This window comes from Sorex fumeus, unplaced genomic scaffold, assembly GCF_029834395.1.
Source record: "Sorex fumeus unplaced genomic scaffold, SorFum_2.1 ptg000006l, whole genome shotgun sequence".
NCBI lineage: Eukaryota > Metazoa > Chordata > Mammalia > Eulipotyphla > Soricidae > Sorex > Sorex fumeus.
In genome coordinates this window covers 700260-771950 of record NW_026606063.1, presented here as the reverse complement: position 1 = coordinate 771950, position 71691 = coordinate 700260, and the positions used below count along the sequence as shown (strand labels likewise).

Here is a 71691-nt window from a genome sequence, read left to right as displayed (position 1 = left end):
GGGATGGGGTGGGGAGTGGGAGGGCTACTGGCATCATTGGTGGTAGAGAATGGGCACTGGTGAAGGGATGGGTACTCAATCATTGTATAACAAACCCAAGCATGAAAGTTTGTAAGTCTACAACGGTACCTCATGGTGTTTCACTAGTGGAAAAAAAGAAAAGAAATACTGCTAGTGGCTGCTCAGAAACACACATTCTAGACCACACATGATGTTCTTCTTTTCTTTTTGGGGGGTGGGGTATAGGTTGGGTTTGGGAGCCACACCCAGTGGTCCTTAGGGTTTATTTTTGACTCTGAACTCAGAGTTCGCTCCTGACAGGCTCAGGGGACAATACGCAGTGTCAGGAATGGAACCAAATCATCTCCATGTAAGACCAGCTCTATGCCCACTGTGCTCTCTGATCCCAGCAATCTTCTAAATGAGATTCCCGATAGCTGGAGGCGGCTGCCTCTGGGTTTCTGTGGGAAGTGTCAGAGAGGGGCCATTAGCATCAAGACCAGGAACTCAGACACCATTAGACAGTGAAACTCACTATGGGAAAGGAGAAAGTCTCATGGAAAGGGGCCCTTAGAGGCGGAGGGACAGGGGTCTCTAGCCCAGTAATAGCGACCACAGCACATCCTGTTTGAAGGGAGACTGGGCATGTTTATGACATTCTTCTTACAGTGTGTGATTCATGGTGAATAATATATAGTAACGGGTGACACTGACCACTGAACAGGACCAGGCCGCATAGCCCAGGCGGGAAGGACTTTCCAGTAGGAGGAAAAAGGAAGCAGGTGCTGATGGAGTGTCCTGGGCACACGGCATGTTCTGGTCACAGGAGACAGCTGCTGTCAGACCCTGCTGCGGGGCCAAGGGCACAGAGGAAGCCGAGAGCAGGAAGCAAGGCTTGCCCCATGCAGAGACCGTCCAGGGAGGACACAGGTCAGGAAGGAGTCGGCGGCCCCAGCAATGTCCCACTCGCCTGGTCAGGACGTGAGCTCAGCCAAGTACAGCCAGAGTGGACACATGAACCAAAACAGAATGTTTCCCTGTTGTGACAATGCAGGGCCTGAGAAAACGGTCCCCCAGCCTGACAGAGCAGGGCCAGAGAACAGCAGAGACTCTCCCGGACCCCAGGTCCCCACTGACCAGAGCCCAGGCCCTGCTCCTCTCAGCACTGCCTATTTAGGAGAGTACCCCAAGACTCAGGACTCTTTCCTGTGCTGCCCCTAAGCTGTCTTCTTTGTAACACATACTGGCCATGGACATGCTGACTTCTGACCACGGCCCCACACTGGCAGTGACCACAGCACCCACTACCCACTGCTTTCCTTGCTCCTGAATCTCTTCTGCTGCGTCCCCCACATGGAACTGGACAAGCTCTTTTGTCCTTCCTGTGACCACTTCTGAGTAGCCCACTGACCTCTGCCTCTGTACCCGGTCAGACAAACCAACCCTGCAAGGAAGCTGTTTGACCCATCATGGACAGCCCGCCTTCAAACGCCATGTCCCTGGGTGTCCTTGTGTTTGGGACCATCCCCGTTTGTTCAGGGAAGTTCTCCCAATGCATGTGTGTGGGGCTTGGGGATTGGGGGATGTTTGCCAGAACTTTCCTCCTCAAGCGAGTGGCTTGGGGCACATTCCTTCTTTAACCCCCATTTCATGCTGTTTCCACTGGGTCCTGCTGGCCTTACCCTGAGGGACCATCGTCAGACTTTGTAGCCCAGAGTTCCCGGCCTGGGATGAGAGGAAGTTGGAGGACAATGGATACAGGACATGAACTCCTGCCACACCCCAAAACACTCGTGCCTGCAGGGACTCTTCCTTCTAAATGTCCATGTGGTCATTGCTCCAGACGGACCTGGCCTCAGACTACTGTACTGTACCTCAGCCTTTCAGAGCCCCGCTCACACCCTCAGAAGGGGACAGGGAACAGGGTCCACAGAGCTCAAGGAGCCCCCAGCAGCCCACCTGTCCACATACCTGACACTCTGGCACACCCCTACACTCAGGACACACCTACAGTTGGGACATACTTACACTCAGGGATATACTCTTACACTCAGGACACACCTGCAGGGGACATATCCCCACACAGGGATACACTCCTAGAATCAGGAATACATCACTACACTCAGACACACTGCTTCACTCAGGGACACCCTTACACTCAGGGACACACCCCTACACTGACGGACACAGCCCTTCACTAGGGACACAACCCTTCACTCAGGGACATACCTCCTACCACCTCTGGTCAGAGAAGAGGCGTGAGTGCAGGCTGAGCAGAACAGCAGGGCTGGAACTGAATCATTTGGAGGGAAAGCGGGTACTTGGTGTGTCTTCACGGGATGAAAAAAGCTGAGGGCTTTCAGTGAGGGGAGGCTCAGCCCACACTAGGGTGCTGGAGCCCGGAGGAGCCACCCAGGCAGGTCCGACTGACTCAGAAGGAAGGGGCATGAAGCAGCAGGACGATCTAGGCTGAGGGGGAAATTCTGTCTCCAAAGCTCACTCCGAACAAGCACTCCCACATTTGGTCAGATCTCTAGGAGCAAGCGGCCCCTGTTCCACCGTGCCCAGGGCCTCTGTGGGCGAGGCTGTGAGCTGGGTGGGGCCACTCAGTCGGAAATCCCCAGTCTGATCTTCCTGGAATCCAGAGGCCAGAAGTGGACAGCAAGCCCCTTTGTGGGGGCTCTGTCCTCTAGTGCCCAAAGATAGTGCTCTCCAGCTCCACAGCTTCCAGAGGCCAGCGCGTGAGAAGGTCGCTGGGCCTCTGCTGGGCTTCCATGTGTCCTGGCCGAGCCTGTGGCCTTGCGTGGATTCCTCCACCTCCTCAGCTGAGTGTAACGGTCTGTACAGGTTTGCAGGTGACCCGCTGTGTTACCTCGGTTACCTCGTACCCCTCCCCTCTACCCCCCACTTCCACCAGGACATTTGGTCCAAGGGAAGCTGAGGCAGACTCTGCAGCCCAGTGCAGGATGTGTCCCCCCACCCCCTCCCCGTGCGGGATGTCCGAGCGGAGGGAGCCTGAGGGGGAGGAGATCACCCTCAGGCCGGCCCTGGGCGCGGAGCCTGTCCACACGGATGGGGGTGTCTCCTGTCCAGGGACCGGGCTAAGGGGACCTGGAATGGTCGCCTCACAACTGCCCCACTGGCCCCTGCCCAGGGCCCCTCACCTAACCCCTCCCCCAAGGTCAGCATTTCTCCTGAAGGGAGCGAAGCTGCCAGCCTTGCCTTGATCCCGGGACACTCCGGACTCATAGTCGGTCAAACGCGGTGACTTTCCTCTGCTTCCTCGTTGCCCGTTTCCTTTGGACCCAGGGGGACCCGAACCTCTCAGGGCAGGCCACTGGCTCACACGGCGCAGGGTGATGGCACACAGAACACCCGGAGAGCTGAGGAGCACAGGCCCCGGCAGGGGTGTGAGGAGAGTGGGCGCCCGGGCGGGAGGGCTGCGGGCAGCAGTGGAGCTGGAAGAGCGAGAGCCGCGGCATCGGGGTCTTGGGGCCCACCCCCCTGTATCTCTCCAGAGCAGAGACCTTTATGAGAAGCCCTAGGCAGGTTTGCGGCCACACTTTTTTTTTTTTATTAGTGAAACACCATGAGGTACAGTTGAAGATTTACAATTTTTTGTGCTTGGGTTTCAATTATACAATGATTAGACACCCATCCCTCCACCAGTGCCCATTTTCCACCACCATGGATAATATCCCCCCCACCCCCATCCCCCCATCCCCCCCTGCCTCTGTGGCAGGGCAATCCCCTGTGTTCTCTCTCTCCGTTTGGGTGTTGTGGTCTGCAAAAGAGGCATTGAGTGGCAAACATGTTCAGTCCATAGTCCACTTTTGACATGCCTCTCCCCTCCTGGGAGGATCCTCCAAACACCCTTTATTTGGTGCTCCCTTCTCTATCTGAACTGCCCTTTCCTCTAGAATGCCCAACTGGCCACTAAGCTATGGAGTAATCCTCCTGGTACTTATCTCAGCTATTCTTGGGTATTAATCTCATATTTTGTTACTTTATATCCCCCAGATGAATGCACTCTTTCTTTGTCTATCCCTCTTTTTCTGACTCATTTCACTTAGCATGATACTTTCCATGTTGTACCACTTGTATGTAAATTTCATGACTTCATCTTTTCTAAGAGCTACATAGTACTCCATTGTGTAGATGTACCAAAGTTTCTTTAACCAGTCATCTGTTCTTGGGCATTCAGGTTTCTTCCAGTTTCTGGCTATTGTAAAGAGTGCTGCAATGAACAAACAAGTGCAGATGTCACTTCGGCTACACATTTTTGCCTCTCTGGGCTATATTCCCAGGAGTGGTATTGCTGGGTCAAATGGGAGCTCAATTTCTAATTTTTTGAGAATCATCCATACTGTTTTCCAGAAGGGCTGAACCAGTCGACATTCCCACCAACAGTGAAGGAGTGTCCCTTTCTCGCCACATCTACGCCAGCATCGGTTGCTTTTGTTCTTTTGAATGTGGTGCAGCCACACTTTGGACCTGAACTCCACCAGGGGCCAAGGGTGGGTGGCGAAGAGAAGCAGGACAGTCCTGCAGGGGAGAGCCTGGGCGGGGAGGGGGGGCTTGGGAAGAGGGAAACTGAGGCTTACGAGTGCCACTGCGCCCACTCTCGAGGGAGCTGTCCCCAGCCAGTGCAAGGCACTGCAGCCTGTTAGCCAGGGGTCTGCAAGGAGACCATCTCCCCAGGACAGGGTCTGCAATGAGACTGTCTCCAGCACGGGGTTGGGGGTGGGACTGTCTCCTGGCACGGGGTCTGGGTCCAGGGTGGGACTGTCTTCCGGCCTGGGGTTGGGGTGGGACTGTCTCCCAACACAGGGTCAGGGGTAGGACTGTCTCCCGGCACGGGATCAAAGGTGGGACTATGTCTAGCAACGGGTCAGTGGTGGGACTGTCTCCCAGCATGGATTCTGGGGTGGGACTGTCTCCCAACATGGCCTCCAGGTACTCTCTGGCCTCCTCTGTGCTGGGGATGCCTCTTCCGCTTGGTGTGCTCTGGCCCCACCCAGGGGAGCAGGCCTTGGAGTGGGGGACCGTCACCTGCTCAGAGACTTCTGCCAGGGACGGTCCCTGGAGGCCTTGCTCGCTCAGCCTGAGCCTGGAGGCCGTGGGCCTAAGGGGCCGGCAGGAACAGGGAGGCTGGGTTGGTGTTCAGGGGCGCTTCCCTGAACCCCATTGACCCTCCGCCTGGAACCAGTCCTGCTGGCTCGGGGTCAGGCTTCGTCTGGTGTGCAGGAGGTCGGAGGAAATGCGGATGCGCCGCTGGAAGCTGGATACGGAGCTCCGGGCTCCCACGGGTCAGGGGTGCTTGAAGGGCGCGGGGCTCTGCTGCCCCAAGGCAAGGACATCTTCCTCCCGGGGCTGAGGGACAAGCCCTGGGCAAACCCCCCCTGGCCAGTCACTGCGGGCAGAGCGGTGCAGACGGCTCACTCACCTGCTCTCCTGAGACTCGGCCTGGTCTGAGAGGACGGGGGAGCAGGCAGCATCACCTACTGATCACGCCCCGTCTCAAGAGCGCTTCCAAGAAGCTTCTAGAAGTTGGGTTCTGGGACAGAAAGGAAAAGCCGCAGCCGCGGCACGCAGGAGGATGCCCCAGCAGGGCCCAGGGGAGGGGGCCTTGCCAGCTGAAGTCAGGAGGGGCTTGGGGCTGTGGAGCGGAGCTGGGGAGCTCCGGGAGGCTGAGCCCTGACTCAGTGTCTCTGCAGGGGACTTGGATCTGGTCCTCCCACGCCCACCAGGGGAGGAGGAGCGACTCAGAGGGCCAGGCAGGAATTGCCTGGGCACGGGGACCGCAGCGCAAGCTCAACCCTGGGAGAAAATCCTTCATCCCTGCCCGCAGGCCCACGACAATGCTGGCCGGTCCTGGTGGTCCTGGGAATGATCTCCTCGCATCTCCCTGACCCAACCCCTGCAGCACTGGGAGTCCCTCTGAGTCAGGACGCGGGCTACTCAGCTGGGCTCCGCCTCCCAGCGCGATGCCCTTCCCAGGGAAGCGCCACCTCCTGCCAGCATTTGGTCCTGCCCGAACTCAGGTGGATGCGGGAATCTCACCTGTCAGGAGCGGCCAGGCCCGATGGACCAGGGCTGCTCAGGGCAGCTGGGGCTCAGTCCTGGCTCTGCAACCTGCCCAGGCCCTGGGCAGAGCCGGTCCCCACAGGGCCCTGGGCAGAGCCCCTCTCCCTCAGCAATCTGCGCGCCCTGGAGGCGGCTCTCTGGACCAGGGAGCTGGGGCAAGGCGGGCAGTGGAGCCCCCCTCAGCTGCAGAGTCCAGGGCTCCGCCACAGCTCTGCCCTCCACTGCCGGGCAGCGGGGGCTCTGCTGGCCCCCAGGTGGGCGCATCTGGGCTGGGCGAGCCTTTCGGCACAGCCCCAGGGAAGCGCTGCAAAGGGACCGGCCCAGAGGGACGGGAATAAATAGATCTCACCCGCAGCACATCCCCCCTAGTCCCCGATCCCTTTGGAAGCAACCGGGAGCCCCTGAAGTCTGCAGAGCCTGAGACCCCACCAGAGCTGGCGTGCGGAGCGGAGGGGGCTGCCCTCCGCAGGGCGGCCCGCCTGTGAGTCTTCCACGTGTGGGGTGCGTGCAGTGGGGGGTCAAGCTTAACCTTGAGCAGCGGCTCCCAGAGGGGACCCTCTCCTGAGCCAGCCGGAGTTGCTGGGCAACGAGAGTAACAAAGGCAAGTTCCAAGAAGTTCATTAAGGCCTCAGCTCTGGGGCTGCGCCAGCTGAGGGTGCCCCGGGGGCCGCCTCCTCCTGCTGGCCTCCCAGCTACCCTCCTGTGAGCCCCAGTGCTCAGCTGCGCCCAACGCCACCATCCATCTCAGCAGCATGTCCAGAGCCCAGTGCTGGGCAGGAGGGCAGGACTCAGCACCTGCCTTGTGTCTGAGCAGTGTCTTACAGGACAGTTTGCAGTGACTGTGACTTCACTGTCTGTCCATGCATTTTCCTGTCCTGGCAGTCTCAGTTCTGCCCCCGGCGGGCCCCAGTGGCCTCTTCTCTGGTCTCAGGTACTGCGTGCAGTCACCTCCCACTGCTGTCTACGAATCTCTAGTCTGACAGAGTTCACTGTGCTCACATCAGTTCTGCTCTGGTCTTCCTGGGCACTCAGTTGATGGGCAGAGATTGGCCACACGTGGGCTTTCTCTTCCCCCCAGCACAGCTGAGCCCTGCACCGCTCTGAGGGATCACAGGAACGAACGCCGAAGCCTGTGTCCCCTCCAGCACACACTCTCTAAGGGAAGCTAGATGGGCAAACAACATACAGCACCTCAGCGCGTGGGAGCCGGGTCTGCCTGGGGGCGGGAGCAGATCCCCATAGAGACTTAATGGGTGGCGACACCAGGAACTGGCCTGAAAGACGGATGCTTGAGGTTTCCATCGTACTTTTCTCTCTAGAAAACTGAGACGTATAAGAAGATGGCAGAAGCTGCAAAGAACTCAGTAGCCAGGCCTCCGGGCTCTTCCCACTAACCATGCCTGCAGTGCCAGGAGTTCTGTTCACACTCAGTGCCTGGTGCAGTGTGTAGGAAGCACTTGGCAGGTCATTCATCCATTTCTACCCAATCCAAGTGGTTGGGAGGCAGAGCTCTGAGCAAGTGCGGGCAGACAGTGGTCAGTCAAAATGGGTGGGACGCCCCGTGCCTTCCAGGTCAGAGGTACAGGGTGCCAGGAACTGTGTTTGGTGGAAGGAAGTTGCTGACCACTTCCCACCTTGTCTGCAGAATACCAGAACCTCATTACAAAATCTAAATGTTGACCAACTACACAGCCCACTCTTGTGATGGTGAAACAGGAAGCATGTTTAGAATATCTGGATCTGCAGACATTCAGCCTTTCACCTCGGTCCTGCCCAGGGCCCTTGTAAGTTCCCCATGACTTGGCTCCTGGGTGGGCTCTGGTCACCAAGGCATTGAGTCTGCCAAGAAACTCGGAACTGCCTGTCCCAGAATGTCAGAGTAGATGCAGCAGGACATGAGCTCACCTCTCACACTTTCATGCTGAAGCAAGCCGCCATCCCCCTAAAAGTGTTGTGTTCAGGGAGATCCCGGTGGTGGTCACTCCAAATCCTGGAGGTGTCCCTCAACAGGACAGGAACAGAGTTGGTCCCCGCTCACACAGCCGCCTGTGAATCTCAACTGCTCCCTTAGTAGGTCAGTAGACTTGGAGCAAAGGGCTTCCTGTGCCTGCGGCTGGGAAGAGACCCTATTGGCAGCTCCCTTAGAAACAGCAGCGCCTGCCTCTAGGTCCCTGTTCCTATGCACAGGACCTGCAGTGTGGAAACAGGCAGCTGAGCCAACCCCAGGTTTGTGTGGACATGGGAAGTGTTAGTTCTAGGTAAGGGAAGCAGAAAACCCCCCAACCGTGAGCCTGTAGAGCCCCAGATGCTCAGTGTGCACAGACCCTGTGGGCAGTGAGGGGGTCAAGCTGTGACTTGTGGCATTGAGAGAGTAAGTCTGCATTTTACTTTTTTTGGTAATGGGTCTATGTACAAACTTAAGCAGCTGTCTGTGGATATGTCTGCAGCATGGCACATAAGTCCTGATGGGCGGGGGGGGGGGGGGAATGGTGTGGCCAGTGGACAGGACTAAAGCCAGCTCAGCATTTCTCATTCTCTAGCTCCTGGGCACAGTGTCTCAGACTCGTCCAGATTATGGAAGAAATGTAAGGAAGCTACCAAGAGGAGGGTTGACCGAACTGTGTCTCACCTGGTACACAGGATGCCGTGGAGAGTCCGTGCTCAGGAATGGGGCACGTGATCCCCGTCAGCACCAGTGCACATAGCTTCGAAGAAACCACTCTTTTCTGGGAGCATCTTTGCCTTGACAGAGCCTTCAGGGAAATTTCTGAAGCCCCAGACTTCTGTCTCTTCTCTGGCACATTTCTCCTCTTCATGCACAAAAGACCAGACTTGAGGCTACTGGGCTAGACCTTCTCATTTCAAGACCATTTCCCACTCTGTGCCCTCACTGGGTTCTGCACCCTTTTCTCCCACTTTCCGGCTGGCCATGGGGGTAGACCAGCCCCCACCTCTGATGCCAAGTGTTGGTCTCTGCAGGCGACCCCTCAGACTGCACGCACCGCAGGGGGCATGCAGGGGTGCAACCCCCTCTGAGTGTGAGTGAGGTTCACTCCTTTGCTGTAGTATCGCTTCTGGAACAGAAATGGGGAGATCCACAGCTGCCAGGGGCCCAGGGCTCGACTCCCAGCTCTGCTAAGTCCCTGGGGACAGAGGATGTGGGAATGAGCAAACCGGCTTTTGCTCCTCTGGGGATTGTGACCTACAATTCTTTGGTAGATGAATATGGACATTTCAGCCAAAGGCTTTGGTGACTGGTTAAAGAAACTCTCCTACGACTACACAATGGAATACTACGCAGCTGTTAGGAAAGATGAACTAATGAAATTTGCATACAAGTGGATGTACGTGGAGAGTATCATGTTAAGTGAAATTAGTCAGAAATAGAGGGACAGACATAGAATGAGTGCCCTCATTTGCGGAATATAAAATAACGTGATATGAGACTAACACCTAAGGACTAACACCTAAGGACAGTAGAGATAAGGGACAGGAGGATCGCTCCAAGGTTTGGAACCCAGCCTCACATGCTGGAGGAGAAGGCAGTTGGGATGGAGAAAGTACCACTAAGTAAATGATGGTTGGAGGGATCGCTTGAGATGGGAGATGCGTTCTGAAAGTAGACCAAAGATCAAACACGGTGGCCTCTCAGTATGAGTATTGCAAATCATAAAGCCCCAAAGTAGAGAGAGAGTAAGGAGGACTGTACCTGCCACCGAGGGTGGCAGGATGGAGTCAGGGTGGCGAAGGGACACTGGGAACACTGGTGGTGGAAAACGTGCACTGGTGGAGGGATGGGTTGCCCAATCATTGTAAGACTGAAAATCATGAAAGTTTGCAACTATCTCGCAGGGATCCAATATCTTTTAAAAAGGCTTTGATGTGATATTTTTTGTTTAAGATGGTCCCAATGGAATAAAGTGTTAGCCACTTTATTGAGGTGTGGCTGACATGCAAATAGCCTCACCTATATAATCTGGGGTAGGGACAAATGCACCCCAGAGGGCTATCATCATGACCCACTCCATAGCGTACCGTGGCCTCTGCAGGCCCTGCTCACCCTTTGGTGGGTCACTTTAGTAAGGCGACTCTGCACCCCCGTAGCCAATCTATGGGTCACCATTGTCCGTGCCATCAGATTCTAACGTGCGTGTGCCTCTTGGTGGTCATGTGAGCACACCGGGCACCGGGCCCCCCACTTAGCCATCCCCTGGATCAGAATCCAGGTCTCCGCAGCCACCCCAGTCTCATTCCTGCACAGGCAGCACCGTGGAGCTGGTGCTCAGCACAGAGCCTCAAGACGTGTCAGAGGGTCAAGCCCCAATCTCTCCCGGATGTGCAGACACACATCTGCCCTCTCCTTTGCTGATGGACACTGGGTTTGCCTCTGTGTCCCCCACTATTGTGAAGCACCTGGGATAAAACAGGAGCGCAGAACCTCTTTAAGAGGTGAAAGGAAGCAGAACCACAGAAATGGTCTACAGAACTGAGCTGTCAGGGACGGCTGGGGGTGAGGGCACACTGGTGGAGAGAGAGGACCTGAACCCACCACCAGGAAGACTATAAATCAGAGTGCGGAGAATTCAAAAAGAATGACAGTTATTTCCCTCCTTTGTATGTACACAGGGCGGGGGGCTTTGGGCCATACGGCAACTTTATTTCACATTTTGTCATTATGCTCACCAACACTTTCTTTGATTTTATTGCCAACAATCGCCAAAAACACTGAAGGGGTGGTAGCTCAGTGTGGGTTCAGTTTGAAGCTCCCTGATTCCGTGATATCGAGCACTTTCTCAGATATTTGTTGGCTGTGCATGTGTCTTCTCAGAGAAATTTTTATTCAGCCTATTTGCCTCCTTCAAGTACATATTTTGCTATTTCCCTGGGGTTCCTTATATTTTATATAAATCTTGTATCAGTTATATGGTTAGCAACTAGTTTCTTTCACTCCAGGGCCTGAATTTTTCATTGTGTTGGTAGATTTCTTTGTCCCGAAGGAGCTTGTTAGTTTGGCGCAAACCACTTGTTTCATTTTTGCTTTTTGTCTGTGATTTGGATGTCAAACCCCAGAAACCATCACCAATGCCTATTGCCCGTGTTTTCTTGCGGGCGGTATGTAGTTTCGGGTCTGGCGGCGAGGTCTCTGATCTGCTTTGGCTGATTTGTGACAATTGTGTAAAGCACAATTGAAATCATTAAATACTGGTGAACAGTCTGCCTAGATGCTTTTCTCCACCTTCTAATAGTGAAAACCCTAAAGCAACCTAAGCTCCAACAACAGGAAAATGAGAAGCAGATTATCTACCCCCCAGAGAGATCGCTGCCGAACTATCCTGGGAGAGCCTAACTCACGGAGGGAGGTTCACACAATTAGATAAAAAGTGAGTAAGCAGTAGAGAGAGAGAGCGCTGAGCACGATTCAGAGCAGTGGCTGCTGGTGGAATTAGAGGGACTGTCCACCCTCCTAACTGCATGACGTTGCACTCATCCATGGTGTGGAATCTGTGTCATGTGAAACGTGTCCCTGGACCACAACTGTGATCTCCAGGACACTAGTCAGGCTTAGAAAGCAAACACACCTGCATGCTTGCCCATGTGTTGGTCTGTGGGAACTTGGTCAGTCAGTCCAAGGGCCGGAGCACAGGTCCAGGAGTCCTCCGGTCAAGAGGAAGGACTGGGAGATGAGATGCAGATAAGGAGGCCGGAGCAGCGGCACTGATGAGAGTCTCAGTCTTCATATGGTTTTTAATTGAGTCTTCAAAGGAGCAGCTTGCTCAGGAAAAGCAAAGTCAATGCCAGCAAGCGGCTGATGCCTGGGTACCTGCTCTGAGATCTTAGGATGAGCCTGAAAGTTCCAGAGGACGCCTCCTGTCCTCAGGGCCCAGCAGAGCAGAGGAGGCCCCTCCTAGGAGAGGCTGGGGAGGCTGCTGCCATGTAGGTAGGCGATGCGGGGCCAAGTTACTCGGGAACCTGCATCTGGCCAAAGCCAAGCTGGCAGCATCAACCTTTGGCCAAGTAGAAGATCAACACTCCATGGATTAAAATAAGAGTCTGTATTTCACTTACTCAAACTGATGCAGGGGTCTCTTCCCACGAAATCTGCCTTTTTCTAACTAAGCATAATTTAGAGAGTCAACGGAAGAGGGGTCCCTATGGTAGAACAATCTGAGAAGGCATAAAGGCTGGCTTTTCCTGGAGGATTTGTCTTTTAATGTCAGGTATCCTCGGAGGCCGATGGTTATGGAAGCAGAGAGGCTCAGAGAGCAGGGTTCAAGGGATCCCAGGGGGGCAGCTGGTATCTTTCCGTTCATTATGGAACCAGGGCACTGGCAAGCCCAGTCACTTCCCTTGTCTGAGCCCGGGCTCTTCCCGTCTGTGAGGAAGGAGACCGAGACAGATGGGAAGGGACAGAGAGAGAAAGGGGTGAGAAGGGGTGCAGTGAAGGCTGGAGGGCAGTGACTGCATGCGGGGACCCTGGCTCTGTTCCGTTAGAACCGCCCCTGGGCGTGGGAAGGAGCAGGCGTGCTGCATGCCACTCAGTGCCAGGCCGAGTGAAGTGCCGGCCTCGCCCTCGCAGGTCCGGCCCTGCAGCTGCCAGCTCTGCTCATCTTCCTCACAGGCGACTGACTTTCCCTGCACATGTCTCCTTGGTCCTGGAGGAAGTGTGGTGGTTTCATGGAACCTGACTTTTAAAAATCACTTTCCTTTGCGTGAAAACCCATCTGCATTGAACTTCGGATCCAAAGAAATCTGATTCTAGATCCTCCACTTTTTCCTCCCTCTGCTCTTGGGCAGCTGCTTAATCTCTTGGGTTCTCAGGTTCCTTGGAGGGAAAAGAACTAGCGCATGCGCACAGCAGCCCGGCATGGTTGCGCTGAACTCATGGTGGGCCTCCGCTGTCACGTGCTCAGCCAGGACAGGCCCCAGGCCCTTTATCTGCTAGTGGAGAAACAGGATCCTGCCTTTAAACCAAGAAGAGTTGAAGGCGGACAAATACAATGCAAGAAATAGGGCCGGGTAACATTTGAAGTGAGGGAAGGAGGGGAGAAATGAAAGCAAGGGCTGCAGGGCCCGGGAAACAGTGATCTCAAGGACTGGAGGGCAGCTTTGCGTGCCAGAGGCCAGGGTTAGAGCCCGGGGATTGTGTGGCGGTTTCCCAAGCACCACCGGGAGTGACCTCTGGGCAATGAGCAGGAAGCAGATCCTGAGCCCTGCAGGGTATAGCCGCCACCCCCCAAGACCCGCACCCTCACTCCCCCAAAAACGCACAAGGACCCAGAGCATAGACGTAGGCAGGGGCCCCGCTCAGGCCTCCTGCTCCTTCTAGTACTGGCCACTCAAGGGCTGGCGAATGTGTCCAGCAGGAGAACTCAGGCCCCAGATACGCGACTTTGTGAAGGTTCTGAGTCTTGGCCGGGCTGAATCCACACCAGAAGTACTTGGGAAGGCTCGGAAGCTGGCTCGAGAGAAGCTGCCCACGCCTGCAGCTCACCTTCCTCCCCCACCACCTCTGCTCCGGGGTGCCCTGGCTTCACTGCAGAAGTCACTCTCTGGCAGCCTCCCCGCCCTCAGGCTTGCCCAGAGGCCAAGGGAAACAGCACCATGGTCTCTTTCACTCGCTTATTGAAATAAACCCATCTAGTTTTCAGAAATGAAGGGTAAAGTTGTGGTTCTGCTCTTTCTTTATGAGTCGGCGGCGCCCAGAGCGGAGCGAGCACTCCCTCAGACCAGGAGTCTCTGGTTGGGCGTGCCCTGCCCGCCAGAACAGGCTGCGCCTCAGAAGCACCTCGGAAGCACCTCTGGCTGGAGTCTTCACAAGTCCAGAGTGGCCTCAGCTCCCCAAAGACCACGCGGCCTTATTTTGTTCCAGGAGACAGTGCCATAGTGATACCATGTTTGCCTGGTTACAGAGACTTCCACAGAGGCTAACATGTTCCTGGCGAGGGTTCGCTGGCACAGAGCTTGAAAACGCCACGGCAGCTCTCGGCTTTTCTCTGGAGTGAGCCTTTCCCAGGGGCTGAGGAGGACACTTCACTGATGGGATGAAATCTGAACCGTCCTCTGGGTGGTTGTCTTTCCGAAGCCAGTGGCTTTGTTGTGCCTTTCTGTGGGAAACGTGCCCTGGGCGGGCCGGCACTGCAGTGGACTCGGGAGCTGAGGGGGCTCCGTGGAGCTCGGCCCGACAGACCTGTGGGAATCACAGCCCTGAGCAGGGGCTTTCTCTGGAAACGCCACCTCCCAGCCAGTCCTGTTTCTTCATCCTTGTGGAGCTGACCACACCCCAGAGGGTCCTGAGGGCCGGGAGGGGACAGTCCTCACTTCCAGCCTGGAGGGGGCCGAACTCAGCGAGGTAGAAGGAGCATATGGCTTGCATCACGACCTCACCCAGCGAAGTGATGTTAACACGCTGCCTGAGTCCTTCATGAGAACTTTTAACACAGTTTGTTACTGTAACCCAGTTTATGACTGTGTCCAAAAGTAACAAACTCTTCTCTTATTTAAAAGAACCTGTATGGAATCCTCCAGAAACAGTTACGATCGAGTCACTTTTATCTTTCCTACATCACAATGCTTACAATATTAAGGCCTTTGTGCTTCAGTGTTTGAATCTACTCATTTCTAACACAGATAAGACATTTTAATAAATGTTTGAAAATGGCTGGCACTCATGGAAAAGTAAGCAGGAAACACCAATTTATTATTATTGTTTAAATTTTTTAAATTGAATCACCATGAGATAGAGCACTACAAATCTGTTCATGATTGGGTTTCAGTCAAACGATGTTCTAGCCCCTCCCCTCCACCAGCATAATTTCCCAGTTACAGTGTCCCCAGTGTCTCTCCCACCCTTCAAGTCACACCCCACCCCCCAGTCTGCCTCTATGTCAGGCGCCTCTCTTCTCTCTCTTTCTCTTTCTCTTATTTTAGGCATTATGGGGAAACACCAATTTTTTAAGTTTTATGTCACTGTCACTGTCCTGTTGTTCATCGATTTGCTCGAGCGGGCCCAGTAACATTGTGAGACTTGTTACTGTGTTTGGCATATTGAATACGTCACGGGGAGCTTGACAGGCTTTGCTGTGAGGGCAAGATACTCTCGGTAGCTTGCCAGGCTCTACGAGAGGGGTGAAGGAATCAAACTCGGGTCGGCCAGGTCAGCCACATGCAAGGCAAATACCTTACCCGCTGTGCTATCGCTCCAGCCCATCTTCTCTCTATCGTTCCAATTTTAGTATATGTGCTGCGGAAGCGAGTTTTATGTAAAGTTGGCAAAAGTACAGTTAGAAACAATTTAACATAATGTTGCATGAAATAATTGAATTCTATGACTGAATCAAAAAACTTTTGAATGGGGCTGGAGCGATAGCACAGCGGGTAGGGCGTTTGCCTTGCACACAGCCGACCCGGGTTTGATTCCCAGCATCCCATATGGCCCCCTGAGCACTGCCAGGAGTGACTCCTGAGTGCATGAGCCAGGAGGAACCCCTGTGCATCGCCGGGTGTGACCCAAAAAGCAAAAAAAAAAAAAAAAAACCTTTTGAAGAACCAGCCACAGCTTGAGCTGGGGAATTCTGGGCGCAAAAAGAAACTAGGACTTGTCTTGGTGTGGAACCAGAAGCGAGGGGCCGGGGCTGCAGGCTCTGGGGTTGGGGAAACCGTTTCTGTAGAGTAGATGAAGAACGGGTACCAGTGCAGGATGGTCAAATGGGAGTCAGGGAGCACCTTTGCAGAGGTTGGAGGGGAAACGGCCCCTTTCAGGTCACAGCCCCCCAGCCCCCCCCACAAAGCATCTGGACCCAGTGGCTGTACCCACGGCAACCCTGCCACAGCGTGGGGGCCTCAAGTGCCTTTTCTTGTTCGGACAACCCCCAGGACTTTCCTTTCCACTTTAATAATTCCTTGAGTGCCAGCACGTCCTCCTTCGGAAATAGTCAGATGCGCTGGAGTCCAGCCCGGGCAGGCAGCAAACCGAACCTCTTGGGGGGTGTCTTTCTCCAGACAGAGCCCAAATCTCTCTCTCTCTCTCTCTCTCTCTCTCTCTCTCTCACACACACACACACACACGCACGCACGCACGCACGCACGCACGCACGCACAAAACAACATAAAACAAAACAAAACAAAAAATCCAGTCTTTCCTTGCTGCCAAGCACCTGACGCTTCTTTCAGGCACAATGTCAATATGCTGCCAAATGTCTTCATGAGGCAGAGGACTAAGATGCTGTAACCCCCAAATCCCAAACCATGTTTGAGAGTCGAGGACGCCCCCCCGAAGGCACCTCTGGGGGTATTTCTTGGGGTGTCTTTGGGGCCACAGCTCAGCCGTCCTCAGACTCTGGACCCACTTGGAAGGCACGTCTGAGCTCTGGCTCCTGGGACAGCATCACCACTGCCCAAACGCCCTTGGCTCTCCGTCCACAGGCCCTGGAGGACAGGAGGTGCCTGGAGAGAGCATGTCACGGCGGGGACTCCAGGCCGGGACTCAGAAGCTCAGGAAATATCGAGAGACCCTCTGGGGCTGTGGTCTGACATCTCACCAAGAGGCCTGAGACAGGGTCTCTCTGCATCCGGAACAGCACGTTGGGGAAGCCACGTCGGCCTCTGTGTAAATGCCCGAAGCTTCCACTGGTCGGGTGCAACTGGGCAGATGCAGGTTTGGGGGCATGAGGGTTCCCATCCTGCTCCTTGTCTCCACACCAAGCCCCACTCAGCCCGGGTGCAGGCGCGACTGGGCTGGCAGTCAGGCACCCTCGGGCACATAGAGTGGCCGGCTGGTGAGAGTGGCACGTCTAGAGCCAAGGGACCCTGGCTCGGGGACTCAGGGAAAGAATGCCGGGTCTTCTCTGTGGTGCTTGTGCACAAGGGCGTGGGGTCGGGTGCACGGAGAGTCAGCACAGCCACAGGCAGCCTCTGAGACAGGAGTTGCTGGAGACGCTGGTGCCAGAGGCCGGGGGCCGCTGCCTGTCCCAGTGTCCCTTGCCACCCGGCAGAATGAGCCTAGGAATAAGCAGGACTTGGGGGTACCAGGGGGGCCTGGCCTGACTAGAACAGGCTCAGAAGGGAGAAAATTCCACAGCCCAGGCTTCAGAGTCAAATCCTTTGACGAGTTGGAAGGGAAGACGGGACTGGCTCCTGGGAGGTCAGAGAAAGGACTCAGCGTGTCCGTCTGTGGACGTATGTGCCTGTCTCTAGGGCTGTGTGTGTGTGTGTGTGTGTGTGTGTGTGTGTGTGTGTGTGTGTGTGCACATGAGTTTATGTGTGTGCGCAGGAAAAATCCAAGGGAGAAAAATTCTGGCAGCAAAGTGAGCGGAGACATTTGGGGAAGAAGGTACTGGAATGGCGGAGGGGGAGGAGTCAGTCCCCAGGGATCTTTGCGCTTCAGCTCATATAGCCCAGAGAATTTCAAGCCCAGAGACCCTGTCCCAGCCCTGAAGACACGGGCACCGTCTGTCTGCAGGTGGGGGCTGGGCCCCATCGGGGCTCAGGCTTTATCACACAAGCATTCCAGACAGGCATGACCCCGCGCCGGGCCTCAGTTCACCACTTGCTCTGGGAGTGTCTGTCAGAACTTGATTCGGGATGAAGCAAGATAAAGAGTGTAAATTGCTTACGACTGTGTCATCAACAGCAGACTTGCTTCCATTTAAAAAAATAAGTTTTATTTTTCCCTTCTGATGCTGTCCATGTGGATCTGACAGCTCTGTCATTTTAGCTGCTGACCTGGTGGCCTCGCAGGGAACTGACATGTCTGTTTGGTACAGGCTGATGTCGGCAACAGAAAATTCTTTGTTGGAGCCCATTTGGGAACTCAAGCTGTTACAGGGGTGAAGCCTGAGAAGCATCTCTCTCTGGCCATGTCCGCACTGGCAGGCTGAGGCAGAAGTTCCCCTGGCAGGGGACAGGTGACGACCATCCATATCTATCCCCACTGGGGTAACTGGAGCAGGACTGGCCAGAGCTGAGGCAAGCCCTGTACCCGCCAATGGCTGGCTGGGAGCTTGGGGGCTGGGGAGCAGCTGCCCTCCACGCTCGGTCACCCGGCTGCAGGTCCCGGGTGGTCGCTGACCCGTGCAGCTCCCAGGCCTGCTGTCTCCTCACTCGGGGGTTCAAACCCGTGGCGGGTGTGAGGGGAGCCCCGCCCCTGCCCGGAGTGTGAGCTGACCAGTCGCTTGGGGCGCCTTCCTCCCAAGTCTTCACTCAGGTCCTTGTCTGTCGGGGAGGCGACCGTGTGGCTGAGCAGGGGGCGGGAGACAGTGCGGGGCAGGGGCATGACTCCCCCACAGCACCTGCAGGCCGCACACACCCCAGCCCCGCTGCTTGGCCAGGACTCCTGGCAGGGCCCCGGAGCCCGAGCACTGCTTGGGAGCAGTCGCTCATCACAGCAGAAAGGCAGGAGGTGGAGCATGAGGACAGAGCGAGAAACCCTTCAGCCCCCTTTCTGCAGGGTCTGCTGGAGGGAAACTGGACCCTGCCTGTGCCCTGGGGAAGATGCAGGGACAGGAGTCAGGGGGAGCTGTGAGAGACCCCGGGGAGGGTCCGGAGGCCACCTCGAGGCCCCACAGTGGCTCAGCTCCTGCTGGGCAACAGCCCTCTCTCTCTGTCTCTGTGTGTGTCTCTGTCTCTTTGTGTCTCTGTGTGTCTGTCTCTCTGTCTCTCTCCATCTCTCTCCCTGTGTGTGTCTCCCTGTGTCTCTGTGTCTGTCTCTCTGTCTCTCTCCGTCTCTATCTCTGTCTCCCTCTCTGAAGGTTCAGACATGCCCGGATCTTAGTGAAAGCCCTATCTTTGCCAAAGAACACATTAGAGGGTGGGGCCACAACAGAAGAGCTGGTGATCTCAGCTCTGCTTCTCCTCGTCTCTGTAGCACATGTTTCAGAGTTGATTCACAACACACCCTTGTTTATATAGATCCTGGGAAACACGGGCAGGGCCTGGTGCATGTCAGTCACTGCATTAACTGGAATAAATATTTATTGGCGTTTTCTGTGATGAAGCATCCCAGATGCTTCACGTCCGTTCTCTCGTGTGTCCTCAGAGACCCTGTGGCATAGGGACACTCTCACCTCTTTTAGGAGGGAGGTTCAAAGACAGCTCATGCAGCTGACTCCCACGCTCCCCGGAGGAGGAAGGAGTTGGCTCAGGATTTGGCCCCAAAGCAGCTACTCAGGTCCTGTGCTGGCATCTCCTGTTGGCATTAGTGCCAACTCACATACTCTGATACACGTATGTGGTGTGCACAGACACTCAGACACCCCTGTCGCACACTGAGTTCTGTGCTGGTTCCTGTAAGGCACTCACAGGCAATAAGACTAAATACTCAAATGTCCTCCACCACTAAACACACAGATACCAATACTCACAGATGCTCAGGGCTCCACCACTAACACTCTTGCGCTCACACCCATCATATACTGAACACTCACACTCACCAGGCCATACTCACACACACACAACTTAAGCTCACACATGCATATGCTGACACATATCTGAACTCACATTCACTTCCATATTGTACACATGATACACACACCACACATGAACACTGATGCATATGCCCACAAAGCCACACTCATGCCACACACAGATACTCATACAAATATGCACACACACAAGTGTTCTGGCTCCTGCCAGAACTTTCATATTAGGGAAAATTCGTCCCTCTTAGAAAATTTGATTTTGACGAGGAAACATTCTCTCATTGGACCAAGTATTGTGCTTCCTTTGGCCAAGAGCTTTGCTGATATGCCCAGAAAGCTGCAGCCAGGCCAAGGAACCCAGGAAGGTGCCTCAGTGTTTGGTAACTTTGACTTGGTACTTCAAACCAAGCCCTGGGAAAAACAACAATTCACTTGATCACTTGACATCCCGTTACTCATCAATTTACTCGAGCGGGTGCCAGTAACGTCTCCATCCGTCCCTGTCACGTGCTAGTGTAGCCCAATGGCGTCTGCTTGCTCCAGGAACATGAAGAGCCTCAACCCGATTGTTCAGGGTCTTGACAAAGAAGTCTGATCATCTCATAAGTGGGTGGCCATGCGCTCTTTTGATGTCTCATGGAATCCAGTCGATAACAGCTCTAGTCCAGTGGTCATCTCCAAATCTCATTACGTGTCCAGCCCATCTGATTTTCAACACCTTGGCAAACAAGACAGAATTCCTGATTCTTGATCATCGATGGAGGTCAGAACTCAGGATTCCTTCTCACACTTGAGTGAAGCATGAGACTCCAAGCATAGCTCTTTCTATTCCTCTTTGGGAGACACGAATAGCATTCTCACCCTGTTTTCGTAGGGCCCAGGTCTCTGAGGCGTATGTTAATGCAGGAAGAATGGTGGAGTTGAAGAGTGGTGCCCAGAGCCAGAGGCTCTTTGTCCTCTTAGCTATTTCTTCAACACTCTTGAAGCCATTTCAAGTTCTCTTCCTCCTGCGCAACTCAGGTGCCAAGTCATTCGTCATGTTGACTTTTCGACCTAGGTACACATAGCTGCTGCATTTGAATATGTTCATTCCATTGAGAGTGAATGGAATGTCAGGAACGATTCTGTTTCTCATAAACATTGTCTTCATGAGATTCAACTGCAGTCCGACCTTTCCACACTCACGGTCAAAGTCAGCCAGCATTTGTGCCGCTTGGCTAATGTTTGGTGTTATTAGAACAATGCCATCAGCAAAGCAGAGGTGGTGTAGTTACTAGCCATCTATCTTCACTCACATTCTTTCCCATCCAGTCATCACATAACGTTCTGGAGGGTGGCAGTGAAGAGTTTCTATGAAATGGTATCACTCTGCCGAACCCCTCTCTTGACGTTGATGATCACTTCCTTATAGAATGGTGAGATCCTGGTAGTGAATCCACAGTACAGCTCATGGAGAATCCTGATGTATTGACTTTGAATGCCCTGTTTGGCTAGGGTTTCGATGTCCGCTTTCGTCTCAACAGAATCAAAGGCCTTCTTTAAATCAGTGAATGTTAGACAGAGCAGCATCTTGAACTCTCGAGAAACCTCAATGAGCTTGGTTACTTGGTATATGGTCGATCGTGCTAAATCCTTTTCGGAACCCAGCTTGTTCGCATGGTTGTCCTTCATCTAGTGTTCTGCCAATCCTGTTCAGGATGACTGGAGCGAACAGCTTGTAGACAACAGACAACAGGCAGCTTTTTTTTTTTTAAAAAAAAAAAAACAACAATTAAAACAACAACAACAACACTAGGTTGTGAATTCACAAAGCAAACCGCGGGGGGGGGGGGTGCTGCTGCTGTGACAGGAGTGTGGCATGTAGAGCCGCCTCCCTGACTCTCCAGGGCTCCCCAACAGAGAGACAGAGCTGGGGGGGAGGGGGAAGACGGGGACCACAGCCAGGTGGTGGAAATGGCCCCTTTAATGCAGAGCTGCTAGCATCCTTACAGAACATCTGGGGGGGGGGGGGCTGAGGTGTGATTGGTCATTTACCAATAAGCATTTGGCAGAGGAAATTCTCTTGGGGAGATCAACTCAAGAAGACACTCTGTCTCCCAGGGACATCGACATTGCTTTTATCTTTTCCTCTAGTTGTAGGTGTATCAGTACTTGCAGTTGTTTGGATAAAGAGTAAGAGACAAAGATCCCAACACTTAGTTCTCTGGGCTCTGAGAGCAAGCAGGGCTTTTACCGTAAATCCCAGACTAAGTCCTCATGCCGGTTCAGCTTGTCCTTCCCCGTGGGGGTCCTGTCTCTTAAGTTGTAACAGCTTGCATCAAGGCCATGCATTGATGCTTTCTAGAATGTCCCATTTCGATACCGGGTAGCTTTGCCACTCGCCCCAGGTCCATCTCAGTCCCATGGCAGAACCTCCCTTTTGGGGTGTTAGGAACTATAGCAACTGAAGCCTGGGTCAAGTAATTATGACCAAGTAATTATGCCCAGGAGCAGATATATTGTAGAGTCAATCAACTCCCAAATATTAGGAGCATAGCATTAATGGTCTTTCTGTGTTGAACCAAAGAACATTGCTCTATAGTAAAATATTAAAAAGCTATAGGGGAAATAGAAAAGCAGGTACAAACATACAGCACTTCAAATACAGAGCAGTACAAATACAAGTTCAGAATTACCAGAAAGTTTTGGCTTACGAGTAAGACTGACTTGGGGAACTGTGACAATGAGAGGTAAAATGCAAGGGAAAGGTGAAAGATAAACTTTAAGGTGGGGATGCTAGCCAGAGCATGTTGACCTTCTCGGGGAGGAAGAAGGGGCAATTCACTGGTGAAGCCTCAAGCACTTAGGGTTGATATCCAACATCTCCCTCTTTTCTGTTTACAAAAAGCAAAAAAAAAAAAAACCACGAAAAGATTGAGGAACAATTCCATCACAAAACAGTCTCATTTTTGTTCCGGAACTTCAATCCACCCCTGGACCCAGAGCAGGGCTTGTTGTAAAGTATCCAATAGTCCTGCACTGACCAAAGGGGGTAAGAGTCATTTAGTCACGATCACGATCACGATCACGATCATCCTGTTATTCGTCGATTGCCTCGAGCAGGCACCAGTAACGTCTCCTTCGTCCTAGCCCTGAGATTTTCAAGTGCCATATTCAAGGCCCTTTCAGGGTTAGGAGAATGAGACCCATCTGGCATATTGGGTACGCCATGGGGAGTTTGCCAGGCTCTGCCGGGTGGGCAGGCTACATTCGGTAACTAAATGTGCCATTTAGTCACATTCTGATGAAATCCTGCGTCTGGATAGAAGTACGAAGAGTTTTTCCGACAAGAGCAGTGGTAGTGGTCACAGCAAGAGTCCCAGGAGAGCAACAATCAAGAGTTAGATGAATTGCAGGGAGCACTGGAGCAGGCACGCTGGTATGAAGGTGTCACAGAGGCCGTGATCAGTGAAGGCCTGAAGGACAATTGTCACTTCCCCCTCTCAGAGCAGTCACCTGCCCTTGCTTGCAGGAGAATACAGAGTCTCGCAAAGATGCCGGTTTTCCTGGACTTCTATCGGGCCATGTGGGAATCATTCCAGGCGAGCTACGGGTGCCGGCTGGGTAGACTCCTCAGACAAGCAGCCACCAAGCAAGAGCTTGGAGAGGGCTGGGCAGAGCAGGGTGCCTCCAGAAGGGCCACACCCAGCCCCAGAGCCCCACAGCCCGTGGCCTGCAAGTTCCCTGATTACCACCACTGGTTGCCTCCTACAGCCGGAGTGACACTTGGCTCACGGTTTTGTGCCCAGGCTCTCAAGAAACTATAGGTGTCTCCTCTCCCCATCACTCATGCCCGTTTCCTTGCTTCCAAGGAGGGTCTCACACGACCTCTAGGACTTCTTGAGGTCGTGCTCATTCCTTCACCGGCTTTGGGTCAGCAGCTTGTCTGCCCACTGCTCACATTCCTGGCCCTGGCTGGCCTCTGAACGCAGACCCCTGCGGGGCCTCACTCAACCCAAAAGTGGCCACGTTGGGAATTCCTTCCCTACAGAACTGTTTCCTGAAGGAGGGCCTCTCTCAACAGCAGACCTCTCGTCATCTTCAGCCTTGTGCCTCCTTGCTCCTTATCTAATGTGACACCAAATTGTGTGTGTGCTTTTTTAAATTTTTTAAAACTTTTTATTAGTGAGACATCACGAGGTACAGTTGTAGACTTACAAATTTTTGTGCTTGGGTTTCAATTATACAATGATCAAATACCCATCCTTCCACCAGTGCCCATTTCCCACCACCACGGATCTCAGTATCCCTCCCACCCCCCCATCTCCCCCCATTCCACCCTGCCTCTGTGGCAGGGCATTTCCTTTTGTTCTCTCTCTCTTCTTGGGTGTTGTGGTTTGCAAAAGAGGCAATGGGTGACAATCATGTTTGGTCTAGGCACATGAGAAAATGTTCCACATCATTAATCACCAGGGAGATGCAGATCAAAACAACAATGAGATATCATTTCACACCACAGAGACTGGCCCATATCCACAAGAACAAAAGCAACCAGTGCTGGCGCAGATGTGGCAAGAAAGGGACCCTCCTTTACTGCTGGTGGGAATGCCGACTGGTACAGCCCTTTTGGAAAACAGTATGGACGATTCTCAAAAAATTAGAAATTGAGCTCCCATTTGACCCAGCAATATCCTTTCTAGGAATATATCCCAAATCACAAATCACAAATCATCCTGTTATTCGTCGATTGCCTTGAGCAGGCCCCAGTAATGTCTCCTTCATCCTAGCCCTGAGATTATATTCAAGGCTCTTTAGGAGAATGAGACCCATCGTTGTTACTGGTATTTGGCATATTGGGTACGCCACGGGGAGTTTGCCAGACTCTCCTAGTTTGTCCAAAGTAGGAATGAGATAACAAGATGTCATAATAAGATGTCGCCCGGCCGCAAATGCGGCCGCATGGAATATATCCCAGAGAGGCAAAAAAGTATAGTCGAAGTGACATCTGCACTGGTTTGTTCACTGCAGCACTCTTTACAATAGCCAGAATCTGGAAAAAACCTGAGTGCCTGAGAACAGATGACTGGTTAAAGAAAGTTTGGTGCATTTACACAATGGAGTACTATGTAGCTGTTAGAAAAGACGAAGTCATGAAATTTACATACAAGTGGTACTACATGGAAAGTATCATGTTAAGCGAAATGATTCAGAAAGAAAGGGATAGACATAGAAAGATTGCATTCATCTGGGAAATATAAAATAACAAAATAGGAGACTAACACCCAAAAATGGCTGAGATTAGTACCAGGAATTTTACTCCATGGCTTGGAGGCCAAATTGTGTGTTTACTTTCAAACTTCTGTGCTTGCAACAGTTGCGGGAGCTCCAGCAATGTGAATACAAGTAACAAGGTTGTCTCCTTGAAAGAGGTTTGTCCTCTGAAAACTAAAGTTGGAGATGTGTGTCCTCAGGTCCCACCTGCCTGGACTGTTGGACCAGGAAGACCCAGAGTTGGCTCTGGCATGTCTCCTGGCCTCTGCGTGCATCGAGAGCCCCCAGACCCTCCGGTTCATGTTTCCCCCTGTCCCTATCCCCACTCAGTCCCTGTGTTCTGTCCCCACCCACCAGCTTAATTTGGACCATGTTCATCTGACCCATGTTTTCCCTTCGCACCAAAAAAAAAAAAGTTATTTGTCATTTGTAATGGAAGAGTTGGGAACAGATTCTTCCTTCCCACCCTCCCCCCCCCCCCCAGCTGCACACCCATCTCATCTCTCTTCTTTCTGGACCTCACCAAGCCGTGGTGCTAGGCCAGAGGCAATTTCTTGGTGTGCTTCTTAGGACTCTGCACATCACTGAGAACCTTCGATTAAGTCATTGAATGGGGCGAACCCTGTTTTCTCAGCACTGTCATAAACTGTTTTGTGGTTTTGCTTTCCTCCTGGTCACATGCATCTATCTTTGGGGAACTGGAAAGCTCTACACAGATTATTTTATCTCTAAAACCTTCAGGAGGGCAGTGAGAGCGTGGCCCCAATTCTTTCTCAATCCGTATGGCGGGAGGCTGACAGGGGAAGGAATGCACAGCTGGTCTTAGTGAACCTCCCGTGAGCGCGAGGGCGCGGTTTCCGAGCTAGAAGCAGCTGGCTTCCCAGACACAGCCAGAGAAACCCTCCCGCAGGAACCCACCCACGGAAACTCACCCGCTAAAACTGACCCACGAAACCCTCCTAGGGAAACGCTCCCACAAAAACCAACCAGAGAAACCCTTCCACAGGAACCTTCCCGCAGAAACCCACCAGAGACACAGTGCCTTGGAGCTCTACCCATGGAAACCCTCCCGCGCAACCCTCCCCCCCACACACACAGTCTCGCTCCCCCCTCCCCCCAGGAGTCATTGCCACAGGCTCCCGGTGCCTTGAAGGTACACCAAATGCAGGACACAGTCAGCTCAGCTGCACGGGCTCTGCCACCCTGTGCTCAGGTCTGCCACCCAGAAGAGTGACTCCCTTGTCCTCTCACATCTCGGCACTGTGGACAGTCTTGGCTGCAGGGCCTGGGGCCATGGCTCCATGGCTCCATTTAAATGTGATGAAAGAGGCTCGCTGAAAATAAGTAAGGAATCACAAATTCACTTGTCCTCTAAAAAGTGTGTGGCTTTTGCCGTAGATCCTTCTAAACTGAGCGACTAGATAATAGATTTCTTTTGTCCCCAGAACTTTAGAGCGTTGAAATATTTGGGGTGGTCACACATATCACTAAAGATTACACCAGTAGCAAAAGTTTCTTAAAAACAAAAAAAGGTTGTATCATGGTTCTCAGCCGCTGCTCCCAGCTCAGTGCTCAGGGGTCACTCGCGCCGGTGGTCAGGGGCTCAAGCAGTGCTGGGACAGAGCCCAGGAACTCAGGCCCCTTGAACTATCTCTCCCGCCCAAGAACTCGGCACTCCGGAAGGTGAAGACGAAGATGATTCACTGAAACTGCAGGTCAGAGAGAGCGTTTGCTCACACAGCAGAGCTCACTGTTTCCGCAGGACCAAAAGCTTTTCTGCTCACTGGCCGGGGACCCAGAGCTCCGCGCTGGGCTCCGGACTGCTCCTCAACAAGTGCTCAGCTCTGGCATTCACACCAAACGCTCGCTCAGGTGGGAAGGAGGAGGGTATCCAGAAGGCCAGGTGGGTCGGGTCCCCAGCAGGAGGGTCTGAGGGGTGGACCTGGCCAGACACCAGCTCCCGGAAGCGGGCGGGGCCTTTCCGTGAACGTCCCTTATCTGCCTGGCAGAGCCAGGGCTGGGCGGGCAGGGCCTCTTCCCGGCACACGGCTGTGCTGCCGGCTCAGAGCGTCTGGGGCCTCGCAGGGGGGTCTAACTCCACTCAGGGGAGCACACGCAGAATCTCGAGAGCTTGGTTTTTAGTTGGGGGCCACGCCTGGCAGTGGTGGGGCGCACTCCCGACTGCGCTGGGGGATCACTGCGGGCAGGCCCAGGGGCCACGAGCAGTGGGGGGCGGGCCCTGGTCCCACTCACCAGGCCAGCACGGTCCCCGCCACGTGTGTCTGCAGCCAGCCCGGCAGGTGTCCCCGTGACTCAGGCCTCTCCCTGGCCTCCTCTCAGCCCCCCTCCGGGCACCGGGGTCAGCCTGGGCCGGGCTCCTCCCTCCCAGCGCTGAGGCCTCTCTGCGCCCCAGGCGCCAGGCACCGAGGCGCTGAAAGCCCTGGGTACCACCCAGCTCCCGTTCCTCTCTCTTCCTGGCTCATCTGGGTGTCCCACAAACCGAGTCCCACCCTGCCGTGGGCGGTGGGAAACGCCTTGTCGGAGGCACCACGAGGCCCGCGGGGGGTCTGGTCCTCTGGGGGTGGGGGGTCTGCCCAGAGCGGGGGTGCGCTCCAGCCGCTCAGAGGCCGAGGCAGCCGCAGCTCGAGGGCTTCGCTTTATTCCTGGTCCCCGCGCCCCTGTTGGCTGGGCCGCTGAGCACCTTCCAGGCCAGAGGGAGCCCCTCCGCCCCGCGCCCGGGGACCCGGGAGGGCCGCCCCGCCCCGTGAGTCAGCGCCGCCCGCCCCGCGCGCCCCGCCCCGCCCGCCCGCCCGCCGCGCGGGCCGCTCCGACCGCGCCGTCCGCGCTCGGCTCGCGCCTCTCCCGCCGCTCCCGCCGCTCCCGCCGCTCCCGCAGCTCCGAGCGCTCCGACCGCGCCGTCCCGCGCTCCGCTCCCGCCGCTCCCGCCGCTCCGAGCGCGCCGCCCCCCGCGTCCCGCCGCCCCCGTCGGCGCCGCTGCCCGCGATGCGCCCGGCCGCGCTGGTCCTGCTGCTGCCGCTGCTGCTGGGGCCGCCGGCCGCGCGCGGTGAGGGGCGCGCCCCGACGAGAGGGGTTCGGCTGCGGGGGCGGGGGGACGGGCTGGGCAAGCTGGGGTCGGAGGCAGCCGCAGGGTGGAGGCTCGGCAGGGCAGGAGGACGGGCGCGGGGCGGGGGTCCGGAAAGGGGTCCCGGGCGCGAGTCGTCCTTGCCAGGGCAGCGCTCCCCAGGCCGCGGCGCCCGCGCCCGTGCCATGGACCTGTCCGGCTTTCGTGGCTGGAGGACGGGAGGACGCGTCCGGCGCTGGGGAGCCCGGGGGCCCCGCTGTCGCCCTCGGGGGCCCTCAGCGCCCGCTGACCACTCACGGCCACAGCTGACCCCTCGGGAAGGGAACAGAAGGGCGGGGATCGGCCCTTCCGCGCCCCTGTAAGACGTGGCCCCGCTCAGAAGGGCCAGGGCCACTGCGCTGAGCCCGCCCGGGCCAGCCCCACACCTGGCTCCAGCTGCGCCCCGCGCGCACAGGACTCCCCCGCGTCCAGACCTGCCTGGCCGGCCGGCCTGAAGACCTTGGGCTTGCAGCCCCCCTAGGCGCCTGCCTGGGGCCCGATGACCTTTAACTCTGCCCTTCGCTCCCCAGGTGACTGCGGCCTCCCCCCGGAGGTGCCCAACGCGCTGCCCGACCTGCAGGGACTGAGCAGTTTCCCCGAGAGAGCCGAAATGGTCTACAGGTGCAACCCGGGCTTTGTGAAGGTGCCCGGCCGGCCCGATTCTGCACTCTGTGACCAAGGGCAGTGGTCGGAGCTGGACGCCTTCTGCAACCGTAAGGCCCCCTGCTCGCAGGCTGCCATAAGGGAGCGCGCCTGCCTTGCCAGGGTTAATGCTGGCTCTTCAGGGTGACTGTAATTGATAGTTTTCTGGCTTTATTAAGCCCCAGGGCTTCCCCTTGGCACCCCACACTCCAGCTAATTGACGGCGCCAGTTCCCAGAATAGGCCCAGTCTTCATTAATGGTTTTTCCTAACACTCTAGCCCTGGGCTGAGCGGCAGAGAGTAAACAGTGGTGCGTGAGGGAGTGCGAACTGTGGTGCCTTGAACCAGGGCTGGGCCTGTTCCCCTCAGAGGGGCCTCGCCAGGGCCTCTGCGGGCCCCTTCCCGTTCTCTGGGCCTCAGCACCTGCCTCCCAGCCCGGCTCTCTGGAGCTCTGCGCACACACGGAGGACTGGGCTGGCCCCTGCACATGCACACTGGTTCTCAGAGCAGGCGGGTGAGCGGTGAGCTGAGCCGGGGCTCAGGCCCTGAGTTTGAGTTCAGCAGTGGTCCATGCTGTGTGCCCTCAGACCCTCAGACTGTGCACTGGGGTGGGCCTCCCAGGTCAGCGGCTCTGAAGCAGAGCCGCATCCCTACACCCCCACGGGTCAGTGGTCCCCTGCTAGCCACAGCCTGACTGCTATGTGAGCAGTCTCCTCACACCGTGGGCTCCTCTGCCTGTGCTCAGGGAGCTGTGGTTCTCAGGGGCTTGTGAGCCTGAGACGGTGAGCTGTGTCTGTGAGTGTGAGCTGGAACTCTCACTTCATTATTGCTGCCTGAGGCCCCAGCCCAGGGGTCTCAGACCACTGAGTCCACCGACCCTGCTGTCCCATGCTGGGACTTGCCTGGGACTATCCCCAGCAGCTGAAATGGGTTCACTGTCTGATCGTCTGAACTGGCAGCCGAGGACTGCTGGTTCCAGTTCCACCTCACTGGCCTGCAGCAGCCAGGACCAGAGAGCGAACGTGTGAACCTCCACCTGCTTGCCGCTGGCCCATGATGCTGGCCAGTTAATCCCACGATTCTGCAAGAGGGACCAAAAGACGGGCACACAGCTCTTGCACAGTGGGTAGTCTTGCATAGTCTCGCCTTGCACACAGCCTCTCCGGTATAGTCCTCAAGTCCTGCCAGGAGTGACCCCCGGCAGATCCAGGCGTGCGCCCTGAACATGGGTATGGCCCCAAACAAAGCTAAAATAGTACGGAAAGTGGCGGTGTGCAGTGCCTGGGGAAGTCCGGGCAGTGACACCTGGCTGCTCTCAAGTTAATTTTCCTTGTTCCTTGTTGCCACACTTAGGCAGCTGTGATGTTCCAACCAGACTACTCTTCGCCTCTCTCCAGAGACCTTACAGCGAGCAGAACTACTTTCCAGTGGGCTCCAGTGTGGAGTACAAATGCCGCGCAGGTTTCCAGAGGGTCGAATCTCTCTCCAGGAAAATCACTTGCCTGCCGGACTTGAGGTGGTCCAAAGCAGATGAATTTTGTAAAAGTGAGGATGACTTCAATGAGTTCTGTTTCCTCTCGGGGTGCTGAGGCTTCAGCTGTGGGAAACAGGCACTATACAGAAGTACATCTTTAATTTTGTGGTGTTTGGGGAAAATCTCTTTTTTCCTTCTTGCTAGACTCTATCTGTACACATTAAATGATTCTTGAAAGAATGTTAGTATTTTTAATCTTTGATAAACTTCTGTTGTCATAGTAATATTCATTTACCTGCAGATTTTACATTTAATTCATTTGTAAGATGAAATTAAGTAAATTTATAAATCGAATGTGTGCTTTTTTTCGCTTCTATTTTAAAGCATCAAGAAATTAAAATAGGATGTCTAAAGATGAAAAGTAAGGCTCAGGCAATAGATTTGTCTATAGGTGCCTGATACTTAAATGAGAAAAAAATTTGTTCTGTGTTTTGCTCTAGAAAAGTCATGTCCCAACCCTGGAGAAATCAGAAACGGTCATGTCATGGTAACAACTGACATTCTGTATGGTTCATCCATCACCTTCTCATGCAATCCAGGGTAAGTCTGGCATCCTCAGTCTGGGATAGAACAAGTGACCAAATGATTCGGACAGACGATGGAAGCTTACAGATCTAGTAGAAGTGAAATGACCCCCATTCTCAAAGCTCCTTCTTGACTCAGCTGCTAGAAAGATAAAACCGAAGTGCTAAGCGTTGCTACATACGTGATTCATTAGAAAATCCTGAAAGTGATCTGTTAGAAGGAAAACTATGTGCTATGTGACTGATAGTGGCAGAAATGAATCCCCTCAAAGTGTGAGATCTTAAATTTGCCTAAAGATAGTTTGCCTGTGTTTCCCCCCACACGTAGACAGGCTGTTCTTACATATACCAGGGTAGAAAGCATGTGTCTGTCGTGTGAGCGATGGTGTGAGCTGAGGTCCTGGGCCAGTCCACTCACCCTGTGCCCCAGACCTGATCAGCTCTGACCCGATGCTGCCGATGACTTCGGAATCCTTTAGTGTCTGCAGGTGGAACTTCCATGTCCCCCACCGTGTGTGCACCTGTGTTCTGTTCATTATAAACATATACCGTGCTGTTTCCTGCCATGTTACTTTCCTGGGAGGGTTGTCAGCCGGGACTGGGGTACGGAAGGTCCCTTCCTCCTGGAGCCTCAGCTTCCCCCTCCCTGTGTCTCTTGTGTCACCGTGCTAGAAACAGGGATTTAGATCAGCAGCTTCCTGAATAGAAACTCTGAAAGAGTGCTTTGAACTTGTTCAGGACAGCATGCTTCCTGTGGGTTTGGGTTGGGGGCCAGAGGTGTCCTAGTCTTGCTTCTGTGCTCAGGGATCCCACCTGGTCTGCCAGGGGAACATAGGGAGCTCTGGCCATTGAACCCAGTTGGCTGTGTATTAGGCAATCTGCTGTATTGTCACTTAAAATACATCCATTATTCTCTCAGGTCTATACTGATCTGAACTTTAGATTGTAATATAAAATATGGATATATTGTTCACTTAAAATGTTTTAATATACTATATTTCCAAACATGTGCTTCCCACCGGTAAGAAACGTCTTAGGTGTTTTCAATATTAGATGCCAACCTTTTAGAAGCCTTTCCAGATATCTAAATTTTTTTACCTGAAACATGTTAATTGATGCCACATCAGTTTATAGTGTCACCTTTTAAAATGTAATGCGTCCCTCTAGCTCCCACTAAGTTTTTATAGTCTAATGTTTGTCTCCATCTGCTGGCACCCTGTTGAGTTGTGATATTCTGGAGCACAGACAGAAGTCTGTGAACTGAATCGAAACCTGTGAACTGAATGTGAGTCTTCTCCCCTGCTGCTCTAGATACGAATTAGTTGGAGCAGACTCCAGCTACTGTTCCCTGATGGGAGACACGGTTGGGTGGAGTGATCCCTTGCCAGAATGCAAAGGTGAGACCGAAAGGGTTCGAGCCAGCAGCCTCGAGTCAGGACTGTGCTTCCGCACACCCCAAGCGAGTGTCAGCTGAGCAGGACACCAAGAGTGACCCAGCTGGCTGCGCACCTCTAGAGAAACAGTCACAGGGACAGGAGGGCTCCTACCTCCTGTCCCCGTCCAGTGCACTTCCTCTACGTGCGCGTGCGAAGATCTGTGGGGTGACTGCAGGCCACCGTCCCACTGCTCTGCAGCACCGCTGCCTGGCACTTTGAGCTGGAGGTGGGGCTGGTCCTCTTGATGAGAGACCCAGGAAGTGTTTCACCCCAAGGTCAAGAGCACTCCACATCCTTCTGATGTCCTGTCTCTTTCTGGTGCCCTTACCAGCTCCTGTTGCTATCTCCCTCTTTTGTCTCTCTTATTTCTCTTTTCTCTCTAGGGTGCCCCTCAAGTCCCTCTGACCCCTAAACTTGCTACCTTCCTTCCACCTTTAAATTCCCACAACAGCCAATTTTTTGTTCGTTTTTATAGCACCAGACTGATGCAAAATGGAGAAACTGTACTTTTTTTTTTAACATTTAACATTTGCGCTCAGAATTTAATTCTTTCTATACATTTACTTAAAGTTAACATTCTATTTTTACATTTGTACTCAAAGCACCAAAAATACTACTTATTATTTAATAGTCATAAAAGCATTCCCTGTTAATAATGCTATATTTAGAAAAATGGTTAATTTTGTTCCTTTTAAATAAAATTTTAGCGTGTTTTAGTCATATTTGGAAAAATGCCTTCTATTTTATTAATATCAAATATTTTGGTTTTTTTTTCTAAGAAATTGTTTGTCCAGAACCACCAGAAATTGACCATGCGGTCATTCAGGAACCACAGGATACTTACGTCTATGGCCAGTCTGTGAGCTACAAGTGCAAGCCAGGGTTCACCCTGGTTGGGGAGAATGTCATCCACTGCACCGCCGAGGCCGGCCACGGGGCCTGGAGCAGCCCATACCCAGTCTGCAAAGGTGAGCGTTGGTGACCAAAATAGGCAACCCAGGCCTTTGTGTATCTTACAAATTCTGGGAACTCCTGAGAAAGTGATGCATAATGAAAAAAAAAGTACAAAGTTTCTCCATTACGTATCAATCATATTTGTATTTTTCTGGGAGGCAAGTTTCTCATCAGATTCTAAGAAGTCTCTAGAACTTCCAAGAGAGAAAGAACCACTGATGTGGAGAAAAACGATATGGGTTAACAAGAAATTACATGTGAGCTATGTGTAGTCCATGTGTGTAGCGTCTCATGAATTGCCTGAGATTTGTGTGCACATATCCATGTAATGCCTCGAGAACACACATGCAGTGGCCCATGAATCCACGTGATACACACAAGTCAGTGTCTCGCGAACACACCTGAAGTATGTGGAGACAGAAGTCAGATAGTTGATCATGAATAAACATGAGGTGCATGAGAGACACCTGCATGTGATATCTCATGAATGTAAGTGAGGTATGTACAGACATGCATGCATGTCTCATGATGACAGGAGATACGTACAGGCATGCATTCATCTGAGATAGGTCCAGACACACATGCATGTAATGTCTACGCTTTTAGTGAGTGCCAGCCTTTGCCTGTGCTTTCTCATGCCACGTGGCTCATTCCTTTCTGTCAAATGGCTCATTACCCGACAGGGAGAGCCATCAGCTGGAACTGAGGGGCCTAGCTGGTCTCTTCCTCTGGGACCCTCAGCTCTTGCCCCTCTGTTGATGGCAGTGACACGGCCCCTGTGTTCTGCTGCCAGGATTCTCTCTTCTTCTCCACGTTCTTAGTCCCGGAGGCTTATGGCCTGTGTGTGGGTCAGCTGCACCCACAGAATATTCTTTGGTGCAGCTCTGAAGGCTGTGGACAGGGTGAGCGAGACTCACTGGAGCAGGGCAGACCAGGTGGCATTTTCTCAGCACCTGCAAGCATCAGTGTGCATGAGCCGGTGACACTGTTGCAACTGCACCAAGATTGCACAGCAACACTTTCTTGCCGTCCTTCTCATTCAGGTGGTTGTTCAGTAGAGACGTGAATACGATCATGGTGATGACAGGGCCTGAGGACAGGTGTCAGTGAAGGCTGAAATCTCCTCTCTAGCCTGGGTCCTGCTCTCAGAAGTGACTGTCATCCCCAGATGTTTCTACTGTGGAAATGAATAGCATCCATCCATATATATATATATATATATATATATATATATATATATATTTTATCAAATAAGGACATGGTTATGTCATTCTCTAACCCCAGTCCATTGATGGGAAATTAGGGTTTGGTTCCAGTGTTTAAATTATCCGTACAAAAGATGTGGCCTATCTTTTCACTACATGTGTGTTCAAGCCCAATAAATAACTTGCTGCTTAATTGCTGTGCATTTAAACTTCTGATAGATGCCAGTAACTAATTTTTCAAGGAAATGGTCCCCACACGATGATGTTAGGCTGGTTCTCCACTCTGTTAATGCCATGGTTGTGCTGTGGAGATATGGCAACGTGAACGGTGAGCATTTATTTTGTTTGGATTCATTAAATTGGGTGATATTTGAGTTGTTTGATCTGGAATCTATCAACCGATAGATTCTAAAACTCTCAATCCCCCTGGCAGAAGAAACTCAAACTCTCCCTCCAGGTGCCTCCTACTGAGCTGAGCAGTCCCACTTGCTGGAAGCCCTGAGAGGGAGAAGGCACAAGGCCTGCAAGGTCTAGCAGGAGCAGATGCCTGACTTGCAAGCAAAGATGACGTCATCAGAAGCAATAAGGAGCTTTAAAAAAAACAAGAAAGTTATTGTTCTTGTTGGACTCTAGACATAACAGTTATTGACTCTAAAGTTGAATGCAAGATGAAAACGTTCTCAGACAGAGCCAAGGGAACTTGGCAGCAACACACCTGACCCACGTAGATGGAAAACCAGAGGGTGGCCCAGAGGGAGGAAGGCCCAGGAATAGGAGCACGCGGGAGCAGGTGCAAAGCGCCAGCTTCACAGCCAGTGCTGCCGCATCGCTTGTGTGCTGGGTTGGAGCTGACTGCTGAGCAAGCCAGGTACCAGGAACTCAAGAGGCAGAGAGAAGGAACTTGAGGCTGAAAATCGTAAGCTTCGGGCAGCTCTGGAAACATAGAATCCCTGCATAATCTTTAGGCTGTTCCAGCAAGTAATTGTGAAAGGTTTTACGAAGCACAGGATAAAAAAATGAATTAGAATGAGTACTTAATGCAAAATGGAACACTAGGGGAAAATAAACAAAAGAGAAAAATTATATATGGAATAGAGAGCTAAAATAAGATGTTTTTACAAATACAAACATTTCAGAAATCGTGCAGAGTATTGACTTCTGCTTGCAAGAACATTCCCAAATTTCCCAACGCTGGAACCAAACCCTAAGTGCCCACCAATGGACTGGAGTTAGAGAATGATATAACCATGTTCTGATTTGATAAATGCCATCATACTAGATTTCAAAACTAAAATCTATTTGTTTACAGAGACATGGTTTAATTTTTAATGGTACTGAGCAGATGAAAATAGGAATGAAAAAGCATACAGTACAAGCAATTATCAAAAAAAATGGGTGCAACTTTATTATATCAAAATGTACCTTATGATAAGACTGTTAAGAAGGGAATATGGGTCATATCAACAGGAATGTGAAGCAATCTGAAACCTACACACACTGGGAAAATGTAGTTTCTATTTGTAACAAAAATGAAGATATAGTTGGAGAGTTCTACATACAATTTTCAATATCTGCTTAGAAAAACTAACCTCAAATCAAAAAGAATATAGACTATCTGGGTAGTAATCAAACTTATGGACCTAGAGACCACTGAACTCTCAGTGCAAATGGCAGATGTTCTCCACATGCATATGGGACTTCTGCTGCGACTGACCACCAACTTGCTGGGCTCATTCTAAAGTACGCTGCCCTGTAGGAGATTCAGAATGTCCAGAGCTTGCTTTTTTATGAAAATAGAATTAAACTAGATATCAAGTAACTGAAAAGAACTAGCAAAGGAACTTCCAGGAAATTTAAACTATATTAGTACTTCCAAAATCTTGCTTTAAACAGAAATATTCAGCTAATGTTTTTTAAAAAAATTTCCTCCACAGAACATTCCAAAAATTTCAAGGTCATACCAGCAATTCAGAAATCTATCTCAGGGAATGGTCCAGGTACAGAAACCCAGTTGCCTCCTCTGAGCCCCACTTCAAGTAATTCTTCAACTCCAAAACCCAAACCAACCCATCAGAAACCCAAACCAACTCCTCATAAACCCACTACAATAGACTCTTCAGCCCCCAGACCTAAACCAACTCCTCAAAATCCCACGACGGAGGATTCTTCAGCCCCCAAACCTAAACCGACTCCTCATAAGCCCACTACACTAGGTTCTGCTCCAAAACCCAAACCAACTCATAAACCCACTACAATAGATTCTTCTGCTCCGAGGCCTAAACCAACTCCTCAAAAACCCACTACAGTAGATTCTTCAGCCCCCAAATCTAGTCCAACTCATAAACCCACTACAATAAATTCTTCAGCCCCCAAACCCAAACCAACTCCTCAAAAACCCACTACAATAGATTTTTCTGCTTCAAAACTTAACACAACTACAGTAGACCCTTCTGCTCCAAAGGCCCCACTAACTTCTCCGAAACCCACTGCAGTGGACTCTTCTGCTCCAAAGGCCCCACTAACTTCTCCGAAACCCACTGCAGTGGACTCTTCTGCTCCAAAGGCCCCACTAACTTCTCTGAAACCCACTTCAGTAGACTCTTCTGCTCCAAAGACTCCATTAACTTCTCCGAAACCCACTGCAGTGGACTCTTCTGCTCCAAAGGCCCCACTAACTTCTCTGAAACCCACTTCAGTAGACTCTTCTGCTCCAAAGACTCCATTAACTTCTCCGAAACCCACTTCAGTAGACTCTTCTGCTCCAAAGACTCCATTAACTTCTCCGAAACCCACTTCAGTAGACTCTTCTGCTCCAAAGACTCCACTAACTTCTCCGAAACCCACTGCAGTGGACTCTTCTGCTCCAAAGGCCCCACTAACTTCTTCAAAACCCACTTCAATAGACTCTTCTGCTCCAAAGGCCCCACTAACTTCTCCGAAACCCACTGCAGTGGACTCTTCTGCTCCAAAGGCCCCACTAACTTCTCCAAAACCCACTTCAATAGACTCTTCTGCTCCAAAGGCCCCACTAACTTCTCCGAAACCCACTGCAGTGGACTCTTCTGCTCCAAAGGCCCCACTAACTTCTTCAAAACCCACTTCAATAGACTCTTCTGCTCCAAAGACTCCACTAACTTCCCCGAAACCCACTGCAGTAAGTGATTTGGCCAAAACAGTCCAGAAGACATCTTCCTTATCAAATACTTTATCTACAGAGACCTCACCAGCAGGTCACACTCCTGTTATGGCAAATTCTCCGGCTTCACAAACCACATCAACAGCGCAAAGATCCACCACGGCAAAAGCATCATTTGAACAGAGTCTTCCAGCAATACCCAAGTCCACTGCTGTCCACACCCCGGTGACTCAGGGTCTCCAAACAACACAAAGATTGACTTCTTCTCATGTTACAGCGACACAGAGACCACCTGCTCCCCGGGCAACCACCCACATGCAAGCAACCAGCACTGCCCCAGCAAGAGGACCTCCTCTCTCACGTGAGTTGGCACTGACTGCAAGTCTGATTTTAACACTGACCCAGAGTATGGTTGCAGTATTTGTGGTACTCATTTTAACTTGACAGGACCCCAAAGTCAACCACTCTGACTTATTGGACTGAATTGCCATACTAATATTCTTGCCTTTCTTTAGAAATGGGCATGGACTGTGCTGGAGCAAATATTTTTGAAAGAGGAACACTTTGCAGTAATGTATGATAGATTGTGGCCCCAGAGAAGCAATACCAAATGAAAAATATTTGTTTTTTTAAATTCGCTTTAGAGACTGAATTTTTTGAGACCTCTTTGTAGAATGTACTTCACATAGATCTGGTTCTGGTCTGGCTCCTTGGCAGAAACCCATCCCTCAAGCATTCTGAGGGGTCTCTCCATCTGTGTGTGAGTTGTGGCTGGGTAAAGAGATGGCACCAGTGGTTCTTTGAGAGCTGGTATAGCACAGACCCTCAAGACCATGATATGAAAGTGGAGCCAGAGGGTGAAGGAGGGTGAGAGAATGAAGAAAAGTCTCTAGTCATAGCAGCTGCCTCGGGTCACCATGCCTTCTGATCTCCACTCCCCCAAAACCTCTTTTTTTGATATTCTTGTTTCATATTTTTTTTTAGTTTCTTGGAAATCTCAATAACATCGAATCAGATGACATTTAAAGTATTTTTTTCTGGCTTTTTCATTGAAGTGGACATATAACCACGGGAGATTCAAAAACAATGAGCTCCACAACGTTCCTAAAGCAATAGTGGTGGCCAAGCCCATGTCCACAGTTGCAAGAGCAGCCCCTCGCCGTGAGACCTGGTGGCCCTACCCCCATGCTCAGGCTCCCCCAACCAGTGGAGCTGCTCCTGCTGCCCACTGTGAATCACCCCATGGCAGACCGGTGCCACCTTCTCTCTGGGCTTTGTCCTTCCTGACTGCTGCTGATTCTGATCTGATTATGGTGAGAAAGATGCTTGGTATTTGGCATCGGATTTCTGTCAGATACAGTTTGTTCATTCTTTAAAGACCATTTTCAACTTTCGGATTTTGCTGAGGAAGTGAGTAGGGTCACCTGCCGAGAGGCTTTGTGACCCAGGTCTCCTCCTCCTCGGCACAGGACAGACCAGACTTGGAGAGCAGCTGGGTCAGGTGCAGGCTGCATAGTTAAGGGGCAGGAAATTAGTTGAGACACATTTGTCCTGGTTCTGCGCCTTCTCCTTTTTCTGCCATGCAATATTCCTGTTGCTCACCAGTGCTCTGAGGAAATTTGTTAACTTTGCAAGTTTCCCTCTGTGAAGCCTGCACCCTGCCACTGAGCATGCCTTTGGCTCCAGCTTCCCTCTTAGGGCAGGCGTGTTTGCGCACAGAGGTGTTTCTAAAACACTCAGAGTCACTGAGAAGCACAAATCATAAGGTGATGTGGTTTTTAAGTTTTGCAGAATCTGCTGAACCAGAACAATTTATGATGGTTTCTTAATCATGGATTCCATCCACAGCCTTTTTGGTGAGGAGAGGGGACCACCTTCGGAGGTGTTCAGGGCTGACTCCTTCCTCTGCACTCAGAAATCCCTTCTGGTGGGGCTCAAGACCACAGGGGGTACCAGGGACCAACCCAGACGGAGCCCTTCCTGTGGTAGCATCACTCTGGTCCCTTGCCAGCAGCTCTTTGCCGTATAAGCTTTCAAGTTTGCTCCTTGCTATCAAGTCACATACCCAAACTTAGATGGTGTTTATTTAGGCTTTTCAGCAAGTCTTCACTGTGTTTTATGTTTGCTGTGCTAGTACTGTTAGTACTGTTAGGTAGATACAGGCATTGGTGTGTGTGTGTGTGTGTGTGTGTGTGTGTGTGTGTCTCTTACTTGGAAGTTAATTGTGTATCATTATGTTAATAGTTATCATTATTTCCTTTAGTTATGAAAATATGGGTTACTTTTGATGTTCAAATACAGTTTATCAGTATATGTAAATGTTTTATAAATTGCTGGAAATCAATGACTTTACATTTTTTAATTTTTTTTTGTAATTTTTTTCCTCTTAGGTGCAAGCATCATTGCATTTGGTAAGTCTGGCTTTCCAGCAGTTAAAAGAAATTGTCTTCCCTGTGGGAGATACAGTCCGTATTCCTGGAAGAAAATATTATCTTTTCAGTGTCTTAGGAATACTATTAAAACGCAGTGTTTGGGGGTGAAAAGGAGAAAACAGGTAAACGCACTTTATCCACATATCTTGTGGATGCCATTGAGAAGTTGCTATGTTCCAAAGTATTCCCAGCCATGCAGTTGTTCCAAGGTAATTTTAGGACAACTTCGAGTCATTTGGCCAATCAGTCAGACATTACTGCGTGCCTCTTGTATTAAAGTACATAGTCCTGGGGCTGAAGAACCACAAGAAGGAGAGAGTTACTAATAAAGTGTCTATCCTCAGATATTTCGTATTTTATATGTAAGCAGAATGTATTCCTAGGTCATTTCTTGATTTCTGTCTTACCCTAAATAAAATAGAGTGCTTTATTTCATCATATCCTCTTTTCCTTTCCTTATCAGTAACTGAAGACTATGTTAAAAATTTCTTTGTAATTTTTTTGATTTTTTTCTTTGGTCTTGAGGCCACACCCAGAAGTGTTCAGAGGCCATTGCTTGCTAGGTACTCAGAGGGAACTCTTGGCAGTGCTTGGGGGACCATGTATAATGAAGAATCAAAGCAAGTTTTCCCATATACAAAGCATACATGCACTTGGCCTTTGAGCCATCCCTCCAGCCCCTGTGTTACAGTTTATTATAGTTGTTGTACATTTTGTCCACAAATGTATTATTTAAGGTAATGCATTAACATGAAGATTAGAAAATTCTTAACAAGAGTGGGAGGTTAAAGAAATGCCTGTTAAGAACCAATGCAACCAAATATCTGTCTATTGATAACTAACGTCCAGAAGAAAACCCGCTCTTAAAAAAAACATACCTTCCAAAATTGTGATTTTTATAATCTGAATGAAGCTCTCCTAATTTATAGATATATGAATTGGCTAAAGAACTATAAAACTAAGGCATGTATGTTAAAAATTATAACCAGTAACATTCATTATGGTTCTGTTCTAAGGTACGAAATTAATTTTGAAAAGTTCCAACAGTTGAATTTGTTGATTTGTTAATTCTAACAAATTGTTAAGCTGGAGCGATAGCCCAGCGGGTAGGGCGTTTGCCTTGCACGCGGCCGACCCACCAGACCCGGGTTCGATTTCTGCCCCTCTTGGAGAGCCTGGCAAGCTACTGAAAGTATTTTGCCCACATGGCGAAGCCTGGCAAGCTACCCGTGACGTATTCAGTATGCCAAACTTAGTAACAACAAGTCTCACAATTTGTTGTGAGACATTACTGGTGCCCGCTCGAGCAAATCGATGAACAACGGGAGGACAGTGTTTGTTTTTTGTTTTGTTTGTTAATTCTATATTGGAATTGGAATTTGTTCATTCTATACTTTAAATAGAAATAAATGTATTCTAAATTAAAATTTCATGATTTAATGATTTCAAGTCAACAATAGTTGAATATATATGTGTATACACACGTATATCTATAGCTGTATTCTATATATGGAAAATTGGATCTTTTATGCCATCTTTAGATGATTCCACCCCACAGAGGATGTATCTTCTATAGAATTGTGACATTTTTCAAAGACAGCATTGTAAAGAACAATGGCTTATACCTTTGGAGTTGTTCAGCCCTTAGTTTGAGTTTTTTCAGTTAGTATTTTTAGTTAGTAGTTACTTAATCTGGGCTGGAGCGATAGCACTGCGGGCAGGGTGTTTGCCTTGCACGAGGCCGACCTGGGTTTGATTGCTCTGTCCCTTTCGGAGAGCCCAGCAAGCTACCAAGATTATCCCGCCTACATGGGCAGAGCCTGGCAAGGTCCCCGTGGCGTATTCAATATGCCAAAAATAGTAACAACAAGTCTCACCATGGAGACGTTACTGGTGCCTGCTTGAGCAAATCAGTGAACAATGGGACGACAGTGCTACAGTGCTACAATCTCTTAATCTAAGTGGTTTGCTTCATCTCCATGGTCCCATCTACTTATCAAGAGATGAAGAGAATAAATCCATAGAAAGCCCTTGACATAATAAATATGACACTCCCAGCCCATTTCCAAGTGTTAGGTAAGTAAAAGTAAGTAAAGGCCCTCCCGTTGATCATCGATTTGTTCGAGCGGGCCCAGTAACTTCTCCATTGTGAGACTTGTTGTTACTGTGTTTGGCATATCGAATACGTCACGGGGAGCTTGCCAGGCTCTGCCGTGCGGGCGAGATACTCTCGGTAGCTTGCCGGGCTCTCCGAGAGGGGCGGAGGAATCGAACTCGGGTCGGCCATGTTGGCTGCGTGCAAGGCAAACGCCCTACCGAAGTGTTAAATAAGTATATATTTATGAGTAAGTATTAGCTTGAAGAAGTACTAGATCACATAATGCATCACCCTTTTTTTTTCTATCATGGATTTCTGACCATTTTCTCATTTCCTCTCCCCACACTGAAGAAGAATGTTCTTGATGCAGATGATATCTGTGTGTTGGTTGTGGCCAGAACCGCCCCACCATCTCATGGACCCCCACAGTGGGCCCGGGATGGAGCCAGGACCATTTTCTAAGGGTAGAAAACTGTGGTTTGGCAAGATTGACAACGAGGGTGTGGCCACACAATGAGTATGTAGTGAAGTAGCGACAGGCTACAGCTGCCCGCATGAGGTATTCAGGATAGAAAGAATCTAGACAGAGGGGCAGCACAAGAGAACACACAAGTCAACCTCCAAGTGCTCCGTTTCAACTCCTGATTTCCCCATCCATTGCTGTGTGAGTTCCTACTCCTGACGTTCATAAATGTTTGATGGGGTTTACTAGTCAGTTAAAGGAAGAGAAAAGATTGGCGAGTGAACACTCAGTGAAATATCTAAAATGCTTTTCCTGCAACTTTGAAAAATGGGGGTGATGTTGGAAAGTGGTGAAAGCGCCCCGGTTTGAGGAGAGCCATGATTCTGCAGATGGTATTTCCCATCGAATGAAGTGGTGAGGTGGGCAGGGCAGTGAAGATGCCTGTGGGGACTTAGCGGACAGAGAAACAATTGTCTCTGAATTAAACAGTTTTCTCTAGTCACGCCGGCTTCATGGATGCTTTTCTGAATATAGTGCAGATTAAAGAGCAACAGTGAAGGACAGGGAGGGGAAAGGGATCCTGGGTGGGCCCCGGCAGGGAGAGGTGGCAGTTTAGAGAAGGAAATTGTGGATAAAACGCAAAGTGGAATGATTATTTGGTGCTGTTCACTTCAAAGCAGTGCATTCAGTCTTCAAAATAAATATTTACTTTGGTACACGAGATGGCATCTGAAGCCAACTCAGTGGAAAAGCACATTTTACAGTCCAAGTGAATGCAGGAAGGGGTCTCCTTTCTGCTAGCCACAAGCCCCACCTGCACCTTCTGAGACTCAGTTTACTCATCCATAAGTGAACATGAAGCCCAGGGTCTCTTTCAGAGAAGCATCGTATTTGCTAATTGATGATCTAACTTTTATTTATTTATTTTTGTACTTTAAAAAAATTTATTAGTGAAACACCATGAGGTACAGTTGTAGACTTACAGATTTTTGTGCTTGGGTTTCAATTATACAATGATCAAATACCCATCCCTCCACCAGTGCCCATTCTCCACCACCAGTGATCCCAGTATCCCTCCCACCCCCATCCCCCCCATCCCACCCTGCCTCTGTGGCAGGGCATTCCCTTTTGTTCTCTCTCTCCTTTTGGGTGCTGTGGTTTTGAAAGAGGCATTGAGTGGCAGTCATGTTTGGTCTATAGTCTACTTTCAGCATGCATCTCCCGTCCTGGGAGGATCCTCCCAACACCCTTTATTTGGTGCTCCCTTCTCTATGTGAGCTGCCTTTTCCCCTAGCATATGTGGCTGGCCTCCAAGCCATGGAGTAAGCCTCCTGGTACTTATCTCGGCTATTGTTGGGTGTTGGTCTCCTGTTTTGTTACTTTATGTTCCCCAGATGAATGCAATCTTTCTATGTCTGTCCCTCTCTTTTGACTCATTTCACTTAGCATGATGCTTTCCATGTAGTACCATTTGTATGTGTAAATTTCATGACTTCATTTTTTCTAACAGCTACATAGTACCCCATTGTGTAGATGTACCAAAGTTTCTTTAATGGTCATCTGTTCTCGGGGACTCAGTTTTTTTCCAGACTCTGGCTATTGTAAACAGTGCTGCAATGAACAAACTAAGTGCAGATGTCACTTCCACTATACATTTTTGCCTCTACGGGATATATTCCCAGGAGTGGTATTGCTGGGTCAAATGGGAGCTCAATTTCTAATTTTTTGAGAATCGTCCATACTGTTTTCCAAAAGGGCTGAACCAGTCGGCATTCCCACCAACAGTGAAGGAGGGTCCCTTTCTTGCCACATCTGCGCCAGCATCGGTTGCTTTTGTTCTTTTGGATGTGGGCCAGTCTCTGTTGTGTGAGATGATATTTCATTGTTGTTTTGATTTTCCTCTCCCTGATGATTAATGATGTAGAGCATTTTCTCATGTGCCTCTTAACCATTTGGATTTCTTCATTGAGAAAGTTTCTGTTCATTTCATTGCCCCATTTTTGGATGGGGTTGGATGTTTTCTTCTTGTGGCGTTCAACCAGTGCTTTGTATATCCTTGATATCAACCCCTTGTCAGATGAGTATTGGGCGAATATCCTTTCCCATTCTGTAGACTGTCTTTGTATTTTGGTCACTGTTTCTTTTGAGGTGCAGAAACTTCTTAGTATAAGATAGTTCCATTTTTCTATCTCTGTTTTCACTTGCTTGGCCAGTGGCATGACATCTTTGAAGATACCATTAGCTTCAGTGTTGTGGAGGGTTTTGCCAACCTTGTCTTCAATGTACCTTATGGATTCTGGTCTGATGTTGAGGTCTTTAATCCATTTTGATCTTATTTTTGTACATGGTGTTAGGCAGAGATCTGAGCCCATTTTTTTGCATGTAGCTGTCCAGTTTTGCCAGCACAATTTTTTAAAGAGGCTTTCCTTACTCCACTTCACATTTCTTGCACCCTTATCAAATATTAGATGATCAGTTGTTTGGGGGGGCGATGTCAGTATATTCAACCCTGTTCCATTGGTCTGCAGCTCTGTCTTTGTTCCAGTACCATGCTGTTTTAATTATTACTGCTTTGTAGTAGAATTTGAAGTTAGGGAGGTTTCACTGCACTGTAGCACTGTCCTCCCGTTGTTCATCGAATTGCTCAAGCGGGCCCAGTAACAGCTCCATTTTGAGACTTATTGTTACTGTGTTTGGCAAATTGAATAAATCACGGGTAGCTTTCCAGGCTTTGCCGTGTGGGCGAGATACTCTCTGTAGCTTGCCAGGCTCTCCTTTTGGCTAAGATCAAGTGTAGTATCAGGGAGGTTGATTCCTCCCGTTTTCTTTTTCCCAAGAATTGCTTTAGCTATTCATGGGGGCTTATTGTTCCATATGAATTTCAGGAGTGTTTGCTCTATTTCTTCGAAGAATGTCGTGGGTATCGTTATAGTGATCACATTGGATTTGTATAATGCTTTGGGAAGTGTTGCCATTTTGACAATGTTAATTCTCCCAATCCATGAGCAGGGGGTATCTTTCCATTTCCTCATGTCCTCTTTTATTTCCTGAAGTAGCGTTTTGTAGTTTTCTTTGTACAGGTCTTTTACTCCCTTAGTTAAGCCGATTCCTAGCTACTTGATTTTCTGGGGCACAATTGTGAACGGGATTTTTTTCTGTCACTTTCTTCTCTCTCACTATTTGCATATAGGAAAGCCATGGACTTTTGGGTATTCATTTTATAGCAGTGGAGAGAGTGGGCATCCTTGTCTCTTCCCTGATCTTAGAGGGAAGGCTCTTAGTTTTTCCCCATTGAGGATGATGCTTGCTGTAGGCTTGTGGTAAATGGCTTTAACTCTATTGAGGAAAGTTCCCTCTATACCCATTTTGGCGAGGGTTTTCATCATAAACGGGTGCTGCATCTTGTCAAATGCTCTCTCTGCATCTATTGATATGATCATATAGTTTTTATCTTTTCTTTTGTTGAAATGATGGATTATGTTGATTGATTTCCAAATGTTAAATCATCTTTGCATTCCCGGGATGAATCCCACTTGGTCATGATGTATGATCTTTTGGGTGAGTTGTTGAATTCTATTTGCTAGTATTTTGATGAGAATCTTCGCATCTGTGTTCATCAGGGATATCGACCTGTAGTTTTCTTTTCTTGTCGTGTCTTTGTTTCCTTTTGGTATTAGAGAGACATGGGCTTCATAGCAACTATTCGGGAGAGTTTTTGTTTCTTCAGTTTCCTGGAAAATCTTGAGAAGAACTGGCAATAGGTCCTCTTTAAATGTTTGGAAAAATTCGCTAGTGAATCCATCTGGACCTGGGCTGATGACTAACTTTTAAACTTGAGTGTGGTGAGGAGGCACTGTTGAACCCTCTCAGACTTGTTGAATGAATGTTACTGCAGCATCATGAGATTTTTTTCGTATTTTATTTAATTTTTCTTTGGGGAAAAATATAAGGAAAGCAAGTGTGTTTACTATTAGACTTGCGGCTTCAGGGAGCCTTGTACAAGATGCCCTCTAGGGGTCTGCTTACGCCGTGGAGCGAGCGAGTTCTGGGAAACTCTCTGTGTGCCCTGTTCTGACCATATTGCTCGAGTGGGCCCAGTAATGTCTCCATTGGAGACTTTGTTGTTACTGTGTCTGGCATATCGAATACGTCACGGGGAGCTTGCCAGGCTCTGCCGTGCGTGCGAGATACTCTCCGTAGCTTGCCGATATTAACAGACTGATTTTCTCCCCTCAAGGTTGTGTTGCTGGTACTGTAGTAATTCGTGCCCTAATTCTAGTCAAAATTTTCTAGGACTGTGGAAAATCAGGGTGAGCATAAATTCTGATGAAAAAATTTGTTCTTGGATTCTTTGTAATACTTGGTGTTTCATCACTCGATAATTCAACCTCATCTTTGACAGGCTATCTCTTATTTCTTTGGCATACCATCTCTTTGTTACTTTGGCATACTATCTCTTTATTCCTTTTGTCTGTAACTTCTTCCCTGGATTAACAGACTTTGTGACTTTTATGGCATTAACACTTTTTAAAAAAAAAATGGAAGTGTTTTTTGTTTTTTCCACACTGGAAGGAAAAGTCTCACTTTACAACTATTTATCAATTTACAACTTCAGACACTAGCTTTAGAAACCTCTCAAACCTGTCAAATTGGGTATTATTGGGGCATCATGATACTTGGAAGTATTTTATTTTATTTTTCTTTGGGATGAAAACAAAGAAAAGCAAGTGTGATGTTTACTGTCAGACTTGCAGCATCAAGGAGCTAGATGCAAGATGCCCTCCAGGGCCTACTTGCCCTACAGAGACCTAGACCCAGAAAAGGCAACCTCTCCCAGGTGGCTAACGTGCCTGCAATTCGAACTTTAAAAAAATTGAATCACCATGAATTACAAAGGTATAAATTTACCCATGATTCAGATTCAGACATGCCATGATCCAAGGCGTCTTCACCTGCTTCCTCTTTCCTCTGCCAATCTTGGAACTTCTTTGAGCAGCATTTCTGAACGGGTATCAGGGGTATCAGGCTTAGCCTCCAACAGCTCAGGGTTGAGAGAAAGGTGTGATCCCAGCTGTAAAGTGGGGATACAACCTCCAGGTGGCCGTTACTAGGAACAAAAGAGCTTCCACCTGGAGAGCTCAGGCGCTTCTTGGCACAGTGAAGCCCTTGCTTGTTTTTTGTTTGTTTTATTGAATCACTGTGAGTTATAGTTACAAAACTTTCATGTTGGAGTTTCAGTCATGAATGCTTGAACACCCATCCCTCCACCAGTGCACATCTTCCACCACCAATGTCCCCAGTATCCCTCCCCCTCCCCTCCCACTCCTCCCCCTGCCCCCGTGACAATTTCCCTCTTATTCTCTCTCTACTTATGGAGCCCTTGCATGTTAAAATAGCATTGTCTAGTTCTTGCATGCTAAAATAGCAGTGCCCAGTTTGTTTTAAGTATTACTTGAGATATGCTTCCAGTATGTCAGCTCGACTGTCTGTCTGCCTCTGCTGTCTCCGCTGTGAGCAGATGGTCATTTACATCGACCTCCTGTTTCACAGATGTCATGGTTCAGGAAACGAATAGTGATATTTGCATACACGTTGGTTCTTTCTAAACTCCACCAATATCTTCCCATCTACTTTATTCATTCATTAAGAACAATGGATTTCAGTACTCTCAACTGAGTGTTTTAATTCTTTGGACTAAAGAATTTAATCCAAATCCAGTTTGCACCTACTTTTTACCTTCTGTAACTTTTGCTCTTCTTCAATTTAACAATATTGTTTAGGCCCTTTGAAGTTAATCCATGTACACATTCATTAAGTCACTAAGTGATTCAGTCTCTTAGTAAAAATACTTGACTAGTTAATTCTGGGTTTTTCTTTTAAGGATGGTTTTTACAGATGATTGTTTCTGCCAGTAGAGTATTCTAGATTCTATAACAATGGATGTGAGGGTAATTAGATAGAACTTTATCATCATGTATTCTACCACTTGACCTATCTACCCAGCAGTCAGAAGCTTCTTAAGAATGAGTCTTAGGACCAGCTGACATGAAGACCTCAGACAGAGCTCCACCCATGAGAGTGAGCTAAGCAGGTGTCCAGGCCCCAGCAAAACTGCCCAAGAACAGCAGACAGCTCTGCCGGCTGACCAAGCCCCATGCTGGGCCCAGAGATGCTATGGGAGCGTGAAGCATTGTCCTTCTGGCTTCCGAAGCCATTACTGCATGCAACACCCTCAGCGTCACATTTCATAGTTTACCTGCAACTCGCTCTGTCTCAGAAGCGAGATCTTCTGTTAAATCATGAAAGGTACTCGGTCTTCCAAACTCATGCCTGAGTCTTAGAGAATGCTCAGTACAGGGCTGGCTCAGGACTTACTGGTCACTAACCTCTATATCTCGCAGAGGATTTTTTCTTTTCTCCTTTTTTTCTTAGTTTTTCATTTCTAAATTTTTTGTTGTAGTCTAGGTAGCATGGGTGCAGTAGTCTTTCTGTGTTGAGTGATCACTAACTCCATGGCTCTCACCAGTCTGAATGGAGTCTGCCACTCTTACCTGTGTGGGTCTCAGTTTGTTGCAGTGATTCTGTGTTAAGAATCTTGGAAACACAAAGACGAACGATGGTTCCCACTGTGTTATGGGATCATCAGCTTATTTGATTTTTTCTTTATGGTTTTTAGAGTCTGCTCTGTAGGAAACATGAGAATTTGTGTTGAGGTATTTTTTATAGTCATGTTTATAGATCTGATATCTCTTTTGTGATATTATACAAATGTACTACACAGAATTAACAAGGCAAGTGTATCATGAAATCCGAGGTGTCTTCTTTTGAGTAAGTACGGGTTTTCCTTGACATTTAATCTAAAAGTATATTTATTGAGTTTAACTTAGTCACTTAATCTCGAAAACCTGCCACATTTTATTTTTTTCAATTGTTTTTTATTAGTGAAACGCCATTAGGTACAGTTGTAGACTTACAAGCTTTCGTGCTTGGGTTTCAGTTACACAATGATAGAGTACCCATCCCTTCCACCACCACTGATCCCAGTATCCCTCCCCCTCCCCATCCTCCACCCCTCCCACCCCACCCCGCCTCTGTGGCAGGGCCTTCCCTTTTGCTCTCTCTTTCCTTTAGGGTGTTGTGGTTTGCAATAGAGGTGTTCATCGTGTTCAGTCTGTAGTCTACTTTCAGCACACATACGCATCCCAACGAGTCCTCCAAAGATCCTTTACTTGGTGTTCCTTTCTCATTCTGAGCTGCCTTTTCCCCCAGCATGTGCTGCTGGCTTCCAAGCCGTGGAGCAGACCTCCTGGTGCTTATCTCAACTATTCTTGGGTGTCCATCTCCCATTCTGTTACTTTATATTCCCCAGATGAGTGCAGACTCTCTACGTCTGTCCCTCTTTTTCTGATTCATTTCACTTAAGCATGATACTTTCCATGTAGAACCTCTTGTATGTAAATTTCATGACTTCATCTTTTCTAACAGCTACATAGTACCCCATTGTGTAGATGTACCAAAGTTTCTTTAACCTGTTTCTTTAATCTGTTTTCAGGCACTCGGCTTTTTTCCCGATTTTGGCTATTGTGAACAGTGCAACATTGAAAATAGAAGTACAGACGTCATTCCAACTATACTCTTTTGTCTGTCCGGGATATATCCCTAGGAGTGTATTGCTGGGTCAAATGGGAGCTCAGTTTCTAATTTTTTGAGAATCGTCCATACTGTTTTCCAAAAGGGCTGAACCAGTCGGCATACCCACCAGAAATGAAGGAGAGTCCCTTTTCCCCCACATCCTAGCCGACACCGGTTGCTTTTGTTCTTTTGGATGTGGGCCAGTCTGTGGTGTAAGATGGTATCTCATTGTGGTTTTGGTCTGCATCTCCCTGATGATTAGTAATGTAGAGCATTTTCTCATGTGCCTTTTGGCCATCCAGATTTCTTCTTTGAGAAAGTATCTGTTCATTTCATCACCCCATTTTTGATGGGGTTGGATGTTTTCTTTTTGTGGAGTTCAACCAGTGCTTTGTATATCCTTGATATCAACCCCTTATAGGATGGGTATTGGGTGATTATCCTTGAATATCCTCTCCCATTCTGTAGATGGTCTTTGTATTTTGGTCACTGTTTCTTTTGAGGTTCAGAAGCTTCTAAGTTTAATATAGTCCCATTTGTTTATCTCTGTTTCCACTTGGTTGGTTAGTGGCATGTCATCTTTGAAGATACTGTTAGCCTCAATATCATGGAAGGTTTTGCCGACCTGGTGTTCAGTATATCTTCTGGATTCTGGTCTGATGTTGAGGTCTTTAATCCATTTTGATCTGACTTTTGTACATGGTGTTAAGTCGAGGTCTAAGGCCATTTTTTTGCATGTGGTTGTCCAGTATGCCAGCACCATTTGTTAAAGAGGCTTTCCTTGCTCCACTTCACATTTCTTGCTCCCTTATCGAAGATTAGATATTTATATATTTGGGGTTGTGTGTAGGGATATTCTACCCTGTTCCATTGGTCTGTGGCTCTACCTTTGTTCCAGTTCCATGCTGTATTAATTGTGACTGCTTTGTAGTAGAGTTTAAGGTTGGGGAAGGTGATGCCTCCCATTGTCTTTTCCCCCAAGAATTGCTTTAGCTATTCGTGAACTTTTGTTGTTCCAAATGAATTTTAGGAGTGCTTGATCCATTTCTTGGAAGAATTTCATGGGTATCCTTATAGGGATCGTATTAAATCTGTATAGTGCTTTGGGGAGTATTGCCATTTTGACAATGTTAATTCTTCCTATCCATGAGCAGGGGATATGTTTCCATTTCCTCATGTCCTCTTTTTTTTCGTGGAGTAACGTTTTGTAGTTTTCCTTGTATAGGTTCTTTACCTCCTTAGTTAAGCTGATTCCGAGGTACTTGATTTTCTGGGGCATGATTGTGAAAGGGATTGCTTTTTTCATGTCTCTTTCTTCTGTCTCATTATTTGCGTATAGGAAGGCCATAAATTTTGGGGTGTTGATTTTATAACCTGCGACTTTACTGTACAAGTCTATTGTTTCTAGGAGTTTCTTGGTAGAGGCTTTAGGATTCTCTAAATATAGTATCATATCATCTGCGAATAGTGAGAGTTTGATTTTTTCCTTTCCTATCTGGATGCCCTTAATATCTTTTTCTTGCCTAACTGCTATTGCAAGTACTCCAGTACTGTATTGAACAGAAGTGGTGAGAGTAGGCATCCTTGTCTTGTCCCGGCTCTTAGAGTGAAGGCCCTTAGTTTTTCCCCATTAGGATAATACTTGCCATAGGTTTGTGGCAGATGGCTTTGACTATCTTGAGGAAAGTTCCTTCTAAGCCTATTTTGGTGAGAGTTTTCATCATAAACAGGTGTTGGATCTTTTTTTTTTTTGGTCACACCCAGCGATGCTCAGGGGTTACTCCTGGCTCATTCACTCAGGAATTGCTCCTGGTGGTGCTCAGGGGACCATATGGGGTGCTGGGAATCGAACCTGTGTCGGCCATGTTGGCTGCGTGCAAGGCAAATGCCCTACCCACTCTGCTATCGCTCCAGTCCCAACAGGTGTTGGATCTTATCAAATGCTTTCTCTGCATCGATTGATATGATCATATTTTTAATTTATTTATTGAATCACCGTGAGAAAAGTTACAAAGATTTCAGGTTTAAGTCTCAGTCATAGAATGATCAAACACCCCTTCCTTCACCAGTGCATATTTTCCACCACCAAGAACCCCAGTATACCCCCCATCCCACCACTCCTGATGCCTGTGAGGTTGATGGTTTCCACTTAACTTTCTCTCTACTGTGATTATATTCATTATTTCAATAAAAGATGCACCATTATTATTTGGAATTTCCCCCTGACAATCACCTGCTGAAAAGACATCGTGAAATAATTTGTTTTCTATTGCTGGTTATGAAGACCATATGATGTCACGTGGCCAAAATAGCTGCCAGGCGATTTTGGATTTCTAATATTTTAATAATTAAGTCTGGAGAAATTTCTTCCAAAAGCTGCATAGTACCAAGATTGGTTTGTGTGCCTCAGGTCCATGGCCGTGCCAGAGAGCCGCTCGTGGGGGGCAACTCATGGTCTCAGCAAGGCAGGAAGGACGTGCCGGTTCTGCCCTCCCATCCCATGAGGCCACAGTTGCCCAATCACTGCCAGCTCATACCTGGCTGTCCAATAAGCTCCAAGGTGGTGGCCACCATGCCGCCGGGGGAGGGGGGAAGGCAGAAGAGACAGTCACCCTTTCCCTTCCCAGGGGGCATGGCGCTATAGCTTAATGCATAGTCCATTCATGTTTCTGCCGAGAGCTGCTGGGTTCCGAATTAGGTCTGTGTGCCTCTGGAGCCATGGCTTGCCAGAGAGCCACTCGTGGGAGGCCTGGTTTTTATCTTTACTTTTGTTGATATGATGGATTATGTTGATTGATTTCTGAATGTTAAACCACCCTTACATCCCCAGGATGAATCCCACTTGGTCCCAGTGTATGATCTTTTTGATGAGCTGTTGAATTCTATTTGCTAATATTTTGTTGAGGATCTTCGCATCCATGTTCATCAGAGATATTGGCCTGTAATTTTCTTTGTTAGTGGTGTCTTTGTTTACTTTTGGTATTAGGGAGATATGTGCCTCATAGAAACTGTTTGGGAGTGTTCCTGTTTTTTCAATTTCCTGGAAAAGCTTGAGGAGAACTGGCAACAGGTCTTTAAATGTTTGGAAGAATTTGCTAGTGAATCCATCTAGGACTGGGCTTTTGTTTTTGGGAAGACTTTTGATTACGGTTTCAATTTCTTTCATATTAATGGGTCTATTCAGGTATTCGAAGTCTTCTTGGTTCAATCTTGGGAGATTATAGGAATCCAGGAATTTATCTATTTCTTCTAGGTTCTCTTGTTTCGTGGCATACAGACTCTCAAAGTAGTCTCTGATGATATTTTGAATTTTATGGTTTCTGTTGGGCTGGAGCGATAGCACAGCGGTAGGGCGTTCGCCTTACAAGCGGCCAAGATGGCCGACCCGAGTTCGATTCCTTCGCCCCTCTCGGAGAGCCCGGCAAGCTACCGAGAGTATTTGATATGCCAGACACAGTAACAACAAAGTCTCCAATGGAGACATTACTGGGCCCGCTCGAGCAAATTGACGATCAACGGGAGAGCCTTTGCCTTTACCTTTATGGTTTCTGTTGTGATGTCCCCTTTTTCATTTCTGATTTGGTTTATTCAGGGTTTCTCTCTTTCTTTGTGAGTCTTCCTAGTGGTTTATCAATCTTGTTTATTTTCTCAAAGAACCAGCTCTTGGTTTCATTGACCTTTCAGATTGGTTTTTTGGGTTTCATGTTGTTAATTTCTGCTCTAAGTTTTATTATTTCTTTCCTGCTACCTGGTTTGGGTTCCTTTTGTTGGTCTTTTTCTCAGATCTTGAGCTGTGTAGTCAAGTTGTTTATGTGGGCCCTTTCTTCCTTCCTGAGAAATGCTTGCAAAGCTATAAATTTTCCCCTTAACATGATGTTAGCTGCGTCCCATAGATTCTAGTAGCTCGTGTCTTCATTCTCATTTGTTTCCAGGTATCTTTTGATTTCGTCCTCGACTTCCTTCCTGGCCCACTCATTGTTCAACATTGAGTTATTTAATTTCCAGGTGTTTGATTTGGTTCTTTGCATCTGTGTAAGATTAACTTCTATCTTCAGTGCATCGAGGTCTGAAAAGATAGTTGATACAGTTTCTATCTTCTTAATTCTATTGAGATATGTTTTGTGACCCAGAACATGGTCTATTTTAGAAAATGTTCCATGTGCACTGGAAAAGAATGTGTATTCTTTCCTTTGGGGGTGTAAAGCCCTGTGTAGATCTATTAGCCCTGTCTCTTCTATTTCTTCCTTCAAAGCCAGTGTTTCCTTGCTGAGTTTTGTTCTTGTAGATATATAGAGGTGATGAGGCGATGTTGAAGTCTTCGACTACTATTATATTGTTAGCAATGTACTCCTTAAAGTTTGTTAGCAGTTGTTTTAAGTATTTAGCTGGCCCCTCGTTAAGTGCATATACATTTAAGAGTGTGATTTCTTCCTGTTGTACATATCCTTCGAGAAATAGAAAATGGCCTTTGCTGTCCCTTCTAATCTTTTTCAACCTGAAATCTGTGTTGTCGGATACTAGTATGGCCACCCTAGCTTTTTTGAAGGAGTTGTTTGCTTGCAGGATTGTTTTCCATCCTTTAACTTTGAGTCTGTGTTTGCTCTGACTGTTGAGATGAGTTTCTTGTAGGCAGCAGAATGTTGGGTTCTGTCTCTGAATCCATTTTGCCATTCTGTGTCTCTTAATTGGTGAATTTAGACCATTGACATTGAGAGAGATTATTGTTATGAGGTTTGGTTTCATATTTCTGTAAGGGTCTGTTGTACTTGTAGGGTTTGTCTTATCTCATAGAAGCCCCTTTAGCCCTTCTTTTAGGTTTGGTTTTGAGTCTATGAAGTTCTTGAGCTGTTGTTTATCTATAAAATGATGTATCATTTCATCGAGTTTGAGTGAGAGTTTAGCTGGATAAAGTATTCTTGGTGACGCGTTCATTTCATTGAGTTTTTTCACTATACCCCACCATTGTCTTTGGGCTTGGAGGGTTTCCTCTGATAGGTCTGCTGTAAATCTAAGGGGTGCTCTTTTGTATGTGATTTTCTTCTTTGGCCTTGCTGCTTGTAGTGTTGTGTCTCTATCCACGGCATCCATCGTTCTGACTATGATATGCCTTGGAGTGTTTTTATTAGGGTCTCTTTTAGCTGGCACCCTACTGGCTCCTTGGATCTGGATGCCTGCATTCTCTAACTCTGGGAACTTTTCAGCAATGATTTCTTTAACTGTGGCTTTTTCACTGGAGTTGCCTCCCTGTCCTTCTGATACTCTGATGATTCTAATGTTGTTCCTCGTGGGGCCATCCCTAGCTCTCTGATTCGCCTTAGAGCTATTTTGAGGTCTTTTCCCATTGTTTGTTGTTGCCTCTACGATTTCTACTGCTATCTTCAAGCTCACTAATTCTGTCTTCAGCTGTAGTCATTCTACTGCTGAGAGCACCCAGGAGTTCTTAATTTCATCTACCAAATCCTTTATTTGTGACACTTCTTTTTGTATCTTTCTTATTTCTGCTCTCATTTCTTCCTATATTTTCTTGGCTATCCGCTCCACTCTTTCTTTCATTTCTTCCTTTAATTTTCTGGATGTCTGCTCCACTGATTCTTTGAGTTCCTTGAACATCTTCAGCATTTCAATTTGGAATTCTTTATCGGAGAGATCATATTTATGAGTAACCCCTGTTGAGGATTCAGGACTCTTTTCTTCATATTCTCCTCGGAGGGGAGATTTGCGCTGTTTCCTCATGCTGCTGTGGTTGTGTAGAGGTAAAACCTTCAAGTTCACTAGCACTTTCCCTCTTATTGCGGGAAAGGATTCTGAATAAGGTCGGTCAATGGTGTTCACTCTTCTCCCCTTCTAGAATATGTCCTTCCTCTCAGACATTATTCTGTGGCTTATGATAGGCATCGAGTGAATCGTTGGAGGAGGTGCTTTTTTATATTGGGCTTGTACAGCTTCTTGGGTACACTGGTCTTTTGTTGGAATGGGAGTAGGCCGGTGGATTATTGTTGTATTGTGTTTGAGGTGGCCAGGATGTTTTACACAGAATTAGGTGATGAAGGTTGGCATGTGAATCGAGAGTGCTAGGAGTAGGAAATATAACTGCAGTCTCACGGAAGGCCACGTCCACTTTGAGGAGGCCACGTCCCCCTACGGTGGAGGCCACACCTCTAGCAATCCCGGATGCTAGTCCACAGAGCTGTTGGGAGGGGCGGCGACTAGTTGGGCTGGCACTTGTGGTGGAAGTCTGTCACATTTTAGTTGGTGTTGGTATAACTATTTGGAACCCTGTGGTACCATAGATCCATAAACTTACTAATGCTGCATTTGTTTTTCATCCTACATTCACAGATCAATTTTTCATGGCTTATCCCATAGGAACTAAAAACAAATGCTTGTCCCCAGTAGCTAACAATATGTTTTCCTTTTTTTAAACTTTCAGGACACAGATGTATACCACTGACAGTTTTGCTTGTGATGCTGATAACCATGGGCTAGCAGCTGACTCAGCCAAAGGAGAGCTGAGATGCAGGTGCACAGCGATACTCAGGACATTCCTAGTTTCATCGACTCCTGGAGGAGTGCACACATAGATGGATGCAGTAGTGCCCCTCTTTCCCTAGCCCCGTGTCAGGAAGGACCAGTGAAGCCAGGACAGGTGTGTGCTGCACTCGCATCTCACCACACCGGAGCTCTGGCCACAGAGTGAGAGCAGCATTGTAAAGAGCGATGTGGAAGCACGGAGAAAGGAAACAGGAATTTTTCTTACTAGATGCATAATGTTATTTTTACTTATAAGTGAAAATGAAAATATGAACTGCACATCAGAAACAGAAGCTAAAACCAGACTTGGCAGCACAATTACCAAAGAGAGATGACCCACATGATCCTGTCCTCTTGTGGTTTGATAATAGTAGCATAGATTCTGTATTTCTGGAGGGAGAAGTTTATAGTGAAATTGTAAGTCTTACTATTTTGTAATATTTATTTATATTTATATTGATGAGCTCATTGGTTTTAACATATATAAGAAGAGTTCAAGAGGGGCTGGAACAAGAGTACAGTGGGTAGGGTAGGGCGTTTGCCTTATACTCAGCCAACCCGGACATGATCCCTGGCATCCCATATGGTCCCCCAAACATTGCCAGGAATAATTCCTGAGTGCAGAGCCAGGAGTAACCCTTGAGCATTGCCGAGTGTGGCCTCTCCCTGCCCCAAAAAAGAAGAGTTCAAGAAAATGTGTAAAGAAAAGTGTATTTTCCCTAAATAGAAATAAAGAATTGATCATATTTTCTGTCTCATGTAGTACTTAAAACTTATTCTCTCAAATGTAAGAAGTTGGTTTCTAAATGAAAGATGATCCTCATGTGTCTAACTATAAAGACCACTGTTCTGCCATTATCTAGTCACAAACATTTTCATTTGTTCTGTATTGAAGGACAGAGAAATAGTACAGGGGTTAAGGCACAGAGATCTGATCCCTGGATTCTCATATGTTTCCTGAGTACCACCAGAAGTGATCCCTGAGTTATCCTTGAGCGCAGCTGGGTATAGCCCAACAGAAAATAAATTATAGTAAATCATACATACTGGCAACATTTTATATCATTTACTCAAATTAATTAATTTCTAGATTCTCAAAATACAGTGGAATCTTACAATTCCGTTTCAATGTTGGGATAGACTTGAATATTCATGTAGCTCAATTTATTTCTGCTTTGTTGTATTGCTTCTTCTGTTTTGTTGAAGAATGATAAATTCCATGTGCTTTGTGGTATTTCACAGCACATACTTCAATGTGCATTTTCTAACAGGACATTTTCCCACCCACCGTCAATCCAATTAACATGGGAGGTAACATTAAAATCATAAAAATTAACAATTTCCTAGTCTTTCCTGATATTAGGGAATTTTTAAAATCAGAGACTTTTAGCAAGAGGGCAGATATCCACCAACACTCAAGGACAGGAGAGTGAGGCAGACACTTCAGCTTTGCAGAATAGTACTCCTCAGAGACGCCCCTAGGCAGCATCTGGTGAGCTGGTGCACCACCAGCTATGAGACTGCATGGACCACTTCCCGCTGTACCGGAAGGTGTGTGCGTGCCCGCAGCTACCAGGTCAACAGTCATGCCTGGGTGTGCAAGGACAAGGCAGGGAAGGGAGCAGGGATGGACAAGGACATCCCAGACATCTCCCATATCCACCCGTGTCACCCCTATGTGTGACTGTGTCATCTCCGATGTGCACCTGTGCTACCTCTCATGTGTGTCACGATACTCCCCATGTCACCCGTGTCGCCTCCCATGTGTGACCATGTGACCTCCTGTGTGGGTCTGTGTCACCTCCCATTGCACATGGTAGTTCCTGTGTCGGCCACATCACTTCCATGTCACCCATGCCACCTCCCTTATGCAACCATGTTCCCTCACATGGACCCATGTCACTTGCCATGTGCACCTGAGGGCATCTGCCTCATGAGCCCCAGACTCCTCCTGTTGGGGCTAAGCTACCCTCACTGCAAGTGGAGCCGGGTGGACAGAGCCGGTGCCACGCTGTCCTTTCCCTGTCCCTGTCCTGGAGCAGTGGACTTGAAGCAGGAGCCTGAGCAGGGGCGGGGGGTGGTGTCCAAGCATGGTTCTGAGAGTGCTTCCACTGAAACGTGTCTTCTGCCTCCTGAGAGGAGCCCCTGTGGGCACAGTGAACACGTGACAGGGACCCGCTTCTCCTCCTGTCGGGACCTTCAGTGTTGTCATTTGGTTTCATTTGGAACGCACTTGGAGCATCACCAAGATGATTAACTTGGGGAGGTGGGGGGCGCTAGAAGCCACTCCCAGATTCCCAGAAGTATTTCTTGGTTTTTTCAACACGAACTAATCATTGATGTCAAGAGAGGGGTTCGGCAGGGTGATACCATTTCACCGAAACTCTTCAGTTCCACCCTCAAGAACATCATGCGACAACTGGAATGGGAAGGAATGGGAGTGAAGATAGATGGTCGGCAACTACACCTCCTCCGCTTTGCTGATGACATTGTCTTAATAACACCAAACATCAGCCAAGCGGCACAAATGCTGGCCGACTTTGACCGTGAGTGTGGAAAGGTAGGACTACAGCTGAATCTTACGAAGACAATGTTTATGAGAAACAGCCTCATTCCTGACGCCCCATTCGCTCTCAACGGAACGACCATCTCCGAATGCAACAGCTATGTGTACCTAGGTCGAGAGGTCAACATGAGAAATGACCTGGCACCCGAGCTGCGCAGGAGGAAGAGAGCGGCTTGGAACGCCTTCAAGAACGTCGAAGAAATAGCTAAGAGGACGAAGAACCTCCGGCTCCGGGCACATCTCTTTGATTCCACTGTTCTTCCTGCATTAAGATATGCCTCAGAGACCTGGGCCCTACGCAAACAAGATGAGAACGCTATTCAGGTCTCCCAAAGAATAGAAAGAGCTATGCTTGGAATATCACGTTTCACTCAAATGAGAGAAAGAATCCGGAGTTCTGACATCCGTCGACGATCAAGAATCAGGGACGCTGTCTCATTTGCCAAGGTGTCAAAATCAGATGGGCTGGTCATGTAATGAGATTTAGAGCCGTTACCGACTGGATTCCACGGGATGTCAAAAGACCGCGTGGCCGCCCACCTACCAGATGGTCAGACGTCTTCATCAAGATCATGAACGATCGGTTTGAGGCTCTTCATGTTCCCAGAGTGAATAGATGCCATTGGGCTACACTAGCACGCGACAGGGACAAATGGAGACGTTACTGGCGCCCGCTCGAGCAAATCAACGACTAACGGGAAGTTAAGTGATTAAGTGAATGGAGAAGGACCCACAATTATTCTCAGGACATCCTCACTGAGGGACACCCCATGGCTGAGGTCCCCACTTCTGCCTCAGGCCTTCACTAAGCAGCGATCCTCCCTTCTCTGGGAGGGTCCCACGGGCTGGGCTGCCACTCTGTCCTAGGAAGGGACCAGGCCGTCCCAGAGGAAGGGACCTGCGTAGGTGGCAGCCAGGAGCCTGTGAAGCAGAGGGGAAGCAGTGGCCCACCAGGGGGCATCAGAGCCCCACAGCTAGGGACAAAGGCTGCAGCTGACTGCAGGGCCCAGAGCTCACTGGACCAGGGCAGTGCCTCCCTCTGGGACTTCCCCGGCACCCATAGAAACCTTATTCCTACCCCAGGCAGCCCTGCCTGCCAAAGGGAGCTTCCAGACAAGGACCCAGGAATCCAGGCCCTGTCCTAGACGGCCGCAAGTCTTACCTGTGGGTAAGAGCAGCTGCAGGGCCACAGGGCAGGCGCCCCCTTGCTGTTTGCCCCCACCTCAAGTAGGACAAGTGCAAAGACAGATCATTCTCTGTTGAAAGGCCAGAGCAGGGCGACAGATGACAGGGAGACCCCGGGGCCAGTCCTGACAGACAGGTCTCCTTGTGATGACCTTGGGTGGAACGGGCACATCAATACTAAATTGATGTGGAAACACTAAGTTTCCACTGAGACTGCTTCCTACTGTGGCTAACCGCAAGTCCATGCGTTTGTGAGATGTTGGGACCCACCCAGACACATGACAGGCGGTGGATCTGAGTGTCCTTGTAACATGTGGGGACACTGTCAACTCAGGCCTCCCCAGCGAAAGTCTTGATTCAAGAGAAGAACTCTCTCAGGGGGCCAGAGCGATAGCACAGTGGGTAGGGCGTTTGTCTTGCACGCGGCCAACCCGAGTTCAATTCCCAGCATCCCATAGGGTCCCCTTGAGCACTGCCAAGAGTAATTCCTGAGTGCAGAGCCAGGAGGAACCCCTGTGCATTTCCGGGTGTGACCCAAAGAGAAAAAAAGAAAAAAGAAAAAGAAAAGAGCTCTCTGTGAGTTTAGATGACAGAGAGACAGTGTCACCCTCTATTCTGAGAAAAGGGGATATTAACCATAGGAAAAATCTTCCAATCAGCAAAATAGACTGTTTATAGGGAAAAATGACTGCAACAACAAAAAGCTCTGTGTTTAGGTTTGAAGAAAAGCAGGAATCATCAACATTTATAATTTTTGACATCTCAGAAAGAGGAACAAGTGAAATTGTCTTTGCCGTTAGGTTCAGGAGGTTACAACGGGCTGGGAAGTTTTGTTATGAATGTTAACGCTAACCATTGTTTCATATGTTTATATAATTATTGAAAGCAGTATTTGTCACATCAAAGACAGATTAATAGCAACGAGTACTAAGATATATTTCATACTTGATGAGCCAACGGCAAAATTCATCCATGACAGAAATAGATCACATCATGTGGAAACAACTCAGATGGCCTTGACAACTTAGTTCAGTGGCAGAAGAGCTGTAGAAGGACACACGTTTATGGCGAGGAAGCACATTTATGATGAAGATGCATGTTTATGGTGAGGATGCATATTTATGCAAAGGTACACATTTATGGTGAGGTTTGCACCGGGGCTGGAAAAGCTCTCAAAGGCTGAAGCAAAATTTTTGCTTCTGGGAACCCTTGTTTGATCCTTAGCTCCACCAGGAGTAGCTAAAATTAAAAAATAAAATGAGGCAACATAAAAATGGGCCATTCTCGAAGAAAAAGAGATCACTGTGACATACATTTTGCCCAAATAAAAGCCGGGCAAATCAATATGTAAAACACATATTTTATTATCCATAGGAGAAATTCCTAAACTCTTTCCACTCTGACTCCTTTTTGCCAGAGAATTTTTGACTTGACCCTCAGAAAGATAGACATAAAATTGGTATACAAATCAAACATTTATTGACAATAAATCATAAAATAAATTTGTTTTAAAACATTTAAAAAGTTATAAAACATCTATGTGTATAAACCACATGGTATTATACATAAAAACTCTTAGTAGACAATCGCTAGATAGGTAATAAAATTGAATCTATAGAGCAAAAAACCATCACAGTATTTCAGCAGGACTGAAGAAGCAAATGTATCCATCTAAGCCCAATCCAAACATCTTTAAATTCCAAGAGATAAGGTTTTTCAGATATCTGCATCAGATGTTTTAGATCTTTGAGCATTCCTAAGAAGAGAGAAAAATTAGACTTTGGGCCCTATTCTGAAAACCTTCCATGTAAGGTCCAGGGATGTAGCTCAGCAAACTAGGGTTGAGGCTTCACGTGTGGAAGACACATGTTCTAGTTCCCTGCACAATGTGGTCCCCTAACACCCCCCCCCCCATAAAACAAAACCATCTTGGCATACTTTGAGTTCCATAAGTACTCAAAGAACCATTACCAGGGATGTGAGTTATTGACAGAGCACCTGAAATTACCTGAGACTTTCAATCTTCATTTGTATCTGTGAGAACTTTAGCAATTTAAACAAAAGAATTGCTTTAAAACATCAAAAGAAACTACCACACTGCATCACAGGTGAACACACACCTTTCCATAATCAGAGGTTCTCGCTTTCTTCTCTTGGTGAATATTTTGTTGCCTTGGTCCTTGTTGCCCCCTTGTGTACTTTAAGTCTCATCAATGAGAGAGATTCGTCTATATCTGTGATTTTCCTTCTGACTGACTCCACTCAGCATGATCTCCTCTAGTTCCATCTAGTTGAGGGAAAATTGCAAGATTTTGTTCTTTCTTTGTCTGCATAGTACTCCTCTGTGTATATAGCCCACAACTTCTTTATCCACTCAAATACTACCCCAAGAGATTACATTTATTTTGCCAAGAGCAGTTATTTCTACATATCTGCCTTTTGTAAAGCAAAAATTTTGTTGAACGTTTTCAGTGTTTTGACTGAGTCGAGAAGAGTTTAAATCTTGCATTCTATCATCTTTCATGAAGCATCTTGTGTGCTTGCACTTGCTTTGTAAATTACTTAAAATGCTACTTGTAGGTAAGGATTGAAAGGGACCTTGGAATTCTGGGGGGATGGCGATAGTCATACTGATGATGTGTACAGTGTTGAAATTGGATACACAGGAAACCATCATTAGCAGTATTGTTAATCACCATTCTTCAATCAATTAAAAATTCTTAAGTAAATAAGAAGGGAAAAATTAAAATAGAAAACCCCTTGGCAACAAATAAAGGAGTAGGTGGATGAAATTTAAAAAGGGGGTGGGGACCTGGAGTGATAGCGCAGTGGGTAGGGTGTTTTCCTTGAATGCGGCCAACTGGGGTTTGATTCTCAGCATCCCATATGGTCCCCTGAGCACTGTCAGGAGTAATTCCTGAATACAGAGCCAGGAGTAACCCCTGAGCATCGCCAGGTGTAACTCAAAAAGGAAGAAAAAAACTCAGTAGGTGCCCTGAACAGTAGAATGGCTACAGCCAAAGACAGAAACAGAAATCTTGAAGATAAGCTGCAGGAAGCTTACAGGCAACAACAAACAACAGGAAAATACCTCAAAATAGCTCTTAAGCAAATCAGAAACCTAGGGGATGATTCCGAGAGGAACAACATTAGAATCATCAGAGTGCCAGAAGGACAGGGGAGCAACCCCAATATAAAGGCCACAGTTAAAGATATCATTGCTGAAAAATTCCCAGAGTTGGAGAATGCAGGCATCTAGATCCAAGGAGCCAGAAGGGTGCCAGCTAAAAGAGACCCTAATAAAAAGACGTATCATAGTAAGAATGATGGATGTCAAGGACAGAGACACAATACTGCATGCAGCAAGGTCAAAGAAGAAAATCACATACAAAGGAGCACCACTTAGATTTACAGCAGACCTATCAAAGGAAACCCTCCAAGCCCGAAGACAAGACAACGGTGGGATATAGTAAAAAAAAAATTCAATGAAATGAACGCCTCACCAAGAACACTTTATCCAGCTAAACTCTCACTCAAACTTGAAGGAAAGATACACTATTTCATGAATAAACAACAGCTCAAGAACTTAATAGACTAAAAAACAAGCCTAAACAAAGGACTAAAGGGGTTACTCTAAGACAAAAAGCAAACAAACAAAAAAACCCTACAAGCACAGCAAACCCCAACACAAAGATGGCACAAAACCCCCATGACAATAATCTCTCTCAAGTCAATGGTCTGGGAGTTCTCTTCTTAAACTTTGCAGCCCTTTCTCCCTGCTCTGTGAAGTAGAATTTTTCATGAAGGAGACGATGATCTGATCCCATTTGGAATTTTGGGACAACAGCGACACCGGTCAGGCAAAACCGTCGATTGAATATGATGTGGTCTATTTCGTTGTGGAATTGTCCACTGGGAGACTCCCATGTCCAACGTTTAGATTCGGTCTTCTGGAATCTTGAGTTACCATGAATGGTCTTGGTCAACATGATGAACTCAGACAGTCTCTCACCCTGTTCATTCCATTCTAGGCCATGGGTCCCGATGTGGAGTTCTTCGGCTGATCTTCTCGGTCCTATCTTGGCATTAAAATCACCAACAATCTTGTAGAAGGTGTGGTCTTCTTTATAGAACTTCTCCAGCTCCATATAGAACTTCTCAATTTCTCCTTCATCATAATTGGATGTTGGTGCGTAGACAACGAAGATAGAAACTGCCGGCAGTGAGCAACATCTATTCAAGTGTAATCATCAATTCGGGTTGTTAGGCATTTGAATGAATCAATGCTCATGGCCAAGTTTGTGTTGACAAGGACACCGACACCTCCGACGCCTCTTTTATCTCATGTTCTGAGGAACAGTTCTTCTCCAGTGTCGAAAATGGCGTGATATGTTTGATGCCTTCTTGTCTAGGTCAGACCAATGATGTCGTATTTGATCTTTTGCACTTGTACCATCAGGTCCTTGATGAATGCATCTGATGCCAGTGTACGTGCATTGAAAATACAGACAATCATTTTTGTCTTTCTTCGCTTTGGCAGCCTAGTTCGGCCTTGAGATTTTATCAGCCTCTCCTTCCTCATCCTTCTCAACGCTGCCGTATTGGTGACGCCTTCAGGGTCAGGGGAATGAGACCATTTGTAATTACTGGTTTTGGCATATCAAATACACAATGGATAGCTTGCCAGGCTCTGCCGTGCAGGCAGAATACTCTCAGTAGCTTGCCAGGCTCTCCAAGAGGGATAGAGGCTTTTGGGGTGGCCTCTAATTACCCATGTAGGTGTTCCCATGGTTCAAACCATAATTGAACCCTATCAAATATGGTGCGGCAATCCTGGAAGGTGGGTATTAAGTGTGTTATAATGTGTCATGTGGCCACTCCCCGGAAAGTGTCCTGGAGCATGGCGGCAGCTGGGTAGTGGAAGTAGTGGAGGTCTGCCGGTGACATATTTTTCTAGTACTGGTAGGGGTAGGATGGGTCTTCTGTGTGTAATCTAATCCCTGGGCCACAGGCGGTTGGTGGAAGCAGACAGGGCAGGGTATGGTGGGGCTCCTGGTTTTAACCTTTCGTCACCTGTGGTTGGTGGGAGCAGGCAGAGGATCTCTGTCCCCAGGTCCATTGAGCCTGGAGTACAAGGTCTCAGAGTTCCACTTATCTTATTCTGTGGGGCTTCACTTGTGCGTGAGTCTCTGCCCGAGAGAGGAATATAATCCTACTGGTTTAGCACCTCCATGAACGTCCAAGCTCGCAAAGCAGTGCAGAGATGTGATAAAAGAAGACCTCAAAGAGAGAAGAGCAGAAGTGCTGGTAAATGTGGCAGAAGCCAGAAAAAGCATTCGTAACGTCCGCCTGTCCTTCACCAACTACAAGACCAAGATGATTGCCCTCCTATGTCCTGATGGATCTATCACATCCTCCAGAATGGCAATGGAGAAGATTATCCATGACTTCTACTCAAATCTCTTCGATAGCTATGTCTACTTGCTGACATACCAAATTCCACAGGATGGATATGTTGTTCCCAATGTTCTCCCTTCCGAAATCCGACACGCCATTTCGTCAGTAAAGAAATGAACAGCACCCAGCCCAGACAAGGTCAGACCTGAACACCTGAAGAACCTGCCATCAGTACTCATCAATACACTGGCTCGGCTCTTCACTCGCTACCTGTCTGAATGCAAGGATCCGTCCCAGTGGAAAACCAGCAGGACCGTACTACTGTTCAAGAAGGGAGACATCCATGACATTGGCAACTATTGCCCGATCTGCCTATTGTCTGTCATCTACAAGCTGTTCACTTGAGTCATCCTGAATAGGATTGGCAGAACACTAGATGAAGGACAACCATGCGAGCAAGATGGTTTCCGAAAAGGATTCAGCACGACTGACCATATCCACATGATAACCAAGCTCATTGAGGTTTCTCGGGAGTTCAAGTTGCCGCTCTGCTCAGAGTTTATAGGAAAGCCAGGTACGAGCCGGTGGTGATGGGGCAACTGCAGCCTCATGGGAAGGGGGGCGATACCGGCATGTCCTTCATGCCCTCCCGAGGTCACGAGCGGCTCTCCGGCATGGCCATAACACCAGACACACAGAAACCAATCTCGTAATTATCTGGCTTTTTGTAGAAATCCAAAATCGTGGCCATGTGACATTATGTGATTCTCATAACCAGCTATCACTTATCACTTATCACTTAATCCCCGTTATTCATCAATTTATTTGAGCGGGTGCCAGTAACGTCTCCATTCATCCCGGTTGCGTGCTAGCGTAGCCCAATGGTATCTGTTCGTTTTAGGAACATGCAGAGACTCAAACCGATCATTTAGGGTCTTGACGAAGAAGTCTGACCATCTTATAGGTGGGCATCCACGTGATCTTTTGATGTCCCGTGGAATCCAATCAGTAATGGCTCTAGTCCAGCGGTTGTCTGTAAACCTCATTATGAGTCCAGCCCATCTGATTTTTGATGTCTTGGCAAATGAGACAGCGTCCCTGATTCTTGAGCGTTGACGAAGATCAGAACTCCGGATTCTATCTCTCATTTGAGTGAATCGTGATATTCCAAGCATAGTTCTTTCGATTCCTCTTTGAGAGACCCGAATAGTGTTCTCATCCTGTTTTCGTAGGGTCCAGGTCTCTGAGGCATATGTTAATGCAGGAAGAATAGTGGAATCAAAGAGATGTGCTCGTAGCTGGAGGTTCTTTGTCCTTTTAGTTATTTCTTCAATGCTCTTGAAGGCATTTCAAGCCGCTCTCTTCCTCCTGCGCAACTCAGGTGCCAGGTCATTCATCATGTTGATTTCTCGACCTAGGTATATATAACTGTTGCATTCGGAGATGGTGGTTCCGTTGAGAGCGAATGGAGCGTCAGGAACAAGGCTGTTTCTCATAAACATTGTCTTCGCAAGATTCAGCTGTAGTCCGACCTTTCCACATTCACGGTCAAAGTCGTTCAGCATTTGTGCCGCTTGGTTGATGTTTGGTGTTATTAGAACGATGTCATCAGCAAAGCGGAGGTGGTGTAGTTGTCGACCATCTATCTTCACTCCCATGTTTTCCCATTCCAGTCGTCGCATGATGTTCTCGAGGGTGCAGTGAAGAGTTTTGGTGAAATGGTATCACCCTGCTGAACCCCTCTCTTGATATGGATGATTATTTCTTTGTAGAATGGTGAGATCTTGGTAGTGAATCCGCAATAGAGCTCACGAAGGATCCTGATGTATTGAGTTTGTACGCCCTGATTGGCTAGGGCTTCCATGACCGCTTCCGTCTCAACAGAATCAAAGGCCTTCTTTAAATCAATGAACGTTAGACAGAGCGGCATCTTGAACTCCCAAGATACCTCAATGAGCTTGGTTATTGTGTGGATATGGTCGATGGTACTGAATCCTTTTCGGAATCCAGCTTGTTCACATGGTTGTCCTTCATCTAGTGTTCTGCTAATCCTATTCAGGATGACTCGAGTGAATAGTTTGTAGATGACAGACCATAGGCAGATTGGGCGATAGTTGCCAATGTCGTGGATGTCTCCTTTCTTGTATAGTAGTACAGTCCTGCTGGTTTTCCATTGGGATGGAACCTTGCATTCAGACAGGTAGCGTGTGAAGAGTCGAGCCAATGTATTGATGAGTACTGATGGTAAGTTCTTCAGGTGTTCAGGTCTGATCTTGTCTGGGCCAGGTGCTCTTTGTTTCTTTACCGACGAGATGGCATGTTGGATTTCGGAAGGGAGAACATTGGGAACGACATATCCATCATGTGGTATGTGGTATGTGGGCAATTGGATGTGGCTATTAAAGAGATCTGAGTAGAAGTCATGAATAATCTTCTCCATTGCCCTTCTGGAAGATGTGATAGATCCATCATGAGGTCGGAGGGCAGTCATCTTGGTTTTGTAGTTGGTGAAGGACAGGCGGGCATTACGAATGTTTTTCCCAGCTTCTGCTATAGGAAACAAAATATTTCACAATGCCTTTTCAGCAATTCTGATTGTTTGGGGGGAAATTCTAAACAATAATGGTGCATCTTTTGTCAAAATAGTGAATGTAATCAATGTAGAGAAGAGTTAAGTAGAAATCATCTGCCTCACAGGCATTTGGAGGGGTGGGAGGTATACTGGGGTTCTTGGTGGTGAAAAATGAGCACTGGTGAAGGGAAAGGTATTTGATCATTGTATGACCGAGACTTAAACCTGAAAGCTTAGTAACTTTTCCCACAGTGATTCAATAAATAAATATAAAAAGAAAAAAATAAAATAAAAAAAATTAAGTGGAGTTCATGCCCAATTCAACCAGCTAATTAGTGGCTGAATAAATAGCAGTACTCCTACAAAAAAAAAAGATGCCACTCTGTCTAATGTTCATTGATTTAAAGAAGGCCTTTTGATCTGTTGAGACGAAAGTGGTCATTGAAGCCCTAGCCAATCTGGGCATTCAAACTCAATACATCAGGATCCTCCATGAGCTGTATTATGGATTCACTACCAGGATCTCACCATTCTACAAAGAAGTGATCATCGATGTCAAGAGAGGGGTTCGGCAGGGTGATACCATTTCACCAAAACTCGTCAGTGCCACCCTCCAGAATGTCATGCGACAACTGGAATGGGAAGGAATGGAAGTGAAGATAGACGGTCGGCAACTGCACCACCTCCACTTTGCTGATGACATCATTCTAATAACACCAAGCATTAGCCAAGCGGCAAAAATACTGGCCGACTTCGACCGTGAGTGTGGAAAGGTCAGACTACAGCTGAATATCATGAAGACAATATTTATGAGAAACAGTCTCGTTCCTGACGTTCCATTCGCTCTCAGCGGAATGGCCATCTCTGAATGCAACAGTTATGTGTACCTAGGTTGACAAGTCAACATGACAAATAACCTGGCACCTGAGTTGCACAGGAATAAGAGAGCGGCTTAGAAAGTTGAAGAAATAGCTAAGAGAACAAAGAACCTCTGGCTCTGGGCACATCTCTTTGATTCCACTGTTCTTTCTGCATTAACATACACCTCAGAGATCTGGGCCCTATGAAAACAGGATGAGAACGCTATTCGGGTCTCCCAAAGAGGAATCAAAAGAGCTATGCTTGGAGTATCACGTTTCACTCAAATGAGAGAAAGAATTAGAAGTTCTGACCTCCGTCAATGGTCAAGAATCAGGAATGCTGTCTTGTTTGCCAAGGCATCGAAAATCAGATGGGCTGGACATGTAATGAGATTTGGAGACGACCCCTGGACTAGAGCTGTTACTAACTGGATTCCACAGGACGTCAAAAGACCACTTGGCCGCCCACCTACAAGATGGTCAGACTTCTTGTCAAGACCCTGAATGATTGGTTTGAGGCTCTTCATGTTCCTAGAACAAACAGACGCCATTGGGCTACACTAGCACATGACAGGGACAAATGGAGATGTTACTGGCACCCACTCGAGCAAATTGATGTTTAACGGGAAGTCAAGTGATCAAATCAATGATCTAAATGCACCAATCAATAGACACAGAGTGGCAAAATGGATTCAGAAACTGAACCCAACATTCTGCTATCTACAAGAAACACATCTGAACAGTCAGAGAAAACAAAGACTCAAAGTCAAAGGATGGAAAACAATCATGCAAGCAAACAACACCCTCAAAAATGCAGGGGTGGCCAAAATAGTATTTGAAAACATAGATTTCAGGTTTAAAAAGATTAGAAGGGACGGTGAAGGTCATTTTGTTGTTATTGTTTTTGGGTTACACTCGGCGATGCTCAGGGGTTACTCTTGGCTCTGCACTCAGGACTCACCCTTGGTGGTGTTCGGGAGACCATATGGGATGCTGGGAATCAAACCCAGGTCGGTCGCATGCAAGGCAAACGCCCTACCCACAGTGCTATTGCTCCAGCCCAAGGAAGGCCATTTTTTATTAATCAAGGGATATGTACAGCAGGAAGAAATCAAACTCCTAAAATATAATCATCTAATGAGGGGTCAGCTAAATAATTGAAACAACTGCTTACAGATTTTTAAGGAGGACATTGTTAGCAACACAATAGTAGTTGGAGACTTCAACACTGCCTTATCACCTCTAGATAGATCAACAAGAATAAAACTCAGCAAGAAACACTGGCTTTGAAGGAAGAAAGAGAAGAGACAGGGCTAATAGATCTATAAAGGGTTTTACATCCCAAAAAGAAAAAACACACATTTTTTCCCAGTGCACACAGAATATTTTCCAAAATAGACCACGTGCTGGGTCACAAAACATAAATTGTTTGAACTATCTTTTCAGACATCGATGCACTGAAGATAGAAGTTAATCTTACACAGATGCGGAGAACCAAATAAAACACCTGGAAATTAAACAACTCAATGTTGAACAATGAATGGGTCAGGAAAGAAATCAAGGAAGAAATCAAAAGATATCTGGAAACAAATGAGAATGAAGACACGAGCTACCAGAACCCCTGGGAAGCAGCTAAAGCTGTGTTAAGGGGAAAATTTATAGCGCTGCAAGCATTTCTTAGGAAGACAGAAAAAACCCAAATAAATAACCTGACTTCACAGCTCAAGATCTTAGAAAAGGACCAATAAAAGGAGCCCAAACTAGGTAGCAGGAAAGAAATAATAAAACTTATAGCAGAAATTAACGACATGGAAACCCCAAAAAAACCAATCCAAAAGATCAATAAAACCAAGAGCTGGTTCTTTGAGAAAATAAATAAGATTGATAAACCACTAACAAGACTCACTAATAAAGAGAGACAGAGAACTCTAATAAACAGAATCAGAAATGAAAAGGGGGACATCACAACAGAAACCAAAGAAATACAAAAGATCATCAGAGACTACTTTGGAAGTCTGTATGCCACAAAACATGAGAACCTAGAAGAAATGGATAAATTCCTGGACTCCTATAATATCCCAAGACTGAAACAAAAAGATTTGGAATACCTGAATAGACCTGTAACTATCAAGGAAATTGAAACTGTAATCAAAAGCCTTCCCAAAAACAAAAGCCCAGGTCCAGATGGATTCACTAGCGAATTCTTCCAAACATTTAAACCTATTGCCAGTTCTTCTCAAGCGTTTCTAGGAAATTGAAGAAACAGAAACTCTCCAAACAGTTTCTACAAGGCACACATCTCCCTAATACTAAAAGCAAACAAAGACACCACTACAAAAAAGAAAACTACAGACCAATATCCCTGATGAACACGGATGTGAAGATCTTCAACAAAATATTAGCACTATCCTGTCTTGTCCTCCCGGTGTTCATTAATTTGCTCGAGCCGAAACCAGTAATGTCTCGTTGTGAGACGTGTAGTTACTGTTTTTTGCATATTGAATACGACATGGGGAGCTTGCTAGGCTCTGCCATGCAGGAGAGATACTCTCGGTAGCTTTCCAGGCTCTTCCAGAGGGACGGTACAATCGAACTCAGGTCGGCTGCATGCAAGGTAAACACGCTACCTGCTGTGCTCTCATTCCAGAGAT

The 71691-nt window shown here is 48.2% G+C and overlaps 1 protein-coding gene across 1 annotated transcript; it reads left to right on the top strand.

Annotated features, from left to right (window-relative positions):
* Nucleotides 1-27732: 27732 nt before the first annotated feature.
* Nucleotides 27733-37330, top strand: CD55 (CD55 molecule (Cromer blood group)). Its single transcript, XM_056125638.1, has 8 exons — nt 27733-27816; nt 28404-28586; nt 29869-30060; nt 30490-30589; nt 31885-31970; nt 32789-32977; nt 36103-36204; nt 36630-37330. The coding sequence occupies exons 1-8, from the start codon at nt 27756-27758 to the stop codon at nt 37328-37330; spliced, it is 1614 nt and encodes a 537-aa protein (XP_055981613.1). The 5' UTR covers nt 27733-27755.
* Nucleotides 37331-71691: the final 34361 nt, after the last annotated feature.

Coding starts and splice junctions, on each gene's coding strand:
- CD55 (XM_056125638.1), top strand. CDS start 27,756: ATGCGCCCGGCCGCGCTGGTCCTGCTGCTGCCGCTGCTGCTGGGGCCG. Junction 28,587..29,868: donor GCTGGACGCCTTCTGCAACC/GTAAGGCCCCCT, acceptor TGCCACACTTAG/GCAGCTGTGATGTTCCAACC. Junction 36,205..36,629: donor TCCTCTGAGCCCCACTTCAA/GTAATTCTTCAA, acceptor TCTGCTCCAAAG/GCCCCACTAACTTCTCCGAA.